At 44.7% G+C, this 72,089-nt stretch overlaps 2 protein-coding genes across 2 annotated transcripts; one reads left to right on the top strand and one right to left on the bottom strand.

The window, feature by feature from the left end:
• The first annotated feature begins 15,047 nt into the window (after window positions 1–15,047).
• On the top strand, window positions 15,048–15,980 carry LOC127678938 (vomeronasal type-1 receptor 90-like). The gene has a single exon (XM_052174301.1). The coding sequence runs from the start codon at window positions 15,048–15,050 to the stop codon at window positions 15,978–15,980; it is 933 nt and encodes a 310-aa protein (XP_052030261.1).
• A 16,368-nt stretch (window positions 15,981–32,348) lies between these two features.
• Txnrd3 (thioredoxin reductase 3) lies at window positions 32,349–64,480 on the bottom strand. The gene is made up of 16 exons (XM_052174305.1): window positions 64,158–64,480; window positions 57,746–57,806; window positions 56,703–56,812; window positions 54,200–54,304; window positions 53,931–54,003; window positions 52,291–52,410; window positions 46,030–46,172; window positions 44,801–44,916; window positions 43,390–43,615; window positions 42,189–42,281; window positions 38,406–38,482; window positions 37,817–37,973; window positions 35,464–35,571; window positions 34,684–34,779; window positions 33,551–33,685; window positions 32,349–33,056 (listed from the first exon to the last, which is right to left on the bottom strand). The coding sequence occupies exons 1-16, from the start codon at window positions 64,314–64,316 to the stop codon at window positions 32,994–32,996; spliced, it is 1,842 nt and encodes a 613-aa protein (XP_052030265.1). The 5' UTR covers window positions 64,317–64,480; the 3' UTR covers window positions 32,349–32,993.
• Between the last annotated feature and the right edge of the window lie 7,609 nt (window positions 64,481–72,089).

Below are 72,089 nucleotides of genomic sequence, written 5' to 3'. Positions count from 1 at the left end.
CCAAATGTTCTAAACAAAGAAAGAATACTAAAGGCAGTAAGAGAAAAAGGCCAAGTAACATATAAAGGAAGACCTATCAGAATCACAGCAGACTTTTCACCTGAGACTATGAAGGCTAGAAGGTCCTGGGCAGATCTCATGCAGACTCTAAGAGAACACAAATGCCAACCAAAACTACTATATCCAGCAAAACTCTCAATCACCATAGATGGAGAAACTAAGATATTTCATGACAAAACCAAGTTTACCCAATATCTATCCACAAACCCGGCCCTAAAAAGGATAATAGGAGGACAACACCAATACGAGGAGAGAAACTTCACCCTGGAAAAAGCAAGATAGTAACCTTTCATCAAACCCAAAAGAAGTTAAGCATTCAAATTTAAAAAATAACGTCAAAAATGATAGGAAGTAACAATCACTATTCCTTAATATCTCTTAACATCAATGGACTTAATGCCCCAATAAAAAGACACAGACTAACTGAATGAATACGTAAACAGGACCCTACATTTTGCTGCTTACAGGAAACACACCTCAGGGTCAAAGACAAACACTACCTTAGAGTAAAAGGCTGGAAGACAATTTTACAAGCAAATGGTCTCAGGAAACAAGCTGGAGTAGCCATTTTAATATCAGATAAAATTGACTTTCAACCCAAAGTCATCAAAAGAGACCCTGAAGGACACTTCTTGCTGGTCAAAGGAAAAATACAAAAAGAAGAACTGTCAATCCTGAACATCTATGCCCCAAATGCAAGGGCACCCTCTTTCGTAAAAGAAACTTTATTAAAACTAAAAGCACACATTGCACCTAACACAATAATTGTGGGTGACTTCAACACTGCACTTTCCTCAATGGACCGATCAGGAAAACAGAAACTAAACAGGGACACAATGAAACTAATTGAAGCTTTGGACCAATTAGATTTAACAGATATATATAGAACATTCTATCCTAAAACAAAAGAATATACCTTTTTCTCAGCACCTCATGGTACCTTCTCCAAAATCGACCATATAATTGGTCACAAGACAGACCTCAACAAATATAAGAAGATCGAACTAATCCCATGCCTCCTATCTGATCACTATGGAGTAAAAGTGGTCTTCAATAGCAACAGAAACAACAGAAAGCCCACATACACGTGGAAACTGAACAATACTCTACTCAATGATACCTTGGTCAAGGAAGAAATAAAGAAAGAAATGAAAGACTTTTTAGAACACAATGAAAATGAAAACACAACATACCCAAATCTATGGGACACAATGAAAGCAGTGCTAAGAGGAAAACTCATAGCCCTGAGTGCCTCCAAAAAGAAAATGGAGAGAGCATACATTACCAGCTTAATGACACACCTGAAAGCCCTAGAACAAAAAGAAGCTATTTCGCCCAGGAAGAGTAGAAGGCAGGAAATCATCAAACTCAGGGCCGAAATCAATCAAGTAGAAACAAAGAGAACCATACAAAAAATCAACAATACCAGGAGCTGGTTCTTTGAGAAAATCAACAAGATAGATAAACCCTTAGCCAGAATGACCAAAGGGCACAGAGAAAGTATCCAAATTAACAAACTTAGAAATGAAAAGGGAGATATAACAACGGAAACTGAGGAAATCCAAAAAATCATCAGATCCTACTACAAGAGCCTATACTCAACACAACTGGAGAATCTGGAGGAAATGGACAATTTCCTTGACAGATACCAAATACCAAAATTAAATCAGGACCAACTAGACCATCTAAACAGTCCCATAATGCCTAAAGAAATAGAAGGAGTCATAGAAAGTCTTCCAACCAAAAAAAGCACAGGACCAGATGGCTTCAGTGCAGAATTCTACCAGACCTTCAAAGAAGAGTTAACACCAATACTCTTCAAACTATTCCACAAAATAGAAACAGAAGGAACACTACCCAATTCCTTCTACGAAGCCACAATTACGCTGATACCAAAGCCACACAAAGATCCAACAAAGAAAGAGAACTTCAGACCAATTTCCCTTATGAACATCGATGCAAAAATACTCAATAAAATTCTTGCCAACCGAATCCAAGAACACATCAAAACGATCATCCACCATGATCAAGTAGGCTTTATCCCGGGAATGCAGGGTTGGTTCAATATACGGAAATCCATCAATACAATCCACTACATAAACAAACTCAAAGAACAAAACCACATGGTCATTTCATTGGATGCTGAAAAAGCATTTGACAAAATTCAGCATCCCTTCATGCTTAAAGTCTTGGAGAGAACAGGAATTCAAGGCCCATACCTAAACATAGTAAAAGCAATATACAGCAAACCGGTAGCCAGCATCAAACTAAATGGAGAGAAACTTGAAGCAATCCCACTGAAATCAGGGACCAGACAAGGCTGCCCCCTTTCTCCTTATCTTTTCAATATTGTACTTGAGGTACTAGCTCGGGCAATTCGACAACATAAGGAGGTCAAAGGGATACAAATTGGAAAGGAAGAAGTCAAACTATCATTATTTGCAGACGACATGATCGTCTACCTAAGTGACCCAAAGAACTCCACTAGAGAGCTCCTACAGCTGATAAACAACTTCAGCAAAGTGGCAGGTTATAAAATCAACTCAAGCAAATCTGTGGCCTTCCTATACTCAAAGGATAAGCAGGCTGAGAAAGAAATTAGGGAAATGACCCCCTTCACAATAGCCACAAACAGTATAAAGTATCTTGGGGTGACTCTTACCAAACAGGTGAAAGATCTGTATGACAAGAACTTCAAGACTCTGAAGAAGGAAATGGAAGAAGACCTCAAAAAATGGGAAAACCTCCCATGCTCATGGATCGGTAGAATCAATATAGTTAAAATGGCCATTTTGCCTAAAGCAATATACAGATTCAATGCAATACCCATCAAAATCCCAACTCAATTCTTCACAGAGTTAGAAAGAGCAATTATCAAATTCATCTGGAACAACAAAAAACCCAGGATAGCTAAAACTATTCTCAGCAACAAAAGGAAATCTGGGGGAATCAGTATCCCTGACCTCAAGCAATACTACAGAGCAATAGTGTTAAAAACTGCATGGTATTGGTACAGTGACAGGCAGGAGGATCAATGGAACAGGATTGAAGATCCAGAAATGAACCCACACACCTATGGCCACTTGATCCTCGACAAAGAGGCTGAAAACATCCAATGGAAAAAAGATAGCCTTTTCAACAAATGGTGCTGGTTCAACTGGAGGTCAGCATGCAGAAGAATGCAAATTGATCCATCCTTGTCTCCTTGTACTAAGCTCAAATCCAAATGGATCAAGGACCTCCACATAAAGCCAGACACTCTGAAGCTAATAGAAAAGAAACTGGGGAAGACCCTTGAGGACATCGGTACAGGGAGAAAGTTTCTGAACAGAACACCAATAGCATATGCTCTAAGAGCAAGAATTGACAAATGGGACCTCATAAAATTACAAAGTTTCTGTAAGGCAAAGGACACCATCAAGAGGACAAATCGGCAACCAACAAATTGGGAAAAGATCTTCACCAATCCTACATCAGATAGAGGGCTAATATCCAATATATATAAAGAACTCAAGAAGTTAGACTCCAGAAAACCAAACAACCCTATTAAAAAATGGGGTACAGAGTTAAACAAAGAATTCTCACCTGAAGAACTTCGGATGGCGGAGAAGCATCTTAAAAAATGCTCAACTTCATTAGTCATTAGGGAAATGCAAATCAAAACAACCGTAAGATTTCATCATACACCAGTCAGAATGGCTAAGATTAAAAATTCAGGAGACAGCAGGTGTTGGAGAGGGTGTGGAGAAAGAGGAACACTCCTCCACTGCTGGTGGGGTTGCAAATTGGTACAACCACTCTGGAAATCAGTCTGGCGGTTCCTCCGAAAACTGGGCACCTTACTTCCAGAAGATCCTGCTATACCACTCCTGGGCATATACCCAGAAGACTCCCCACCATGTAATAAGGATACATGTTCTACTATGTTCATAGCAGCCCTATTTGTAATTGCCAGATGCTGGAAAGAACCCAGGTATCCCTCAACAGAAGAGTGGATGCAAAAAATGTGGTATATCTACACAATGGAGTACTATTCAGCCATTAGAAACAATGAATTCATGAAATTCTTAGGCAAATGGATGGAGCTAGAGAATATCATACTAAGTGAGGTAACCCAGACTCAAAAGGTGAATCATGATATGCACTCACTAATAAGTGGATATTAACCTAGAAAACTGGAATACCCAAAACATAATCCACACATCAAATGAGGTACAAGAAGAAAGGAGGAGTGGCCCCTGGTTCTGGAAAGACTCAGTGAAACAGTATTCAGCAAAACCAGAACGGGGAAGTGGGAAGGGGTGGGTGGGAGGACAGGGGAAGAGAAGGGGGTTTGCGGGACTTTCGGGGAGTGGGGGGGGCTAGAAAAGGGGAAATCATTTGAAATGTAAATAAATTATATCGAATAATAATAAAAAAAATAATTTTCTCAGTAAAAAAAAAAAACAGGAACTGGTTCTTTGAAAAAATCAACAAGATAGATAAACCCTTAGCCATACTAACCAAAGGGCACAGAGACAGTATCCAAATTAACAAAATTAGAAATGAAAAGGGAGATATAACAACAGAAACTGAGAAAATTCAAAAAATTACCAGATCCTACTACAAAAGCCTAAACTCAACACAACTGGAAAATCTGGAGAAAATGAGATTCCAATCCTGTGTCCTGAGTTCCCTTAGTGATGGCCTGTGATGTGTAAAGATGCTGAGATAAACCTTTTTCTACCAAACTTGGAGAGACATTAATTTGTTTCAACTTATAATCTATAGATCATTAGTGAGGAAAGCCAGGGTAGGAGCAGAAGCAGGAACTGAAACAGAAACAACAGAAGGCTGCCTACTGGCTTTCTACGCCCTGGCTCCCTTAGCTACCTTTCTTATTGAAGACCCCTCAGGTGATTCTAAACTGTATCAAGTTGACAATTTAAGGTAACTAGTTTTTATTTGGTTGTCTTCAGAGCATGTTTGCAAGGCCCCCTCAAATAGCATATAGAGAGATGCAGCATGTAGTAAGCCACCTTTGATCATTGCCATTACAAGATGGCGCCGACCGGATGCAGCTCCCTGGTGGTAAACAACTTTAATACATGCGCAGTATGCTGTATATGTTATCACACTTATATGCTAATGAAGAATTCACTTAGTTCACCTATTAGGAAGCGGCGCACTACCTATCTTCTGCAGACGAGGCTGAAAGGCTATATAAGGGTGGCAGGGAGAGGGCTCGGGGCCCCAGAAAGAAGAAGAAAGAAAAAGTCCTGAATAAAGCGTTGCAGAGAAGAACCTGGTCCTATTGCGTCTTTCCTTGCGGGTTGAGGGTTGGGCGCAAGAACTGGTGACACATACGGGGACAGCCTTCTAAATACATACATTCTCTAGTGTGAAGTATTTTTATTAATTTGTATGATTTAATGATTTTAAGCACAAGTACATTGAGCACATATAAATTTTAGCAATATGAACATCTGACTTTCAGCACATAATGAATGCTATGTCCCTTTCATAGGGTTCTCAAGATTCAAAAGATTCCATAATTTTGCAAACAATGTAATTAAGGCAGGCACTAATCATGTATGAGGCTTTTGTGATGAAATTTAGGAAGCAAAAGCCTGTTACTTACTATCCCATCATGAAAGCCCACTGGCACAAGGCTTAGAATTTTTAAAAAGCTGGATGGAAAACTACTCACAATCCTGAACTGCCCTAAGGGGTTAAACATTCAATAGCTTCACAGATCTTATTTTTAAAAAAAAAGCACTTATTTATCCCTAACATGCAATACTGCAGATTCAAGTTAAACTTATCTGTCAACAGCAGTCTGCTGTTTCCTGCTTGGAGATGAAATGAAGCAACTCTTCTGCTTATGAAGAGAAACCTGTCTTAATATTGATTTAGTACAAGAACAAGTGTTCTGCTAGTAAGTTTTTATCAGTGTGACACAGGCTAGGGTCATATGGAAAGACAGAACTTCAATCCTCCACCAGATTGTCTAGTGAGCAAGTCTGTGGGATATTTTCTTGATTAATGGTTGATGTGGTAGGGCCCATTCACTGTGGGTGGTGCATCTTGGGCAGGTGGTATATGAGAGCAAGCCATCAGAAGCAGCAGTAAGCAAGCAATGTTCTTTGATGTCCTCTGCTTCAGTTCCTGCCTCAAGGTTCCACCATGGGTTTCTGTCCTGAGTTCCCTCAGTGATAGCCTGTGATGTGTAAAGATGCTGAGATAAACCTTTTTCTACCATGTTGTTTCTGGTCATGGCTTTATCACAAAAGAAAGAAACTAGGACACCTGAGACTGCAGAAGCTGACCAAACATAGCAGTGTGGAAGGACTCTGTCATTCTTACTGTCCCTGTCCTCTGGGGTCCAATCCTGTTTTTGAGATGTGGGCAAGATCTGATGATGTCCCATAGACCCAGAACCAACGGCAAAGCCAGGGAGGGCTTGAAGGAAATTCAGATGCCTCACCTGGGGGACTCCTCCTCTCCTTTTTATCCTACTTTCTATTCCTAAAATGTAAGCTAAATCTCCTCTCCTGGCCCACAGGGAGAAGCTATTGGTTTTTTTATTAAGCTATATAGTACACGTACACAGATTCCTCCTCCTACATAAAAGACCCAAAGAACATTTTTGGCCCTGTAAAGTTCCACAAAGGAGCAGGATACACAACTAAATCTGTGCAGCTTTCCTGTGTAGTGATAACAAACCTGTTGAGAAATAATCCTATTCACAAGACTCTAATGTAAATGAATAATTCAATAGGTAACTTGCCTTGGATTAAATCCAACCAAGTAAGTAGGTGAATTACACAATAACAAATTTTAAACACTGAATAAAGAAAACCCTAGAAGACAGAAAGGACTCCTCGTGCTCCTGGAGCGACATGATTGATGTTGCATAAACGGATCTGCTATCAAAAGCCATTCACAGACTAAATGCAACCCCCATCAGAATTCCAAAGCCGCTCTTCATAGAAACAGGAAATATACCCAAAGATTTATATGAAACACAAAAGATTATGCACAGTTAATATTTATTTTGGATATCATGGGCTGGAGATAATTCTCATCCGTTAAGATCACGGGCCACATATACCCAGAGGATTCCCCAGCATGTAATAAGGATACATGTTCCACTATGTTTATAGCAGCCCTATTTATAATAACCAGAAGCTGGAAAGAACACAGGTATCCCTCAACAGAAGAATGGATGCAAAAAAATGTGGTATATCTACACAATGGAGTACTATTCAGCCATTAGAAACAATGTATTCATGAAATTCTTAGGCAAATGGATGGAGCTAGAGAACATCATACTAAGTGAGGTAACCCAGTCTCAAAAGATCAATCATGGTATGCACTCACTAATAAGTGGATATTAGCTTGGAAAACTGGAATATGCAAAACATAATCCACACTTCAAATAAGGTACAAGAAGAACGGAGTGGCCCCTAGTTCTGGAAAGACCCAGTGTAGCAGTATAAGACAAAACCAGAACAGGGAAGTGGGAAGGGATGGGTGGGAGAACAGAGGGAGGGAAGGGGGCTTATGTGACTTTTGGGGAGTGGGGAACCAGAAAAGGGGAAATCATTTGAAATGTAAATAAAAAATATATCGAATAAAATTTAAAAAAAAAAAGATCACGGGCCACTTTTGGAGGGATTCCAGTTCATTTCCTAGCATCTGTGTAGGGGCTGTCAGACGTATGTGATTCTAGCTCTGGAAGATCCAGCACCTGCTTCTGAACACATCAGGCACAAAACAGGCATACAGTGAACTTAAATACATACAGGCAAAATGCTCATAAAAATATTTTAAATTGGTTTTTAAAAACTCAGAGAAATAAAAATTCAGCAAGGTGGATTCATCTGCACAGAGTCACAGAGTAAGTCCATTTTGAATCAGAAATGTGTGCTTGTATCTCTTTATCAAAGAGGAGTCTGTTCCTCTAGATAACAGTGACTTCATAAAGCAGTGGAGACAAGGGCCACCTCCTCTTCCAGGCCAACATCTTTATCACACCAGCCCCCATGTTCTTTCAGAGAACTTGGTGGCAATGGCCTGTGCATGAGATTAGGACAGAAGCACAGCACACTCAGGGAAGAGATGGCCATGGGATGAACATTTTCTAATGCCCTCCATGCTGTGTCCTTCCTCTGCCCCAGCTGAGTTATGCCTGTTGTACCAACATTAAAATGCAAATGGATCCACTGTGCATCTTCACACTTCCCCCTTAGCATGAGTTGGGTATTTATTAATGGGTGTTTTGCCTTTCCTCTGAGAGTGCCACTCCCCCAGGTGCCTTGTGTAGAATCTTAGACAGTAGATGTTGTTGCAAGATATTTCCTATCCATTCACATTGAGGCAGTGAGAGGCCAGTGATTGGAGGTGAGAAAAGAGGAGGAGCTAAGAGAAGGGAGGGGAGGAGAGAGAGGAGAGGCTCAAGGGACCAGATGTGAGGAGCATAGAGGGAGACACGGATATCCAGATGACTTCAGATGTATTTCTTGAGTTTTTGAGAGGTTAGAAATATTGGGATAAGATTTTATCATTGTAAATTGACATGAAATTGGGAGTTTCTTATACATAAATTTATTTGGCTAACTATTCAAGTTTAAGATTCATGCTTTACTGGACACTTGGAAGGAGTGGTGCAGAGGCCTGGTGGGGCAGTACTCTTTATTAATTATTACACACTACAAGATGTTATGGTCTTGATTTTTTAACATATGTTTAGTTTCTTAAGTCTCCAGTCCTCTCTGGAAGTAGCTAATCTTTCATGCTTTGCTCCTGTGTGAACTCTTGACATATTGAGAGCAGGTATTATAAAATGCTATTTTGTAATTCTGAGACCCAAAAACAGGAGTAGGCCACCCTGGATGATCGGATTCTCTTCTGAGTATGGTCCATAATTCCATTTGTCAGGATCTTTATATTATTGTATGTAAAGTATCGAGGAGGTGAAAGCAAAATTGCATGTCATTTCTGTCCATACAGATGTTAAGACTTCCTGACTCCATCAGTGAGGAGGAAGCTGGCCACTCAAGCTCCCTGGGAAGGAGGATCCAGTTCAGGGCTGGCCTCAGGCACAGTTATGTTCAAACTGCCTAGGATTGCACAGCCCCAAACTCCAACACCTTCCTTTACTTCGGTATTTTCTTTAAATTCATTTTTACTGTTTACTAAGAACTGGAAAACTGAAAGTCACAGAGCACAGAACCAAGACTTCTTGGATACAGGTTCTCCATGTGTTCAAGGACCCTGGAAGAAGCAGCCTGTCACTCACAGTGTAGATTTAATCAGAAACATTGGACGCTCAAGGAATAGACCAGGGGTCTCACTGTTAAGCAGATGAATTATGTAATAGAAGGTCAGTTAGCACTCTCTGGGTCTGAGGGGAAAATAAGCAAGTTGGAGTTAGGTCACACTGTGGCCCGATCCATTGCGCAGGTGTGGCAAAGAAGCTCAGAAAAAAGTTTGGGCCCAGATCTCCCAGGACGGTTGTTATCCAACAGAGTAGAGTCAACTCGACAGGTAAAATGTTCCAGTGGGATCCCACATGTCCCTGCTCTCCAGGGGGAACTTGTCACTGACAGCCACTAAAATTACACGCTGCAAAGATATGTTAAAGACTTCCTTCATCTAAGTCTGGAGGATCTCCTCAGGCTCAGAGTCCTTCCCTGCCATGTGCATCTGGGTAAGTGCTCTGCACTCAAATGCAGAACCAGAAGGTGGATGAGACCCAGGCAGGCCGTGGGAGGAAGAACTCGGGGGCTGCAGGGAGAGTTTCAGTGTCTGCAGAGGAGACACTGAGCTCTGACGGCCCCACAGCACAGAGGAATGTGTTCTGCATAAAGTGCATTTTCTTCCCAGGATATTCATTTCCTTAAGGTTGTAAAATTACTTAATTTTTTAATAAGATGTGGGTTAATTTCAATTTCTCTTTCTGACCTAACTACAAAATTTACTTCTTTCATCCTTAAGTTGTATGGTATAATTTCGAGAGGTTTACAGAAGTGATCCTTTGCCTCTTGAATGGAAGTGGTGTATTTCTTTCATATATACACAAATACATGTGTATTTTAATTTTGCTTAATTTTGCTTCTGTTGATTATGTACCATAAAAGGAATATTGTTGATATACTGGCTTCTATAGTGTGAATACTTAGAAGTTTTAAAAGCCTTTGAAAAAGAAATGATTTGTGTGTTCAAACCTCACCTAACAGTGCTGCTTGCTGACCTTATTGACTGGAATCTTCTTAAGAGCCTTTCCATTCCCTGTTTAACTTCACAAATGATGTCAGCCCTTAGCCTCTCTCTGCCTGGTAGGAGCAGTCACTGTGGTGATGAGGCTACAGGGCATGGATTGTTACTAAACAGTGAACATGGTCCTAATGGACACAATATTTGTGCTCATTAATGGTTTCTATGTTCTAATCATTGAATAAATAGCCTTTATTTATTTTATTTTTCTGATATTAGAACTGTCCAACAAATGCACTTGGAGGGAGGTCACAGCTGCTTAGCAGCAAAGCCAAACCTTTCATGAATCCTCACTGGGTGATGAGGGAAGTGGATTATGTGAGTTGGTGACTAGGGTCTGTGGGACATTCTTCTAGGTCTTCTTGTTTCTCTGTGTAAAAAGTACACTTTCTTTCTACTGACTTTTATGGAAAGGGTTTTTTTCTTTTTACAAATAGTGGTTATTACAAACATTGTAACGGCAGGTGTGACCGTAAGCTGAACTTCACAATCCTATCAATGTACAAAAGCTTTGGACAATTCAGCGTTAGCCGCCAGTCCCTCGTCAAACCTTCCCAGGGTGTTGCCTTCACTGTGGTGGCAGCCCTGCCGACCTTGTGTCCCTACTTTCTTATGGTGCAGAGTAGCACCATAAGAAAGGCAAGGGCTGCGTTTTAACTGAAGCCAAAATCCATCCACATAGAGTGCAGCCACATCCCTCAGGCCTTTTGCGTAGTTTTGCTTCAATTTACAGAAGGTGGTGATGGTGTGACATCCTGCTGTTGATCCATATGATAATGACAAACCAAAGGCCTTTCTGGGTGTGAGTCTGGACATGAGTTGTAAATGTGGAGAAATTACGCTATGCCATCTCATGACGCAGAAACAGTTATGCTTGAACCCATGCTGCAGATAAGGAAGCACCCTGCCCTCCAGGCTTCACTCTGGATTCTGCCCTCGGGAAAGGTCATAAAAGACCAACTCAGCAGGGTCTGTGCAGGGCCTTTGCAATCTTGCTCTGCTCTCTGCTTCTTTCCAGACTGATGAATCAAATCCATTGTCTACAAAATGTGTCACTAGGTTGGGGCCATTTAATGGTTCCGTGTCTTACAGGATTGCCAGGATTTGGCCAATCACAGGACACCACACTGTGTAACTAAAGGGACTGCTTCTTGATATGTGTGTTGGGATGGGACTTTTAGCACCACTTTGTTCCTGAGATTGAACCTTCAATGTTCTCACCAAGTGCAGATTTTTTTTTTATGCTTCTTTCCCCATATTGGGCATACTTTCTAATCTGCCAGCTTAGCCACACCTCCATCCCAGTGCACAAAATTCACAGCTGCGTGTTATTCAGATGGACCATTTCAGAAACTCGAAGGCAGAAGAGTGGGATCTCTCCATGTGTAAAGTGTAGTGTCAGTTCAGGACAAGCAGCTATATAAGAGCCACTTCAGCAATTCAGGAGGCAAACCACACATACATATAAAATAAAAATAAGGCACTAAGTTTTTTATTTTAAGTAATGCATTGGCTTGGAAGTCACTATATGCCTTTCTTTAAATGATCCATGATATTTACATATATGAGCCATGTTTACCTGAGGAACATGATTGCCCATCCAGTTGTCTAGTGAGATATTTTTCTGTAGCCTCTCCTGATGCTGCATCGAGGAAGGTGAGCTGTCACTTATGATGCCATCAAAATGTGTCTGAGGAAAGTGTCTCTGGAGAAAATGTCTAGTTTCTCCCATGTTGTTCCATCTGTAGATTTAACCTACAGAAAAAGCTTTGCAGTGGTTTAAAGTAATTATAAAATAAACTTGCAAATCATGGTCATTATCATAAGTTCTCAGCACCCAAGAAACTCTTTCCTTTAATGCCTGTGGGGGCAGTTAGCCACTTCGCACTAAAGATTGTAGCACCCAGCACTTTTGATTCCCAGGTAACTAAAGCTTGGCGTTGTATGAGGTTTATATTAATAGGTCTGTAAACCTTATGTAAAAGATCAGAGAGCCTGTTTTCACAGACTGATGCAAAGGGAAGCAGTATCAGAATGGTTTTCAATATTCATTATCTCACACAGATCTGAAGTTACTCTTAAGATATTACCATGCATAATATATGCAATCAAGACATTATCAATATGTATCTTACCTTTTATTAAACAAAAGTACTAAAATATATGCATACTACATATACATAGCAGTGTCACAGAGATGGTAGTGTGTCCTAGTGACCAACTGTGACCTGGAACAGATGGAGGCCTTTGATTGACATCTTTGCTTTTTATGGGAGCAAAAGCCACATGCACTGAACCAGTGGCTGGAGAAGAGAATGTCCTGTTGATTGGTGGTGGTTACTAGGGAAAGATAGGCTTTTCCTTATAGAGATGCACATTTTTGATTTCAGACAAATATACTGTCTGGTATCAGTCATTGTGGAAACTGACAAAGTCGATTACACAAAATAGTGAGAAGAATGGTGGTCAGTCAAGGCCAGAAAGAGTGCATGGGTCAGGACTGAGAGAAGGTAGATACAGATCAGATAGCTGTGTGGAGACATAGTGCTTGCCTTAGAGCCCTGCAGCATAGCTGTAGTGCACACCAACTGCTTCTACGTTTCAAAAGAATCTGCAAAATTGAAGATTTCAAACCCAGAGAAATGACAGTATTTGAGAAGGAGGAAATAATCCTGACTCAGTCAGAGCAGAGCCTTGACACTGTACCCTTCATCTAAGTGCAAATATATGCAAATTAAACTGTAAGAGAAACCCGCATGTCAAGATTTTGTCCAAGTTCTGAATCTTTGAATAGTATAACATGTTTGTGAACACTAAACACATTGGTCTTCTCTGAGTAACTGACAGAGCCATAAAGTTGAGGACACAGCGGAAGCTGCAGAACATCAAGTGGCCTTCACAAACCCTCACTGTCTGACCAGACTCCTTTCCCATGTGCAACTAGAATACTACACAGCAACATGCTCTTCCTGTTTAGAAAATTTGAATGAAAGCATAAACCTGTACCTTAAACTGTTTTTAGCTCGCTTATTTTAAGTGTATGAGTGTTATGTCTGCATATATGTCAAAGCACCACGTATGTGCAGTGCTCACAGAGGACAGAAGAAGACATATAAACATGTATTTTAATCTTTTAAAAATCTTATTTTATGTGTGGTTTGTCTGCATGTGTGGCGGTGTACCACATGAATGCAATGCCCAAGAGGCCAGAAGAGGGTGTCAGATCCCTGGGACTGGAGTTACAGACAATTGGGAGATCCAAATGTGTAAAGGGGCTCAAACCTGGTCCTCTGCAAGAGCAGCCAGTGCTCTTAGCCACTGAGTCATCCCTCTAGCCCCAACATGTTATTTTATAAGAAACATTCTTTCAAATATTTCAAGTATAAATTAAGATTTACTTACTTTTATTTTTTTAATTATGTGTGTGCAATATATGCACGTGAGTGTAGGTGTCAGAGAAGCCTGAAGAGGTCATTGACGCCCTGGCTCAGGTGGTTGTGAGCAGATGACTTAGGTGCTAGGAACTGAATTCAGCTGATGTGACCTGATAGCTGCTTTGGATTTCTGACTCACTTCTTACTGATGGACCTGAAAGTGTACGCCAGATAGATGCTTTCCTCCCTTATGCCAATTTTGGTTTTGGTTTTGTTTTTGTTTTACATTTAATTTTTATTTAGATGTTCAGCACAACGCCACATCTTTTTTTTATTTTTTATTCAATATATTCTTTATTTACATTTCAAATAATTTCCCCTTTCATGGATCCCCCCTTCCTGAAAGTCCCATAAGCCCTCTTCCCTCCTCCTGTTCCCCAATCCAGGGCTTCCCACTTCCTCGTCCTGGTATTCCCCTACACTGCTGTACTGAGCCTTTCCAGGACCAGGGCCTCTCCTTCCTTCTTTTTGGGAATCATTTGATATGTGAATTGCTTCTTGGGTATTCCGAGCTTCTGGGCTAATATTCACTTATCAATAAGTGTGTTCTTTTGTGATTGGGTCACCTCACTCAGGATAACTTTCTCCAGATCCACCCACTTGCCTAAGAATTTCATGAATTCATTGTTTTTAATTGCTAAGTAGTATTCCACAGTGTAAATTTACCACATTTTCTGTATCCATTCCTCCATTTTGGTTAGGGTGTTTTACCAAAGCAAGAGAAGCAAAATGGGGAAGCATCCCATTTGAAATAATCAAAACTTGCCAGGAATTGATGGCACATGCCTTTAATCCCAGCACTTAGGAGGCAGAAGCAGGCAGATTTCTGAGTTCCAGGACAGTCAGAGCTATACAGAGAAACCCTGTCTCAAAAAAAAAAAAAAGGAAAAAGAAGGAAAAAGAAAAAAGAAAAAAAGAAATAATCAAAACTTATGAAACTCTTACTATACCTGACAAGATGACAAAAACCAGCCAGGAATCACAGGTCCCCTGAGACCCCAAAATGGAGCAATAGTAGGGAAGTGTTTCTGTAATATGTCATCATTTTAATGTACAGGGAGCTTTAGGCACCAAGGGAGCACATCTACAGGTTCATAATCCAGCCATGACTGACAATGAAGGGGTATTGGTCCTCAGTCAAACTTGAGTACTAAGTGGTGAACTGAGCTGGGTCCATTAGTATTCCTAAAGGCAATACTTGTGTTGGGTACCAGCGATACTGTGATTATCTGTGATGAAGACTTTCTGTTGCATTTCTCCTCAGATATTTACTCTAGTTCCTTGTCCCATACAATGAGAAGAATCAAGATACTGTGTGGAGTTGTTGACCTACAAAATGTATTTTTCTTTGAAGTAGGCATTGGGATCTCATTCAACAGTATCCTCTTCCTCTTCCACATCCTTCAGTTCCTTCTTGAGCGCAGGCTCCGGACCACTGACCTGATCGTCAGTCTCTTGGCCCTCATCCACCTTGGGATGCTGTCAGTCATGGGATTCACAGCTGTTGACATTTTTGCATCTCAGAATGTGTGGAATGACATCAAGTGCAAATCCCTTACCCACTTGCACAGGCTTTTGAGGGGTCTCTCTCTTTGTGCTACCTGTCTTCTGAGTGTCCTCCAGGCTATCACCCTTAGCCCCAGAAACTCCTGTTTGGCAAAGTTCAAATATAAATCCCCACAGCACAGCCTGTGTTCCCTTCTTGTGCTGTGGGCCTTCTATATGTCCTGTGGCGCTCACTTCTCCTTCTCCACTGTCGCTGACTACAACTTCTCTTCACTTGGTCTCATATTTGTCACTGAATCCTGCATTATTTTACCTATGGGTTATATCACCAGGCACTTATTTTCCATACTGAGGATATTTCGGGATGTGTCCTTCATAGGTCTCATGGTCCTCTCCAGTGGGTACATGGTAGCTCTCTTGTGCAGGCACAGGAAGCAGGCCCAGCATCTTCACAGCACCAGCCTTTCTCCAACGGCATCCCCAGAGCAAAGGGCCACCAGGACCATCCTGCTACTCATGAGCTTCTTTGTGTTGATGTACTGTTTGGACTGCATCATATCTGCCTCCAGACTTATATACAACAGTGGCCCAATCCGCCACAATATTCAGATGATGATCACCAATAGCTATGCCGCCCTCAGCCCTTTGCTGTTAATAGTTACCAAAAAACAAATTAGTCAGTTTTTAAAGTCCTTAGTAGGAAGGAAAGTAGATGCTTAACTATTGAGGAGAGGCAGGCGCACTGAAGAAGACAACATGCTAGCTGCCAAATGGTGAACCCTAGCCTAATCCTCACGGAATTCTCAATAAATTAATACATGATCATGCTTTGTTAAACCTGCTTCCTTTCAAATGTGGATTACCAGCATCTGCAGATATTTAAGACAAATGTCTTTATGTGCATTTCTGCTCAGTGTCAGTCAGGGACACCTGTGACACTTTCACAGATTAGGGCCCCTCGTGCACTTATCAGTAAGCTAGTGTATATAGCACATTTTACTAAGCCAATCATCTCAAACACTTTGTTTTCTACCTAATTAAATATGTAAACATTACCACAAATTAGCACATCATTCTTTTATAGTTATACAAAAATAACTGATACAAAGTCTCAGATGCTTGCTTGTTCATAGTAGCAGCACTTAACAACAGCCAAGACAGAAACAATTCTCTGACTATAAGCAGATGAATGTACCAACCACATGCAGCACTTATATACCATGGACTATTACTCAACTTAAGCAGGAAGGAAAGCCAGGGGTAGATCCACCACAGATGAACCTAGAATACACACTTCACATGAGATGTCAGTCACAACATGACAATCATTCTATATATCAGCATCTAGAGGGAGGAACTGATAGTACTATAATATCTCAAGACAGAAAAATACAGGGGCTTAGGAAAGGGCACAGTGGGGAATTCTTAATTGGTGTAGAATGACCATTCAGAAAGAAAAAAAACCCGATCTTCTGAAACCAAATGAAAGGCTGTAGGGTTGCAGAGGTATCTGGAGGTTTGGGGGGATAACAGTGTTTGCTGCACATGCATCTCAAGACTGAATTTGAATCTTCAACACTAATGTAAAAGCCATGCAAGGTGCAAGCTCTTGCAATCCCAACACTGAGAGGGCAGAGACAGGTAGGACTGTAAAGCTCATTGACCATCCAGCCTAGCCAGACTGACAAGGCTCAGGTTCAGTGAAGCATTTGCCAATGAAGCCTGAGGACCTTAGCTAGAGTACCCAGACCCCACATGAATCCAGACATAGAAGTGCCTGTCTGAACCCATTGCTGCTATAGTGAGATGGGAAGCAGAGAAGGGAGTATCCCTAGAAGCTATGGGCCAACTAAACTGAAGTACACAGCAGAGAACAACAAAAGCACTGTGCCTACTTCCTGGGCCAAGGCTACCTGATATGGCTTCAGGGAATTAAACCAGGACAGTTAGAGGGGCCACAAAATGTTATTGAAACCAATCAAACTTTTTATACCCATATCAAAAGCAAAATATAGTAGAAATTTCCAGGATCAATACAGTTGTTGTTGCCATGATACACTGATGTTTACAAGCAATACAAGGTATCCTGGGGTAGAATTTGATGTGCTTAGGTTACACCTCTCCAGAAGGTGAAGATCAAAAGCTTGGACCTTCCTTTTTGATGGTGGAGAGGCATGGTGACTTGCTTCCACAGAATAAAGCAGGAAGAGGGAGATGGCAAAACCATGGAGGATGAACCAGACAGACAAACTTGACCAAATGAAGGAAGGTAGTCACAGAGTTGGCATGTGGCTATCACATAATCCCTCTTATGACTTCACTTCTGCTTGTTCCTTGCAAGTCATCTAATGAAGGGGCTTTTTCATCCCATTTTTGTCTCCACTCAGAAACTAGGCCATAAACCATCTGCTCTAGCAGGAGACCCCAAAGTCCAGGAACAAGACAATAAAATCCCCCATTTAAGGAACAGCCTAAAGATAACCACATGAATGGATGATATCTTCTCTCAGGAGAGGCCATCTGTGCTGGGCAGCCCATCCTGTGGCTAATCATTCATGATGCAGTAATGCAGCCCATCTGGGGTATCCTGGCACCCATCAATGAGATTTTAGATTACCTAACACTAACAATATAATAATAAAATGTTTACCTATCTTAAGCCTAATTCACTTTGCTTCTGTAGCTGATCTGCCTGCCTGAGTTGTTCTGAGGCTGGAAGCTGCAGCCTCCAGTTTAGCATCTCATAGTAAAGCAGCAGGATCAATACAGGAGGAAAACAGGGGGCTAAGGTCAAATAGTCTTTGTTCTATCTCTGCAGGAACTGCCTGAAGTCATAGGAAGAGAAGGGAGAGGGAGGCCTAGCTCTGCTCTTTGTTCTCAGAACTTGTATGTCTTTCAGAGTGTGATCACATGGTAAAAAGTGGACTACAAGTTTTACACATAAATTCAGGCCATAAATTGAATACGGTTTACAAAAGAGAATGTCCACATGTGAAGCCACCAAGAGTAATTATCTGGATAAATATTCATCACTTGTTACTAGCTCTACAGGTTCATGGAGAATTAAAGACCATAACTAAGTAATCCTTGAAGTTTTGTATAGATAAATCCAGTCAATATTTTATCTTGTGTCCTTACACCTGTAGTAAATCCTTAGCTGATTTTTTATGACCTTTGGTTAATGGTTTTACAACCTCTTAGAATGTGCTCTAGGTTTTAGATGTGTTTGCTATCTCAGAAGTAATGAACTCATGACACTTGAAGACTGGCAGTGTTCACGTTGAAGTTTTGATATCAGAAAAGATTTAATAGTAGTCCCATTATAAAAGCAACATGAGTGTCTTTGTCTGGGTCACCATTTTGAAGCAGTGGTGATCCCTGCATGCTGGTTGTTTCTGCAGAATAAACACTCTTTGTTCTTACATACTGTTTGAGTCTGAGGCCTTCCTTCAGTGATTCTTGGTGCTAACAGTCAGTTGTGGGTTGCCCTGATGCTGTTTACATTCTGATGTTAGTATTCCTTCCTCAAGAGGGGCTGATCCCTGACAAGCATCACATACTCAAGTGATCTTATGTGAACCTTTTCCCCATTTTAACTGGACAAATAAAGGCTAGAGATCATGATTGGGCAGTGGAAGGAAAAGGTGGGCTGGGAAGTCTTAGAAAGGGGGGCAGGTAGAAGGAGGAGGAGAAGGAAGGAGAGAGGACAGAGGAAGAAGAGGAAGCAAAGATGGAGCAGAACCACATGGCCAGGAGAACTGCAAGTAGCAAAGAGTCTCATAGTTGGAGAATAAGTTAGTATAGTGCTGGATCTGCCCAATCTAGGTATATAACTTATAAATATAATAACTGGATTGTGTGTGTTTTATACAGGCTTATTGGGGTTGAAAATTATTGCAACAAATTGGCACACCCTACATCAGGGTTAGAACCCAACTCAAATAACCTGAGATAAAAGTCCCTACACACAGTGTGAATGACTAGGGCTGCAATTTAGGGCTACAGAAGTGTAGCTTGAACACTGACGAGAGGCTTCCTTCCCAAGCCCCAGGAAGCAGCCAGGAGCAGCACTCCAGCCCAAGCAGGGACTTGGGCCACATGGTGGTGAAATATGATTGGGGTTTCATGAGCCTAGGGAAGCTGGGGGACCCTGGAGCTTAACTTCCTGCAGTGTAGCCTTCTACAGTGGACTGATCAGGCATCTATGCACAAGAGAGCCTTCCATGCTCATTTATAGGCATAGCACAGCTAGATCCACTCTACCAACTGAGATGGGTGTCTGTGACTCAAACAAAGGAAGAGTGACCCAGAAGTGAACTTCAGTGTCCTATGTCAAATAGCAGAAGAGGACAGAGGTACAAGAAGCTCCAGATCAGGTAATAAGAATTATAAATTGACTACACACACACACACACACACACACACACACACACATACATATACGTATACATACACATGTAATTAAGATACTTAAAGATGAGAAACATAATAAATACCTTTTGTGTTTTATGGGATGATATTTTGAACAGTTTGACAGGAATGCATTTAAAGGAAATTGTCATGTTGTCAGCTATTATTATTAAAATGTTTACTATCTTAGTTTATCATATCTTTTCAAAGGCAGGACCCTAGATAGAAAATTTCAAGACTGAGAAAAGGTATTAGAGGAAACACTGCTACAAAAGGTACAGGAATTTATAGGTCAAGATAAGTGACAGAGAGAAGAAAATGAATATTGGAGGCAGGAGCTGGAAAAGATGCTAGACCAAAGAATACAACAGCTCACAGATAAGACTGATGGGCAGAGAGAAAATAATGAGGATTGGAAGCAAGGCTTGAAGGAGAACCTCTTAAAATTAACCAATCATGTGAAAATTCTTTGTTTAGCTCTGTGTCCCATTTTTTAATAGGGTTGTTTGGCTCTCTGGAGTCTAACTTCTTGAGTTCTTTTTATATATTGGATATTAGCCCTCTGTCTTTGTAGGGTTGGTGAAGATCTTTTCCCAATATGTTGGTTGCCATTTTGTCCAATTGACAGTGTCTTTCCCTTACAGAAACTTTGTAATTTTATGAGGTCCCATTCTTGATCTTAGAGCATAAGCTATTGATGTTCTGTTCAGGAAATTTTCCCCTGTGTCCATGTGCTCAATGCTCTCCCCCATTTTCTTTTCTATTAGTTTCAGTGTGTCTGGCTTTATGTGGATGTCCTTGATCCACTTGGACTTCAGTTTAGTACAAGGAGATAAGAATAGCTCTATTTGCATTTTTCTGCATGCTGACCTCCAGTTGAACCAGCACCATTGGTTTAAAAGGCTATCTTTTTTCTACTGGATGGTTTTAGCTCTTTTGTCAAAGATCAAGAGACCATAAGTGTACGTGTTCATTCCTGAGTCTTCAATTCTATTCCATTGATCTACCTGTTTGTCAGTGTACCAATACCATGAAGTTTTTAACATTAAAAACTCTGTAGTACTGCTTGAGGTCTGGGATACTGATTCCCCCAGAAGTTCTTTTACTGTTACGAATAGTTGTAGCTATCCTGGGTTTTTTGTTATTCCAGATGAATTTGAGGAGTGCGCTTTCTAACTCTATAAGGAACTGAGTTGGGGCTTTGATGGGGAATGCATTCAATCTGTATATTGCTTTTGGCAAAATGGCCATTTTTACTACATTAATCCTGCCAATGAATGAGCATGGAAGATTTTTCCATTTTCTGAGATCTTCTTCCATTTCCTTCTTCAGAAACCTGAAATTCTTGTCATACAGATTTTTCACTTGTTTGGTTATAGTTACACCAAGATACTTTATATTGTTTGTGGCTATTGTGAAGGGTGTCATTTCCCTAATTTCTTTCTCAGCCTGCTTATTCTTTGAGTATAGGAAGGCCACTGATTTGCTTGAGTTGATTTTATAACCAGGCACTTTGCTGAAGTTGTTTATCAGCTGTAGGAGTTCTCTGGTGGAGGTTTTCGGGTCACTTAAGTAGACTATCATGTCATTTGCAAATAGTGATAATTTGACTTCTTCCTTTCCAATTTGTATCCCCTTGACCTCCTTATGTTGTCTAATTGCTCTAGCTGGAATTTCAAGTAGTATATTGAAAAGATATGGAGAGAGGAGCAGCCTTGTCTAATCCCTGATTTTAGTGGGATTGCTTCAAGTTTCTCTCCATTTAGTTTAATGTTGGCTTCTGGTTTGCTGTATATTGATTTTACTATGTTTTGGTATGGGCCTTGAATTTACACCTGAAGAATTTTGAGTGGCTGAGAAGCACCTTAAGAAAAAGGGGAAATCATTTGAAATGTAAATAAAAAATATATCGAATTAAAAAAATTAAAAAAAAAAAAGAAATGCTCAACATCATTAGTCATTAGGGAAATGCAAATCAAAACAACCCTGAGATTTCACCTCACACTAGTCAGAATGGCTAAGATTAAAAACTCAGGAGACAGCAGGTGTTGGCAAGGATGTGTAGAAAGAGGAACACTCTATCCAGTGCTGGTGGAATTGCAAGCTTGTACAACCACTCTGGAAATCAGTCTGGCGATTCCTCAGTAAACTGGGCATGACACTTCCAGAGGACCCTGCTATACCACTCCTGGGCATATACCCAGAGGATTCCCCGGCATGCAATAAGGACACATGCTCCACTATGTTTATAGCAGCCCTATTTATAATAGCCCAAAGCTCAAAAGAACCCAGATGTCTCTCAATGAAGGAATGGATACAGAAAATGTGGTATATTTACACAATGGAATACAATCAGCAATTAAAAACAATGAATTCATGAAATTCTTAGGCAAATGGTTGGAACTGGAAAATATCATCCTATGTGAGGTGTTCACAAAAGAACACACATGGAATGCAGTCACTGATAAGTGGATATTAGCCCAGAAGCTCTGAATACCCAAGACACACTTCACATATCAAATGATTCCCAAGAAGAAGGAAGGAGAGGGCCCTTGTCCTGGAAAGGCTTGATGCAGCAATGTAGGGGATTACCAGGACAGAGAAGTGGGAGGGGGTTGATTGGGGAACAGGTGGAAGGAAGAGGGCTTATGGGACTTATGGGAAAGGGGGGACCAGGAAAGAGAAAATCATTTGGAATGTAAACAAATAATATAGAAAATACAACAACAAAAAAGAAATGTAAATAAAGAATATATCGAATAAAAAATTAATCAATCACAATAAAATAGACAGCAGAACATCAGAATTAAAATATAAAAAAATTTAAATCCGGAAGCAGAAATTTGAACAGAGAATACAGAAAATTATAGTAACAGGAAGAACAACAAAATTAAAGGTAGGAAGCATGGGCACAGACCTTAAAGAAGGGACTTAAAATATCAATTAGGGAAAATACTCAGGTAGAGACAGAGGTAAAATTAGAGAAAGCCAACCAAAGATGGTTAGAAAACAAACTTTAGTTTATCCAGTTAGTATACAACAAAGGCCAACAGATGATGATCATCCACAGGTTTATCAGAAATTCTAATGGCAACCAATGGATGTGGTAGAACTGAGGAAATTTAAGGAAAGTGTCACTAATTTTGAAATGCATTCGTCGTTTCTAAAACAAATCCTGACTTCTTGGGCTATTAAAAATAGAATAATCTCAAAGGATACGGCAAAAGCAATATTAGAACCTGTGTCACATTTGCAATGGTTCTCGTGGTGGAGAGAAGAGGTGAAGGAGATAGCACAACAAAATAGAGCCAGGGACAGTGAGATCTCCACAGATCAGCTGCTCGGCGAAGGCCACTTTGCTGAGGTACAAGTACAGACTGCACATGATGAAGAAACCTTGGCATTTTGTTGCTTGGCATCCTTAAATGCCTGGGACAAAGTCGCAGAAACATGGAAAAGACTTGAACCATTTTCTCAAATCATGCAAGGTCCAAAGGAAACCTTCTGTGACTTTTTGCAAAGGGTGACTTCTGCTGTGGAAAGGAGTATATCAGCTCCACCAGCAAGTAAGGCACTAATCTAGTCTTTAGCCTTAGAAATTTTGAATGCTGACTGCAAGGAATCAGATCATTAAGGGCACGATCAGTATCAACAGATGAGTGGATTAGATATACAGTTGATGTTAGCCTCTTTCACCTGGGACTGAGCACAGGGACCCCAATGGAGGAGTTAGGGGAAGGACTGAAGGAGCTGAAGGGGCCTTATCTGGCATCAATGGGAGGGGAAGCCCTTGGTTCTTTGAAGGTTTGATGCCCCAGTGCAGGGGAATGCTAGGGCAGTGAGGTGGGAGTGGGTAGGTAGGGGGGAAGCACCCTCATAGAAGCAAGGTAATGGGGAATGGGATAGGGGGTTTACAGAGGGGAAACCAGGAAAGTGGATAATATTTGAACTGTAAATAAATAAACTATCCAATTAAAAAAAAACACTGCTATCGTCAAGTTCTTACTATAAGTGTGAATGTGAACTTGTTGAGTGTGTTCTGTGGCTAGTAACTTCCAGGCCTTGAGTTCTGAGGAGAAAATTGAATCTTATCCACCCTAAGATCCCAAACCACATGAGATCAGCTATTCTTGGGACTGACTGCAGACGTAATGTTGGAAAATTCATTACTAGCCCAGAGTTGCTCTCCCATTTGCAAGTTTTATTTGAGTCCAAGAAAGACACCTCCCATGACCAAGTGCTGGTTATATTTTCAGCCAAACCAACCTTACTTGGTCAGGAGCACGTTTTTACTCGGTGTTTTGTCGCCACCTGCTGGAGACAGGAGGGAAGGCCGCCTCAGTCTTGGCGCAGCAATAACCTTTGCTTCTAGAATGTAAGGAACCCTCAGCAGCTGACCACGCCCCCAAACTCCCGCGGGCTCAGTGAACCAAGCCCTAGGGCCTCAAATTCGAACTCCACCATTGATTATGTCTGTAGTCTTGGCAAAATGATTCGCCTTTCTTTTCCTGCTCATCTGTAAACTGGAATTACATGTTTGTAACCTTAGGTCGCTGTGAAGGCTAAGATGCTGCCTGTGCATCTGAAAAGTAAGGCTGTGGGATCCACAGCTGCCTGTGGTGCCATCATTGACTAGAAATTCATGTCAAATGCTCTTCCTTTGTCAAGTCCCCTAGATAGGTTCCCACTTGTACTTGGTGGTGTGTGTGATTTTAGGAAAACACAGATTACAGGGGAAGGTTTTGTTCTGAAAAGTATCCAGAGCTGCTGGGAGCCCTGTCCTGGCTTAAAGGAATAGATGAAGGAAAGACACACTTCACCACAGACAATGTCAGGGAAATCACAGGAGGTGAGGCAGCGTGACTACAGGCCTCTCTGATGAGGAAATGAGCAGAGACTAGAGACTGTAAAATGTCATCAAGATCGATGATCTCTTCTGGACTCTGAGTCCCACGTCCCTTGCAGGCCCTTGAGTTTCTTCCTTGGCCCTACAGAATGTACGCTGCTCTCTGGTGCCACCATGTGGTATAAAGGAGAATCCTCAGCAGGAGCCCGCAGGCTCAGGTATCCAGACCCCCTGAAGAAATCTAGACCTCACTTTGGGATGCTGGACCCTTTGAAAGAGTGACCATGAGAGGATGGGGCAGCCTAGAAGTCTCAAGACCCGAGCTTTCCCGGGTTCGTCTGTGAGGTGGTGGTGGTCTGGTTAGGTTTGCTCTTGCTTCTCCTGGAGCAGGCAGGGAGCCCAGTGGAGCCCAGTGGGGCTGCACCCTTCATGAACGTGGAGAACATAACTCCCTCCATTCTGCCCAGTTTTTAACTATAGCCTTCTTCTGGGGTTCTGCCTAGATAATATTGGATAATCATCACTTCCATCCCACCACACCCAAGCCTTCAATTAGAGGCAGGGCGTAGGTGTGCCTTGGGACATTTCGGGGCTTTAAAAGTCTAATCTGGAGCCTGTGGGTGTGTTAAAGAGGAAACACACACACTGATAAGTGTCAAATCCAGGCAGACTGTGTGGCTGGAAGCTGGGACATTGAAATGGTGTGTTATCCAGTGTCCTCCGTATGTGACAGTCCTGAATGCATGGCTTTCACACCACACCACCTCTCTGTGGGTGAGGGCCAAGTGAGGCCCTTATAGATCCTGGATCCACCCTGGCTCCCTTTCTCCAGAAGCCTGTGGTGAGAGCCAGCTCCCTCCAAACCTGTGGGGAGGAAGTGAGCGATAGGGCAAGCTAGGCATGGGCACTGATTCATCTCACGCACCCTGCTCCTGGCATAGCTGCTCTAGCAGAGGGAGGACCAGCCCACACAAGCCTTGGGAACAGAGAGATGGAGGCAGATTCAGCCATGGTCTCAGCAACTGAGTAAGGCCCAGACATACCTGACTCCTTAGCCATCAGGGCCTGGTTATTTTCAGATGTCAACTGGAACAGTAGAGCCACCCCCTTGCCCGTCATCCTTCAATATCCTCCTGCCTTCATCCTTCCTGCCCTTCATAGTTTATCGCAAACAGTTCCAATACCAAGGAGACCCTGGTGGGCACTGAGCAGGAGAGCAGAGGATGCAGCTGCAAGGCTACCTGGAACAGAGTTCCATCTCCAGACTCCACATAACGGGAGGATATAACAGACTCCCACAATCAATCAATCAATAAATGCAACGCATTTATGTAACGAGAACGCATAATAAAAAATCAATTAAAATTTAAATAGAGACTAGTGTGGCCTAATTTTTCTTTTATTTAATATTAAAAAATACAAATTTCATGCTCCTTTACTAAGTGAGATAGCTTGGGTCCTGAAATGGTCACCAGGGTGGCCTCTGAATACTTCTTAGAATGGGACATGGGCCTCAGAGAAGTTCAGTGCTCCTGATGGGCGGCTGGCATGCTGCAGATCCAGGCTTTGCCAGCCCACACAGTAGGGGGCTGCTTGTGTAAGTGGGGAAGTGGGGAGAGGGCGCCAGTTCTATTCAAGACACAAGAACACTGCTTCAGCTACGTAAGTGTTCAAGAGAGCTGAGATCACACACAAAGGCAAACCTAACTCAGATACATTCTCAAAGAGGCCCAAGAGCTGCTGCTCTGCAGACAAAGTGGTGGAAGGCAGGAGAGCCCCCAAGGGCAGGCAGGGAGAGCCCTGGGGTAGGGTGGGGTAGTAAGCCAACTTTTCATCAACGGCAAATGTGGGGGGAGGGTGTCTTAGAGGGCACTGAGTTCAGATCCCTCAGTACCTCCCCACTTGGCCTTCCTGTCTCTGGATCCACGTGTGGTGAGACAGAGCGCCATGGCAGGGAGCCTGTGTCAGAACAGTGGCTTACCCAATGGTGGACAGTGGAGATGGAGAAAGGGAGGGAGGTGGGAGAGGGGAGGAAAGGAAGAGGGAGAGGAGACAGGGACAAGGTGAGCTCCTCAAAGGCACCCCTTCCCCATAGCCTACTTTCTCCAACTGGGCTCCACGGTCCAGGCCCCAGGTCTCTCAATGCTGCCATCAAGTTCTTAGTGCACCTGTGGATTGACCATCTCTCCACCGGAACCTGCCTGATGACCGGATCGCCCAGGGGATGAGGCCCTTGGTTTCAGGGGTGTGGCCACTGCCATCCATCCTGCCACAGGGAGGCTATGGATGAGGTAGCACTGAGTAACATCCTTCCCAGGCACTCTGCCTTTACCCAGTGCCCTGCTGTTTGCCCCTGACGGCTCAGGCCATGGCGCTGGCTGCAAAGAGGCCGTCCGCTCATCAGAGGCTACAGATACATTCTCAAAATGACTGAAAGGAAACAACCCAGTGACCGCCACAAGGCATGGAGAGCTCTGTCATCAGACAGCAAAGCTCGGCTGACGACAGCCAGATGCCAACTGGGGTCCCCCCAGATCCTAAGCCCTATTGCACCCTCAAAATATGGAGAACAGGAGAGGTGGCTCTAACCAGCGCTCCAATGGGCACAGCCCTGGCTGACTACATCCAGAGGCCGGAGCCACCCACAATGAAGCAGAAAGAACATGAGCACAGTCTCCTGAGCACAACAACCAGCCCGCGCCCTCTTACATCACACTGCGTAGACATAGGAAGTGTGCAAAGACACGGGAAAATGTAACCCACTGAGAATAACATTCAGTAAAAGCCAGATAGGGACGGCCGAGCTCTGAGAAACAGAGGACTTCAAATTATAAATGTGCCAGATAGCCTGAAGGGTGGATGCTATATGAGAATATATAATTTGAACAGAAAGATAAAATATAAGAAAAGAGGCATGGCAGTTCTACCAGCAAAAACCCAAATCTGCAGATACAATGCAACATGGGGTAAATCTGTGCAAGGCCTTTAGCAGCAGATGGGATGGGATACAGCGGGGGATGGGGGCAGGAAGGAGGGTTCCCTGGAGCCAAGTCAAGGTGGGAACAAAAGGAATCTGAGGTACACAAAATTAATTCCAGTACATCCACACTGGAAGTCTACAAGCAGAAAATATATAACATATTTGAGGAAGAAATGGCTGAGGATTTTCCCATTCTGGGGTAAGACATTAACTCACAGATCCTAGAAGGCCAGTAAAGCCCAGAAAGGCTAAAAATGGAGAGACATCCACCATACCTCCCCACATGAAGTTCTGCCTGCTCAGGCTTCAGTTACCCACCAACTGCAGTCTGGAAATATTAAAATAGAAGACCAGAGATATACAATCCATCTGAGCAGACTCCATCCCCACCCTCTGGTCCCTCCCCCGCCCCACCCCGGGATGTGGATCATTCCTTCGTGCAGAGTATCCACAGTAGATTCCTCCATCCGACTAATCAGATTGGCTGCTGAGGTGTCACCATGCTTGTTGTCAGATGTGCCTGGCTTACTACTGTCCCAGAAGCAGTGACCCTGGAGAGTCACACTTGCCTCAGGGTGGCTTCCTCCAGAGAGATCATTACCAATAAGGAAAGAAAAGTGGTGTGTGCCAGGTTAGCTGTGGTGACCCAAAAGAATGAATCCTCTACCCTCAGAGCTGTGAAGAAGGAGCAGAAGTCTGGAGAGGTTTGCTGTCACGCCAACTACAGAGCAGATGTGGTAAGACAGAGAGGCCCTCTGTGTGTGCACAGGACAAGGTGTGGTCCCATCTGGGGATTCGGGCCCCTCCTTTCAGCAAGGGGGAGCACCAGCTGCTGAGCACCAAACTGTCTTAAGAATGGCTAAGAAGTGATGTGGAAAGACGCGCAGGAGGAAATCAACAAGGTGGGATGATGCAGTCACAATAGTAATGGACAAGATGACGTGGGAACTTAACCCTTACACTGCTGATGGGAAACACAAGTCAAGTTGGATTCCCTTATTGGGCAAATGTCCTTCAGAAATGAAGATAAACTTAGACCTCTGCAAAGCTATGAAAGCCAAGGTCTAGGTCCCCACCCAGGAAAGCCAGATGGAGTTCTGGATGAGCTCACACCAGACGAACTGGTCGGCTGTTCTTCTCACTTACTCTATAAATGGGCAATTGCTTAATTCTCTAGATGTCAAATGGAAAACATGGGTGCCAGAAGCTGTGTGAAGAGGTGTGGGGCCTCCTTTGCCTGGCAGAGACAAGGGGATAAGGCTCCGGGAGAGGCAGGCATGGCAGCCATTGCAAGGGAAGGGACTTGACATCATTCTTGCCTGTCCAGCTCAGCTGTGGGGTCCCAGGGCCTCGGTCTTGGTAATGGCAAGAGTGAGGGTGGGCAGGAGCCTCATGGATGCTTCAAGAGTGGATCTACCCACCCAAGAAACACCAAGTGAAAGGGGCTCTCTGCCTTGCTATCTTAGTTTTAGATATTTTTTTAAAAGATTTGTCTATAGATAAGGGTATTTTGTTTGTGCTTTCTGCATATCTGAAGAGACCATTGGAGTTTCAAGACTCCATGTGGGTACTGGGAATTGAACTCAAGACCTCTGGAAGAAAAGCCAATGCTTTTAGCCAAGCCCTCTCTTGTGGCTGGAAATGGCCTTCTGTATGTGCACTTTAACAATATTTTTAGAGATAAAAGCAAGTTACAGACTTCTTGTCTTAATCATGTGTTCTATTTCTGTGAAGGGACACGATGATGACCAGGGCAAGTCTATTTATAAAACATTCATTGGGGGCTTGCTTACAGTTGAAGAGGCTTAGTCCACTATCATCATGGTGGGAAGCATGACAGCATACTAGCAGACATGATGCTGGAGAAGTAGAGAATTCTACATCGGGATCCTTGGCATCAGGAAGCAAGAGCCACTGGGGCTGGCTTGGGCTTTTTTTTTATTTATTTATTTGTTTTTTTTCCGAGACAGGGTTTCTCTGTATAGTCCTGGCTGTCCTGGAACTCACTCCGTAAGACCAGGCTGGCCTCGACCTCGAAATCCACCTGCCTCTGCCTCCCAGAGTGCTGGGATTACAGGCATGAGCCACCACCGCCTGGCTGGCTTGGGCTTTAAAAGTTTCAAAAGCTACCACCTCCTCCAACAAGGCCACACCTCCTAATCCTTCTCAAGTAGTACCACTCCCTGACAACTAAGCATTCATATATTTGAATTTGGGGGGTCGTTCTTATTCAAGCAACCACACCTCCATAAGGGTAATCTTTCCCTTCACCCAAGCATGAGCCAGGCCCTATTTGTCAAAACACAGTGCCCCATGGCCCTGACACATGGACAAGTTTGGCGTCCTGGCTCTCCACACGGCTCTCCCTGGGGACAGCTCCCTCATCTGTTTCTTCTGGAGCTGAGCCCTGTTGGTTTATCACTGGGCTGTACTGTGGACGTTGGTGCCCATCCCCTTCTCAGGACCTGACAAAACTATTTGTATAATTGTATGTTCACCTTACCTTACCTGGCATTCCTACTTAGATGCAAGTTCTGAGGGTACACTGTGAACAATGTCCTATGAAGGTCTGGCTGCCACCATGATATGCTCCAGCCAGAGCTGCACCCACAGAGACTGAGCAGCAGCAGCATTTAGCAAGGGCCACTGCTGCCAGTGGTCGAGAGTATCCACCAGCTTCTAGTTTAATTAGTCCCACACACACAACCCTCTCAAGTCACCTCTGGTTTCAGCTGCTTTTGCTTCAGAAGACACAAGCCTAGTTCAATTATAAAGAGGTCTTTCTGCATGGTGGATAGGCCGCCTCTGGCAAAGTGGCGATATGGTCAGCCATGGCCACTCAAAGCTGACACACTGAAGAAATATGCATGCTTTAAGAGCACAATTTGAGAGATAAGGAGATGATTCAGTGGTTAAGAGCACTGGCTGCTCTTCCAGAGGACCAGAGTTCTGTTCCCAGTACCCCACTATAGCTCACAACTGTCTAACTCCAGTCACAAGAGATCCAGTGCCCTCGCAGGCCTCTACAGGCACCATGCATGCATACGGTGCAGACATATGTGAAACAAAATACTCATATACATAAATCAAAAAGACAACCAGCTGTGCACTGGTCAGTGTTTGCCTCGGGAGGGAGGAGGGTGCACCCAATGTGCTTATTCTCCACACACTGGCTGCATGTTCTCTGACTCCACAGTGACTGGACAGATGTGTACACCACCTAGCAAGCAACTGCAACAGCACCACTGCATGTCCCAGGAGTAAATCTCTTCCTGAAAGAGAAACGCCACCCACATTTAGTACGCATTCTAAACTCACTGCTCCCAAAGGGCAGCAGCCATGTACCACCCTTGAATTGGGCGGAAGTGATCACAGGTAAGGGCTCCTGGTGGCCTTGGGTCCAAGAGACCAGGTACCCATAGCAGTGCTTCTGATTAGTGAGAGATCAGCCAGCAGTCCCAGGAGCTAATTCCCACATGGGCCATTCTAGATGCAGAGACACCTGAGTGCAGTCTGTCCCTGGCACTGGGGGACAGGAGTCATGAGTCATGACAGTCAGACCTCTCCACACAGACCCTGCCCCCTCCCCCACACACATACACCTGCCCCTCTTTTCTCTCTCCATCTGGCCTGTGCCCAGACACACTAGCTAGAGACAGACCTCTTTCCTTTGAGCTCCACACATCTTCTTACCTGGTCAGGCCTGTCATTTAGTTGATAGTTCAGCCAGTGCTTGGAGCACTGGTTAGACAACAGTTGTGAAGTATGATTTCCCCATAACATGTGTGGCCAGTCAGCTCAGACTATCCACACAATGGATGTGCAAAGAGGAAGGGCCGCCTGCTGTGGTGGTGCATGCCTGCAATCTCAGCCGTTAGGAGGCTGAGGCAGGAGGATTTTGAGTTCCAGGACAGCCTTGTTTTGTTTTTTTGTTTTTGTTTTTTTTTAATTTAAAAATATTTTTTATTTTTTTATAATTTTTTATTTTCAATATTCTTTGTTTACATTCAAAATGATTTTCCCTTTCCCGGTTCCCCCCCTCCCCCTAAGTTCCCTCAGCCCTCTTCCCTCTGTCCATTCCCCTATCAACTCAATCCTACTTCTCTGACCTGGTACTCCCCCTACAATACTGGAACAAGCATTTTCAGGACCAGGGACCTCTCTTTCCTCCTTCTTAGGAGTCATTTGATATGTGAATTGTGTCTTGGGTATTCAGAATTTCTGAGCTAATATCCACTTATCAGTGACTGTATTCCATGTGTGTTCTTTTGTGATTGGGTTACCTCACTTAGGATGATATTTTCCAGATCCAACCATTTGCCTAAGAATTTCATGAATTCGTTGTTTTTAATTGCTGAGTAGTATTCCATTGTGTAAATATACCACATTTTCTGTATCCATTCCTCCATTTAGGGACATCTGGGTTCTTTCCAGCTTCTGGCTATTATAAATAAGGCTGCTATGAACATAGTGGAGCATGTGTCCTTATTGCATGCTGGGGAATCCTCTGGGTATATACCCAGGAGAGGTATTGCAGGGACCTCCGGAAGTGTTATGCCCAGTTTTCTGAGGAACACCCAAACTGATTTCCAGAGTGGTTGTACCAACTTGCATTCCCACCAGCAGTGGAGGAGTGTTCCTATTTCTCCACATCCTTACCAACACCTATTGTCTCTTGAGTTTTTAATCTTAGCCATTCTGACTGGTGTAAGGTGAACAGCCTTGTTATAATACCAAGTAAGACTCTGCCTCAGAAAAACAAAACAATATAGACATTTTTTAAATTTTAGTGAACTATTTTTCAATGGATCATGACTTAACAAATCATGTTTAATGAATTAGATCACAGAAATTGTAGTAAAATTGTTTTTAATAGTACCCTTATGATAAACATGGAAAAATGATAGCAATACACGGATTTTTTTTCTCTTCTTTGTGATGCTCCATTAGACTAGAGGCTGGGAGGAGAATGGCTTCAAGGTTCCCCCCTCAGGAGCTGTGCAAGGAGTGAGGTATGAGTCAGGTTTATGACAGCAGGTTCTATGAGGAGGCTGGTGCAGCCAACTGCTGTAACCTGGCTCCCCAGACACCACAGATCCATAAGTGCTACACTCTAGGCAACAAGCCTCTTTACAGACAAGTCCACAACTGAGAAAAGACAATCTCTTCACGGGAACAAAGAGAGGGGTCAAAGCACTGGCAACTGGGAAAGGGAGGTGGGTTCACTGTGCCAGCCAAGGTCTCGTGGGGGGAAGTCGAGGCTGACGGGCAGGAGTCGGCCTTGGCTCACCTCTGCAGGTTCCGAGCCAAGGCGTCAAGGGTGCAGCCTGGCTGCCGGATGCCGTCAGCTGAGACTCCAGATGCTGCTGCTGGTCCTCTGCCGCCTTCTCATCTCTATGCCAAGAGAAAGCCCGGCACTGGTCTCCAGTGCCCAAGCAGATGTCATGGGCACAGAGTGAGGGTGTGACAGGGAAACCCAACAGCAGCAGGGCTAGCCTCAGCAGCCTTTCTGAGTAATGTCCAGCCCTGAGGACTTTGTGATTTCCAATGTTGTAAATACCTGTTTGCAAAGAAGACAAGAGGTGGCAGTGTTACTGCTGCTTTAACAAGGACGTGCTCCAGTCACACTGAGAGAACACATTAAATCAGACTGCTAGTATAAAACATATTAGAATCAAAAATAAGTGACATCGCATTTCAAAACTGTCTTGAAGCTAGGCTACTTGAAGCCACTGTACCTCACTGTGGGCTGGGAAGACTCTCACTGGGTAAAGAGCTGGCAATGTGAGGACCCAAGTTCAAGCCCTGAAAGCCATGTTGAATGTGCAGGCACATGCTTGTAAAATCTCCTTGTCATGGAGACAGAGATACGTATATCCTGGGACTTGCTGGCCAGCAAGCTTAGCCTATTGGCGAGCTTCAGGCCAGTGTGGCACGCTGTCTCCAAAAGAGGTAGACAATACCTAAGGAATGACACTCAGGGCTGTCCTGTGGGCCTGCCTCACACACACACACACACACACACACACACACACACACCCTCCTGTTCCTTACCTCACCACAGGTGGGGTGGATTCCAATGGTGTCATCCAATAGTTGCTTCGTGAGCCCACATTTCATTGCCGCTGCAAATCCCTGTGTGATTTCACCAGCATTTGGCCCCAGAAGGTGAAATCCTACCACACGTTCCTTTAATAGAGGGAGAATACAGAATTCCCGTAAGCTAAGGATCAGAATAGAAGTCTACTCCCTGTAGTTCACAGTTAAAATATACAGGATCGCCCACAGGAGAGGAACTGAGCTGAGAACAGCCTCTCAAAGGATCTGTCAAAGGAGTCAGTACATGTGTGACTAACTCACACTCAAATTAACTAGCACATTCAATCTGCCTACCTGTGATGGAGCTCACTGGCGGGGTGAGACTTCTGAATTACACGGAGACACCACACAAACATGGCACATATGGCATAAGGCCCTACACTGGTAGAATCCCAAGGCCTGTGGTCTTACTAGGAGGATTTTGTGGGTCCGGTGAGCAGGTGCCTGCTCCTGACACTCAAGAGAGCTCAGGAATGGTGAGTGGGGGGCGTCAGGAAAGCAACATGCAGTGTGTGTCCACTGGAAAGCTCTTTCTCTGGATTCTGGCCTCCACTCTGACCCTCTGTGCGGACAGAGGAAGGGACAAGGGGGACAGAGCCAGGCACAGGAGACATCCCTGGCTGCCCAAGCTCCATCAGCGCCTGCCCATTGCCTGGAGCTTCTCTCTGAGGGCCTCCTTCACCACTGCACACACGCCACACCCCTGATGAAACACACACACACACACATGCACTGTACACACTACTGGATGATAGCCACCGTGTTAGTAGTCACACTTCTAGACCATCCGTGTTAAACTATGGGCTCTGGGCAGCAGCTTCTGCTGCTTCCTGACAGGTACAGCTGAGCTGAGAACCTGCTCCTGTGCCAGCCTCTGCAGAGAGCTGAGAGCTCGCTCCTGCCCTGACTGCCATCTTTAAAAATGCCATAAGAACCCAACCGGCAAGAATCCAAGCTGTATTTGAAAATCTCAGGGGGTCAGGCTGGAGATGCAGCCCAGGGTAGAGGGTGTGTACAAATAAGGCTCTGGGCCCAACCCCAGAAAATATGGTGTAGACCAGAAAGCACAGCATCCAGCATCTACATACATTGTCGAATTTGTTGCAGATTATCTTTGCATAACAGGTGTTGTTGTCTCTGCCAGCAACTGTCCACTCAAGAGGCCAAAACAAGGTGTGATACACCTAGAGCAGAAGGGAAAAGCTTGAGATTCACATCGCACAAAACCTCCTCCTGGGTGTGCTCCTAGCCCCCTAAGCGGACAGGCAGCAACAGCTTGTAGCACTGGGAGCCTAAGGCCCCAGCTGGAGCGCATTGATGGCTGCATTAGAGCCAGGCTCCCGAAATGCCACTTGTCGCATTCGCTTTGTGCAGCCATTAGTCAGAAATACAAACGGCCTCCTGGCCGCCGAACTCCATTTTCAAGCATTTAGAGCATTGTTGGCTCCTGTGTGGGCTGAGAAGGTGACTGCTGAGACCCCTGCCTAGTGTCACATTCACCCCAAACCTAGCAGATGGGCAGACACAAAGCTGCCCTGCCTCCTAAGATGAAGCACAACACCTGTGCTACTGACCCTAGCTCCCACCCTACTCGGACAGCCATGTCTCTGAGGAGACTCCTCAGAGGGCTTACAAGGGGGAGAGCCTTTCAGACCTACATCTCCAAAGTCCTAACTCACGTGCCTGACTCCCCCTGGCCGTAGCTCTATTCTTTCTATCACTTTGCCAGTGAGACAGAGTTTAGATTCACTTAAAACTCATCCCAAGGATGATTTCTCCAACATCAGCACGACAGAGACTTGCAAAGTTACACCATGAGAAGTAGCTTCAAGGACGGGTGGCTAATTATAAAGGACACATGGTCTTACTTCCAGATTCTCCTTTTTATACATTTCGATGGCTTTCTCTTCAGACAGTCCACAGCAGCCATATTCCAGAGGTGTGAACACCGTTGTTGGGATGTTAACGTAATCGCACTAGAAGAGAAACACACCAGACTTCTGTGACCTTCTTTCCAGCAAGTTTCTACAACATGGATTCATAAAAGGCCGCTGGGGCTGTGTCAGATCAAAAGAGAGAGCTAACTGATGGAAGACTGGAGAAGCCTAAATTCACAGGTGAGCATGTAAGAGAGCGTGCCCAAAACATATTTATTATGTCATTTTATGTGTGTGGTGTTTCCCTGAATGCATGTTTGTATTCCACCTGTGTGTCTAGTGCCTACAGAGAACAGAAAGGGGGACTGGATCCATGGAACTGGAGTTACAGTTGTGAGACACTATGTGGGTGTTAGGACTTAAACCTGGTTCTTCTCCAAGAGCTATAGGCATGTGAGCATACCACCCACAGACAGACAGACACACACACACACACACACACACACAGAAATATGCATGCATGTAGAGGCCTGAGTTTCATGTCAGGAGTCAACCTCCATCACTCTTCTACCCTATCAACTGAGCCAGGATCTCTTAGTCAAACCCGGATGCATCTGATACAGCTGGTCTTGTTGGTCAGATTGCTCTGTGGATCCCATCTCTGCTCTCGGAGGCTGGAATTACAGGTGGGCCACCACACGTGCATTTTGCAGGGTTCCAACTCTGGTCCTTACATGTGGTAGCAAGTGTTTAGCCACTGTCCTATTCCCACCCCTTTGCTGAACCTCTGCTGAGTTCTCAGGAAGGCCCTGTACTGGTCAGAAGGGAAACATCTTTATGTTTAAGCAGCACAGGCCCCAGCAGCTAGAGGCAAATTAGACTGATGTCTACCACTTCAAAAAACTGAGAAAAGAGAAGTGTATTTATTATAGTTATTCTGGGGAGAGGAGCAGGCTGAGCAGTACAACTCAAGGGACCTGAGCACCTCAGCAGGGGTTCCTGCAGGAGCCATCAGCTGTCTCCATAAAGCAGCTGGGGAACATAGCCTTAAGCCTCCCCCATGGCACACAGGAGGCCTCACTGTGGATTTCAGTGTCCTTCTACTTGTCTACCCACTACAATCGCTGCCCTTGCACACACCCCAAATTCCACGTGCACTTTGGAGATATGCATCACACAAGCAGAGCCACCACCCTGCATCTGCCAGCCCTGCTGCAGGTCCCCAGGACTACTGTCAGAGCTGTGTATTTCTCCCAAGGGTGAGACCCTATGAGGACACTATTATTCCCACAAACCTTTTCTCTTATCTGATGATACAACTCCTAGAAAAGTCCATTGCTTCCTCAGTAGAATTACTCAGATCCCAAATGTCTCACTAAGGAATACCAAGACAAGAAATCATGCTGTTCATAGCTGTCATCTTGCAACAGATGGAGGTGAAATTGCATGTGAACAAGGTTGACCATGCAGGCAGTACAAGTCGCTCGCAGCCTGATCAGGGCACACTCTGTACTGAGAGCTGCATCAGCCCACTTAGAAAGCCTGTTTCCAGCCTGTCAGATAATTCAGGCATCTTCTCCTGCCCTGGGGTCCCTGGGTTTCAGCACTCTGGCATACAATTACACTTTTGGACTGTTATTTGTGGACTGTCTGAGACCTGTGGACTCAGGCCTCACCTGTCTGGTGAGTCCTGGGGCTGAATCCAAAGGAATTTTCACTATCACGGGACAGCCCAAGGATGCAAAAAACACAAGTTTTATCAACTCTTTAATCAGTAGTAAGTAACTCAACTAAAAAATATTGCTAAGAATATTTATTTAGAAAGAGTCAATAAGTGCTATTTGTACTAATTTTGATATCCTAATTTCAGTCAAGATACTATCTCAGGGCTGGGGATGTAGCTCAGTGCTAGATAACTTACTTGGTTTTCCATGAGACCCAGACTCAGCTCCAAACACACACACACACACACACACACACACACACACACACACACGAGAGAGAGAGAGAGAGAGAGAGAGAGAGAGAGAGAGAGAGAGAATACATGCACATATTTACACACCAAAACATACACACAGAAAGGCATAAACACACATACACTTTCAATCAAACAGAAGATATATTATACACACTCACAGAGAAAGGTGTACAAACACACAGACACACATGTTTGTGCATACAAACACCCACAAATACAGATACATACATATGCTCACACATACACACTTACAAAGAATAAACACACAGATACATAACTAAGCACACAGACATACACACAGACACATGGAAAAACATAAACATAGGTCAACATATACAAACGGGTTAGTGATAGGAATAAACTTACCTTTTCTAAAGAGAGCCCAAAGAGTCTTCGAGCTAGCAGCTTGCCTGCCTGTATGGCAACAGGGGTGAGCTCTGGTTTTCCCTCCAGTATGTCCCCAATAGCGTAAACATGAGGCACGTTGGTCTGTTCCACGTCGTTTACTGGTATTTTGCCATTCCTGGTAGAGTGAAGAGGAAAGCACACACACTAAGGATCTGCACTGCCGAGTGGCACCACAGCTGGGGACCGCGGTGTTCAGTGACCTGAAGACAGCTTAGATCATGCTTCCTGCAGACCTGAAGCTTCAACGGTCCTCATGATTACCCAAGGCTTTGGAATTTTTTCTCTTTTACTGATCAAAGATACTACAATCCACCTTAAATCATAGACAGTGGAAGAACATATTCCTATGAATATGTTTTTAGATTGCTATTGAATACATGAGCTCTTTAAGGCCTGTGCTAAGAGTCCCTAATTGGCTGATTAAGATAATAATACTGGGTGGCATCATACTTAGGGTGAGAATGTGAAGCATTAGAATGTTGTATCCTAGCACTTAGCAGTGTTCTTATGGGTTATGTGCAGCAATGGCACCACATCCTACACTTACTTCTCATTGATTTTGACCCCGATCTTCTCCAGCCCGATTTTCCTTGTACAGGAGTCACGACCAATTGCTAACAAAACCTGCATTTAGAGAGGGGACCAGAAGCATAAATTATCCCCATGAGAAGAACAAGGGAGATACCACTACAGATGCTTGAAACATTAAAAGACTAACAGTAAAATACTGTAAGTCTCCTGGACCAGTAAATTAGATGGACTCCTTCAAAGACATTGCCTAGTAACCATCTTAGTTTCTTTTCTGTAGCTGTGATAAAAACCATCCAAACAAAAGCAACTTAGGGGAGAAAGGGTTCTGGCCACAGTTCATGTTGGGGAAGTCAAGGCTATAAGCTGGCAGCAACAGATCACATCCACAGTCAGGAGGCAGACTGGTGGACTTGTAGGCTGCTCAGCTCTATTGACTTACCCAGGCCACAGTCCCAGCCAGGGAAAGACACAGCTCATACTGGACAAACCTTTCCATCTCAGTTAACACAAGATAATCTTCCAAGACTCTGGGTTCTGTCCAGCACTCACCATTACATTAATTTCACCCATGAAACCTGCAGAAGCCCACGAGTTATGTCATCTCCAAACCTACATGTTTCTGTACTGGCCCAGCGTTTCTTAGCCTGTGACAGGATCTGGAAATAGGGAGTGATTTGTTGATAATTAAAATAAAATGAGATTGCATGGGTATGGCATTCCTCTGGTTTGGATGTCTTCCACAGGGCTCTTGTGTTAAAGAGTTGGTCCCAGCCTGTAGTGCCCTCGGGAGCTGAGGAGCCTTTGAGAGGTGGGGGTCTATGGAGAGGAAGTGAGGTCACTAGGAGCATGCCCCCAAATGGGACTGTGGGTCCTCAGTCCTTTCTCATGTTCCTTTCACTCACAGCTCCTACTATGTGCTCCAGCCATGCTGTTCTGCCTTGCCACAAAGCCCACACCACACACACAGGGAAAAGTACCAACAGTCAGGCAGTGTCTACCCCATCCTCCTGCCCCCAGTTACAGACACACACCAGTGGCCCTAGGAATGCCACCTAGATACACCATGCTAGGAACTGAAGAGCAGATAGCACACTATGATAGTGTGATATCCAGGACACATTAAGTCTGTGGTGACAGAACCAAGCAGGGATGGCTGGGGACTAGCAAGAGCATGGAGATTTCTAGACTCACAGACATGTTCTACTGCTGTAAAGAAGTGTCCCCAATGCCAGCACATGCATTTGCAAAAAAATGATCAACTGTGCAATAGGTCTGATCATCCAACTGAAAGTTATAAATGAGCAACTTTATACCAATGTTTTAAAATCTTAGCTGAAATGGACTAACTCCTAAAAGAAGACATAATAAATCAAAAGTAACTATTTTTAAAAAATCCTGCATTCACACATTCCCCAGGAGAATTTAAATCTAGGTTTCCATCAGTAAATTCCACCAAACATAAAGTCTAATCCTAATATGACCTAATATTAGGTCTGTAAATGTGACCAGAAGATAAAGAAGGGAATAAACACACTACCAGTGTCTTCCACGAACTAGGATGACCTTGACAGTCAGGCAGGCCTAATGGGTAAGACGTAATGTTGTGGTAATATAAAAGACAATTATAAGTCAAAGCCAGGCATGGAGACATGCACAGTTATTCTGGCACTTAGGAGACCGAGGCGGGAAAATCACTATGAGTTTGAGACCAGCCTAAACTGCATAGTGAGTTTAAAGCCAGCCATATCTATTTAGTGAGAGACTGACTCAAAAAAGCTGACAAATGCTTACACATACACACATACACACACACACACACACATACACACACACACACACACAATCATACAGGTATATACATATACACCACACATGAGCTCTTACACATACATACACCAACATGACTAATAACTATAGATACTTAAATTCTAAGCAATCAAATTGAAATCACTGAACTGGGTTGATATCAAGGATTCAAAGCTGATTAAAAAAAATCACTTAACACCTTGACGGATTTGAAGGAAACCAACCCAACATTTCCCAAACGCTGGAGAAACAGTTACAAGTGAATCTCTGTACTTAATTTTTAAATAAAGAAACAAAGCAAGAGAAAAAAGAAAAACACTTGGCAAAGAAAATTTAGGATGTCCTCAATTGCCACCAGCACACTTAAGGGAGCATCACACTTTCATAAGAAGCCACCAGAACTTGCCTCTTTGTTATGGAGAACAAGAGAGTCACCTGCTGTCTGTCACCACTACTTATAAACCTTGCACTGGCCTGGCAGTGGTGGCGCACAGCTTTAATCCCAGCACTTGGGAGGCAGAAGCAGGCGGATTTCTGAGTTGGAGGCCAGCCTAATCTACAAATTGAATTCCAGGACAGGGCTACACAGAGAAACCCTGTCTCAAAAAAAAAAAAAAAAAAGCCTTGCACTGGAGCCCCGGCTAGTGTGCTGTCCTGAGTGGCTTTCTGTGGCTGTGCTAAAACACTGAACTGATCTGAGGAGGCAAGGGTTTCTTTCAATTTACACTTCCAGGTCAAGCCCATCACTCAGGGAAGTCAGGGTAGGAACTGAAACAGGAGCAGAGGCGGGAGCCATGGGGGAAGCTGCTCCCTGAAGCATGCCCAGCCTGCTTTCTTACACAGCCCAGGCCCAGCTGCCTGGGATGGCACTGCCCACAGTGGGCTGGGCCCTCCCACATCAGTCAGCAAAACACCCCAGGACGTGGCCACACACCAGCCTGATAGAAACAATTCCTGGGTTGACATTCCTTCTTCCTGGGTGTCTCCAGTCTGAGTCAAGTTGACAAAAAACCTAACCAGCATTATAGCAGAGAGGAGACTAAACCACTTACTGCCAAAGAATATGAATGTGTGCACAGAAAATCCACAGCAATCTAAGAAAAGAGTTTCAGGTAAGATTCATACAAATATATGAAAAATTTTAAAACCCCACAAAATGTGGCCTTTTCATACAGCAGCAATGCACACACACACACACACATACACACACACACACAGAGAGAGAGAGAGAGAGAGAGAGAGAGAGAGAGAGAGAGAGAGAGAGAGAGAAACATTTGTAACCACGTAACACAGAACTCCCAGGAACAAACCCATGAGAGGCTCTCACCTCCTGGCGGCCTGGTGACTGCTGGTGGAGCCTCTAAGATCTCAGTGCCTACACTGATTTGTCATCTTCCTGGACCACTGAACACAGCAGCCAGCCACCATCTGGACACCATGTGACCTTAACCAACGCCTCAGCAGGCAGAGCGGTCTCATGCTTAGTTATGCACTTTCTACCTTGCCTATTCCTCCACACATTTATGTTTACTTTTTAGATAAGCACATAATGCACGTGGATAGAGTTCATAGTAAGTGCACAGTTCCTATTAAAACTGTATCTAAGAGACCCACTGGCACCTCAGCCTCTCAGGCTATTCACGCTGGATCATGAATTAGGAATTGTTTGCCTTTGAAAAGGAAAACGTGATTTACTGATTTTTCGTTTATAAAATTATACTTGATATTTACCATAAAATTCCCAAGTAAATGTATGCATGAGATATCTGATTCTCAGAACAAGAGAGCTTTCTGTGCAGTTGCATATGTGTACACGTCACACAAAACTCTTTACTTATCCCTGAACATGAGTTTGGTCACAACCTCCCCCACCCCCACCCCCCACGCCCTCTCAAAGTTGTTTCCTCTTCTGGAGAGTTTGGAGCAGTGAGCCTAGGGTCGTTCCCAATGCCTCGTCTGCTCACTTCCAGGAGCACTTACCACACACACTCACCGTGTTGTATATCCCTTCTACTACTTCTGGTCCTTCAGTGGACTTAGCCAAGACTTTCAATTTTCCAGGTAAGCCTTTCTCCAACTGTTGAACCTAGTAAGGACACACGAGGTACTGACTCTAACACAGCACACCACAAGCTGACCAAAGGACATGCATGTATAGGCGTGCTTGCAGTGTGGTGATCAAATGTGTATCTGGGTACACTTGAGCTCTCTAGACTAAGCAGAGAAAGAAAGCATCCATGTTCTGAATGCTGCAGATAAAATTAAATGGAGGATGCACCGAGACGGGAGGATGCACCGAGACAGGAGGCAGCAAAAAATGAAAAATAGAAAAGGAGCAGAGGAAGTCTTCCAGGTGTTGGCTTATTAAGTAAGCGCTCCACTTACTGTGTGGGTCAGAAAGATTAGCAGGGTCTAAGTGGGAAACATGGTGCTTAAAAGTTATCTTGTTAAAGCTGAAGTACTCAGGAGGACTCAAACAGTGGTGTCTAATAGGCTTCTCTGAATGTGTGTGGGGGTTCAGGGGAGACACCTCAACAGGAGCTGTTAATCTGAGTGCCATTAGTACTCAAAGAAAACTTAAAGCTACAGATTAGTCATAGAAAGTGCAGGCCAGTGAAGAGAGGCAGACAACCTAATGAGTGCCAGCATCTGTGTACTGAGCAGACTGGATGGGAAGCCACAGGCTGAGGCTGCACCAGCCAAAACAGAACGCGATCGGCAGAGGAGACAGGTCACTACAAGCAGCAGAGGGACCCATAACTGTGGACACAGACATGACCACTGGGCTTCCTGAAACGCAGCTTCAAAGGACTGGAAAACTGGGAGAAGCAGCCGACTGTGAAACAGGCAAAAAACAGAGGTGGTGTGCATGCGTTCGGAGGACGGTTTTAAAGGAAAAGGACCATGGGGAGCCAGTCAAAAGGCAGGGAGGGCTGGTTTGCCTGAGAACGAATGCTGATGAGAAAACAGAAAGACAGCCAGGAAACTGAAGGCGGACAGGCAGCCTTGAAAAGGTCAGAGGGAGAGAAGGGCGACTGGGGGTATGGGGTGGGGGAGGGGTAAGATTTGTTACTTTCCTCACTGCGCGAGTGTGGGGGGGCTAATAATGTATTTGATGAAATGAATTAGGTTAGGAAGGCGAATTTTCAAAAGAGTAAGAAGGACCGCGAATGGTCCAGGCTGCCCAGACTTGCCGATATGGGGATGAACTTCCTTTGGAACTTGACGCCTTGTTGTTCCAGGTAGGCTCCCACTTTCTCTGCCATTTCTTGATCAAAGCCACGAAGAAGGACGGAGCGTACCATGACTGTCACATCTAATCCCAAGCCAGCCAAAAAGCCCGCACACTCCAGACCAACGTAAGAGGCGCCTACCACTAGTGTGCGGCCCGGGCAGTACGGCAGGGAGAACAGGTCGTCACTGTAAGAGACAGAGGGAGAGGGCAGGTGGTAGTCATGAAACAGGCCTTGGTGTGTGCTGATCTGTTACTGGATGGCAATTTGGTGCCTGAGTGGAAACATCAAAAGAACACAACAGCTGCTGGTAGCTTCTAGTTAAATCTGCCTAAGAGGACATGGTGAAGACATGGACCAGTGATTTCAGAATCAAATAAGATCACAAGAAAATTACTAAAAAAATAAGACAGAGGGCCTAGGAAGAGGGCTCAGTGGTTAAGTGCACTGGCTGTTCTTGCAGAGGACCTGTGCTCAGTTCCCAGCACCCATATGGTGGCTCACAGACTCCAGTTTCAGGGATTCTGATGCCCTCTTCTGACTTCTGTGGGCACTGCACACATGTGCTATACAGAAATACACGCAAACACCTATACACATAAATGCATTTTTAAAAAAATAGAATGGAAAACAATTTGTTTTGCAGGGGCATCTGGTATGTTATGTGCATGTGTATGATATATGGGGTATATGTAGTGTATGTGGTATATGATGTGTGTGTGAATGTATATGGTGTATGAAAAATGGATGGTTAAGTATGTAATGTATGTGGTTGTGCTGATGTAAATGGCATATGAGATGCTATGATATGGGGTATGTGCAGATGTGTACAGTGTATGACTAGCATGTGTGGTGAGTGGTATGTTTAACCAAGCAACAGTCTGATAAAAATGTATTTCCTCAACACACACTTGGCCCACAGTCTGAAGTCTCTGCAGAGTCACAGTCTCTAACTTGACCCCTGGGGTCACTGGAATGGACTTGCAGTATAGAAAGAGCCAAACAAGCCATCTGCTCTTGACCACCGGCTCACTGCTAGCCTGGGCCACGCACCTCACAGCTAGGTTGCCATCTTTGCTTTGGCCTCTTCTGGCAGTTACCTAGAAACAGCATGGCTTCTGGGTAGGTTCTACCAGTGACCTCACTACCGGCCTGATCTTACATCTCGTCACTTTAGTATATTAACTGCAACTTCTTGTGTTGTGTATACTTTTGTCATGAACTCAAATCCTTCATATGCAACAGGGAACATATAAAATGGAAACATCAAAGCACACAATGCATCAGAATTGAAATGGCCCATTTACTCTTTTTGTTGTTGTTGTTGTTTTGTTTGTTTGTTTTTGTTTTTTGGTTTCCCATTTACTCTTACCTTGTAATACAGTACTCTTTATCTCCCTGGATTCCCAAGTACCTCGGCCTTTCACCTGTTGCTATGACAAACTTCGAAGCGGTGTAAAACGTTTCTTGCCCTTTCTTATTGGTCGCCTTGAAAGATGGAAAATACATTTTGGCAAACAGTCTCATTGCTACATTTGCAGCAGCATCAATAGCTGGATGGGTGTGTAGAACCAGCATCACCGTGTGACTGGCACAATGCAAACAGCTCAGAACTGCCTAGCGCAGTGGTTGTATCCCAGCCCTGGGAGTAGGGTGGCGAGTACAAAGCCAGTTTGGAATGGCTCTGCAGACGGCCTGGAGACAAGGAAACTACTGAGGAGTTGCCCCTATCAGGCTGGTGTGGGTAAAGTCTGTGGTGTATTTTCTTGGCTGTGGCTGGTATGGGAAGGCAGTACCACCCTGGGCAGACTGCATAAGAACGCTAGATGGAAAGGTTAGGGTTAGGGTTAGGGTTAGGGTTAGGGTTAGGGTTAGGGTTAGGGCAGGGCAACTCAGCCATCTGCCAGGCCTCAGACAGGCTGAGAAACAAGCGACCTTTAGTTGCTATAGAGTTTGGAAGGTTCAAAGGAACAACTTCAAGTTGACCAGCCCTCAGTGGTCTCAGCTGGTCTAAATGACCATAAAAGAACCCAAGATCCTGCAAAGATTATTACCTCATGCTGAGTTTGCAAAGAAAAATACAAAACAATCCAGGTGTGACCTGATGGCACAGGAACCCACTGAGGGCAAAGGCTGATGTCTTCCAACCCCAGTTTAATCTTCCTGTGGTCATCCAAACAACCTCGCTTACTTACAGAAATTCGATGGTATATAAGCATCGCATATATAGCCACATTAAGCAGGCCCTATAAATACTGCAGACTGGAAGTTATGTTTTCATTTTCTGAAAGCTTCCAGCTGCTGAAATATTTATTTTTAGTCTTTTGCACTTCAAGCTGTTTCAATATTTTGAGTAACAATGAAATGAAAGGCAAACAATACCTTTAAATTAAAAGTTCTTTAAAATGCATGCGCTTACGATTTAACGTGACATGTAACCAACAAGCCGTGGTCTGAAAAGCACACACATGGGTCCGCAAGCTGTGAGTGTGACACACTGGCCTCAGCCCTTAATGTGCAACATGGAATTGTAATTGCAGTTCTAGGCCAAACTGAATGACAGCAGAGGAGGACAGTGAACCCAGCAGATCCACATCCTACCTTTATTTTATGCAGTTCCACGAACTCCCCATAGGCGTTGACATAGGTCACGCCTTTCTCCCGAAGGGTTACCCGGTAGCCCCAGTTCAAGGAGCCAATGTGGTTCTGGATCGCTTCTGTCATGGCCTCCCAGTTGTGCTTCACTGGAAAACAACCAGGGGAAAGGTACACCCAGTGAGGCTTGGTGGCTGGCATTCCCTTCATTTCTGAAACAGGGTATTTCTCTGCAGCCCAGCCTGGGCCTTGAATTTGGGATCCTCCTGCCTTCATGGATTATGTGTGCACCACTACATACAGGCAGATTGTTTGATCACACAGGAGCCATGTCTTAAAGACAAGATCATGGTGCTGCTTAATCTTTCCTGCACCTGCTATGCTTTCTTCTTCTTCTTCTTCTTCTTCTTCTTTCAGCTTAACACTACAAAGTGTGGGAGAGAGAAGAGACTACATTCTGAGAAGAAAAAGGGGGAAACCACAGAGAGGAGCACATCCCACTTGGCAATGCCCACCATGCAAGGAGAGGGCCACTCTGTCACAGGGAGCACTTCCCAGAAGCCCTTCTTACAACATGGGGTGTGCTTCTCCCAGCCCCTTGGGTAGGAAGAAGTCCTCGGGTTGAGACAGACACAGAAACCCTTCTCCCAGGCATGGACGGGTGCTGAGCCCCATACAACACTGTTAAAGTCACAGGTAAGTTCACAACATAAGCTCTGCTTCTGATGTCCATTTTCCTAGAGATGAGCAAGGAAGTTGGGAGATGGGTGACCTCTCTCCTTGGCAGCTGCTAAGCTGTCCCTTGTGGCCTGGCTGCCCTAAGCAAGAGGACACAGAGCCAACAGGACCACTCTATGCCATCACAGCCATTTTGAAGACTCTACAGACACCTTAAAGAAACCGCACAACTACCACAGCTGCCCGCTCCAGCTCCCAGAGGTGCAGTCCCATCCAGGGCTGTCTGCAACAGATTCTCTGCTCTCCTGAGTCTTGGTCACCACTTAATGACTCTGCAGCCATTTTCCAAGGCCCAAGTGGGAGTTCTTCCTCTGGCAACCCAGCAGAGAGAGACTGCTGTGCCTGGTGCTAAAAGGGACAGTAATGTGACTATAGCTGATGCAAACAGAAGCCTGCCTTTGCGTGGAAGGTTTGTTCTGGTGGTGGCAATGCCCCTTCTCTGGCCACAAGTCTGCTCCTCTCATTCACCAAATCGGGGGTGTGGGAGGCCTCTCCTGTGCTGCCTCCCTTAGGGTTGTAATATTAGGTATGGGAGGCCTCTCCAGTGCTGCCTCCCTTAGGGTTGTAATATTAGGTATGGGAGACCTCTCCTGTGCTGCCTCCCTTAGGGTTGTAATATTAGGTATGGGAGACCTCTCCTGTGCTGCCTCCCTTAGGGTTGTAATATTAGGCCAAGTAAAACTTATCTCGAGGTGTCTGCCTTGCTTATTTTTAGTAGAGCAGGCTGAGCAGAAAACAGCAGCAGGGATAGAAGACTGTGGAGCAGCCATTGCCGGAACAGCTGCAACAGAGGTGGAGCTGTGGAGAGCAGTCAGTGGGCCAGGCTACAGAAGAGGGAAGTCGTGTTCCAACAGAGGTCTTGGCAGCAAAGGAGACAGGACTGCTCTGGATGAAGTGGACAACTAGAGGCCAAGCCCTGAAGCCAAAGTTAGGGCTATGGAAACCACCAGAGTTCTTAACAAGGGGCAGAAGTGGCAAAGACTCCTGAAGAGTTGGATCTGTGCCACCTGCAGATAACAGTTAGCTGAGGAGCAGTGAGCTGAGGCAGCCATGGCAAACTGCAAACCTCAGCTCGCCTAGGGATGGGGAATTCCCACTTCCTAAGTCTTCCAAGATACCCATCCCTCCCTGTTTCTGATGCTGCCCAAGACCTAGAACACTAGAGGGCGCCATCTTGCTGCCACTGTTTCCTGTAGGAAATCACAACCTGCTTCTCTACTAGGAAGCAACACTCTGGTCCTTACATTTCTTTACAATAAACGAGGCTTGAACTCAGAGTTGCCTTTCATCTTACAATGTTCTATATGACATAAGGCTAGGATTCAACTGCTGGGCCTTGCCACCACCCCAGCCTCTTCTAGGTGGGATTACACCTTGTCTACAAGTGCTGGATCTAGAGGCTCATATACACCTCTGTGGTGCTCCACATTTATATGACATAAGGGCCACTTGGGGAATCTGGTCATAACTGGATGAGAGTCAAGAAAACAAACCAGCAGTCAAGGGACATGGCCTGCCTCCCTCCCTCCCCCTCCTTCTCAGAAAGCCCCTCTCCTCTCCAGCACCCAGTACAGTCAATGTGGACATCAGGCCTTCCCAGGGCTCTAAGGTAAGGGAATCTCTAGGCTTTTGCAGCTTGGAAAGGTTGGTTTTGTATTCTCTCAGATGCAAAGTTCTTCACAGCACACATTTCTGCAAACCTCACCCCTTCAAGACCTTTCTTTCCAACCCTCTGGGGAACTCTGACTACAGGGGTCCTATACATTCTCTTCACAAGCCAAATGACCTTTACTGTAAAAATTAAGGTCCCAAACATGACTGTGCACCAGCCTGCATAGCCCCTGAGTAACCAAGTCCCAGATCCCCTGAGCTTTCCTAGGAGACTGACTGGCCAAATCTAGGGCCTGGCTGTGTTCCATCCTGCGTCTGTTCCTTCAGAGCAAACCGGATGAGAAAGGCACTCTCTGTTCTGAGGAAGCTCAGCTAGTTCACAAGTTTATTTTCAATATAAACTTTAAAATGATCACTTTTGAGCTTTGAAGGGAAAAAATAAGGCCTCAGATTGTGCTGGGTCTGCATAGTCATGAGATAATCTTGATATATGGCCTCTTCATAATATTGAGACAAGCCCTCTAATTCATAGTACTTTTTTGGTGTGCACTAACAGTCTTCCCATGTACACCGCTAGCTTTGCTCCAAGGCATCTCGTCATTTTTGTCATTTTTCACTGTATTTTTAGCTTGTTATGGCTGGCAAGTAAGAAATGTGATTTTCACACTAACTGAACTAATTAATTCTAATATTGCTAAGCTCAATCTTTCATATGCTCTAGATATATCATATCATAACGTTAGACCTTTCCATTAACCCTTTCCAAGCATGTGTCCTTTCTCTCCTAACCAGCTTCATCATGCACTGGCCATAGACATTACAGTCATGCACTAGGTGGGTCTGGAGCACTGTGGCCATGCACTAGGTGGCTCTGGAGCACTGTGGCCATGCACTAGGTGGCTCTGGAGCACTGTGGCCATGCACTAGGTGGCTCTGGAGCACTGTGGCCATGCACTAGGTGGCTCTGGAGCACTGTGGCCATGCACTAGGTGGCTCTGGAGCACTGTGACCATGCACTAGGTGGCTCTGGAGCACTGTGGCCATGCACTAGGTGGCTCTGGAGCACTGTGACCATGCACTAGGTGGGTCTGGAGCACTGTGACCATGCACTAGGTGGCTCTGGAGCACTGTGACCATGCACTAGGTAGCTCTGGAGCACTGTGACCATGCACTAGGTAGCTCTGGAGCACTGTGACCATGCACTAGGTGGCTCTGGAGCACTGTGGCCATGCACTAGGTGGCTCTGGAGCACTGTGACCATGCACTAGGTGGCTCTGGAGCACTGTGGCCATGCACTAGGTGGCTCTGGAGCACTGTGACCATGCACTAGGTGGGTCTAGAGCACTGTGACCATGCACTAGGTGGCTCTGGAGCACTGTGACCATGCACTAGGTAGCTCTGGAGCACTGTGACCATGCACTAGGTAGCTCTGGAGCACTGTGACCATGCACTAGGTGGCTCTGGAGCACTGTGGCCATGCACTAGGTGGCTCTGGAGCACTGTGGCCATGCACTAGGTGGCTCTGGAGCACTGTGGCCATGCACTAGGTGGCTCTGGAGCACTGTGGCCATGCACTAGGTGGGTCTAGAGCACTGTGGCCATGCACTAGGTGGCTCTGGAGCACTGTGGCCATGCACTAGGTGGGTCTGGAGCACTGTGACCATGCACTAGGTGGGTCTGGAGCACTGTGGCCATGCACTAGGTGGCTCTGGAGCACTGTGGCCATGCACTAGGTGGCTCTGGAGCACCGTGACCATGCACTAGGTGGGTCTGGGGCACTGTGATCATGCACTAGGTGGCTCTAGTGAACTCTGGTCATGCACAGGATCGCTCTGGAGCACAGTGGCCATTTACTAGGTGACTCTAGGGCACTGTGGCCATGCACTAGGTAACTCCGGGGCACTGTAGCCATGCACAGGACAGCTCTGGGCACTGTGGTCATGTACTAGGTGGCTCTAGAATACCATAGTCATGCACTAAGTGGCTCTGGAGCACTTCAGCCATGCAGTAGGCTGCTCCAATTCATATTTAACATAGACTCAAGGTTTTCAATAAATCTTTGCTTCGACTTTTTATCCTGAAGTTTCTTATGTCAGCCTTGCTGACAGAGTTTTTTAAACACTGTAAGTATGAGATTTCTATCAAATGCCTTTAGGTCACCATCAGATCCTAGGGTTGTGAATGTACTTTCCTAAAAAGGTCCCTCTTGTTACCTACTGTGAGAGCTCAGAAACGCCACAAATTCCTTTAAGACTCTAATGCTTGTCAACCCAGGTCACCTCTACAGGCTGCAGTTTTCTGTTTTTAGATTCACTTGGTTACTTTAGCCTCAACTCTTCTTGAGTCTTAAAATATCCCAGCCTCCTGTTTCTGAGTCGTGTCACTTTATGGCTATCCCCAGTTCCTACTTTATCACCACATGCTGTGACTGCATCACAGCTCTTGCCCAGATCTCTCCCTCCAGACTGCCCTTCCCCCAGAGAGTTAACCTTCTAGGATGGTCAGCAGGTGCTTTCAGTAGAATATGAAGCAACAAAAGGATTCGTGGAGAAGGAATATTCTTAAATACAGAAGTCACGCCCTGAAACCAACCCACCAGGTAGAGAGACTTGATCCCATCTGCAACAGGCAGATCCTACATTAGTGTTTGCCAGTGAGTTGTCTGGTTTGGTCTCAACCGAACTCTACCATGCCCAGCTACTAAGTGGGCCACACTCAGCCACCTATGCTATCTATTTCAATGAACCACAGCCCATGCCTATTATACAACCTAATACCTGCCTCTCTCCTCCACCTTGGATAAATCTGCTGTTTCCACAGTGGTCTGTCAACTGTAATATGAAAGACAGGCAATGGCCACATCTACATCAAGGTTTCTGTAGCAAGAGGTCTCATTCATGATTTTAAAAGCCCCATACAGTCTTCTGGTATAGCAATCATGAAGATCCTCCATCTTCGTGTCTAGCTGCCTATCACATCCAGTCACATCTGCATCTTCAGCCATCTTCAGCATCCCTAAATCCACTTCTCACTCTCAGCCTTGACACACTTGTTCAGGCCAGTAGCATTTCTTGCCCCAGCCCTCCCTCCCTCTTCCCCTCTCTAGGTGCCTTAGTGATTCAGGAGGGATCTGGACTCCAAGCTGCAGTCTGCCCCTCTCCTGCCTGAGCTCAACACCCTCACCAGCTCTGGGGCAAAACCCAACTGCTTAGCTCTCTGGGCTCACTTCTACCATCTTCACCTACCCACCCCCACACCATATACCATATTTTCTCACATCTACAGTTTTGGTCAACCTGCTCCTGACTGTAATGTCCACCTCCTCTGTGGCTTTCAAGAAGCAGCGTGAACTGGGCATGGAGGTTTATGTCCATTGTCCCAGCTGCTCAGGAGGTAGAGGTACTCTTACCACTTGAGCTTACAAGTTCAAATCCTACCAAGGGGAACCTGGTAAGCAAGCCCTTGCCTCAAAAATAAAAAGGGGGCAGGGTGGCTAACATAACAGAGGTCAAGATTGCTTCATCCTCTCAGCTTTCCTTGGTGCTCCTCTGATGCTGCAGAGGAGGCACTCTGCAGAGTCGGTACTGCTTCTGGGCAGAATCTGTTGTCACTACTCTGCATGGCAGAGCTCAGATAGCATCCTGGTTCAACACCACCACAACCAACTTTCATTCTATTCTTCACACTTGAAAAAAGTCTGAAAATGGCCGTCACTGCCTCCCACCTTCTGCTGAGGGTCTGCTCAAGTTTTGTCTCTCAGCCTAAGTCCCAGGACAGCAGCCAAGCTGCAGCCTCTGCAGCTGGTGGGCAGTGTGGATGTGCCTAAGGAATGCCGGCTGAGTGTAAGTCAGGACCAACACAGAGTCTGGACGCCGTCTGTCTGGGGTGCTCCGGCCCTGGCTTACCCCCACTGCTCACCCTGCTGGTTATAGTCCCAGCCATATTTCCTCGCATCTTGCAAAGCATGCCCCAGGAGGGCTGCCTGATGCATCAGCTTCTTCGGAATACAGCCTACATTCACACAGGTGCCGCCAAGGCCTGAAAAGAAAGCAACACGTCAGTGTTTCCCAGGTGGCAAGAAGCATGCTTGCATGAGGTTTCTCAACTCACTGAAATGCTATGAAAATGTGCTAGAAGTCAAAAGATAAGCTCAAGTGGTGTCGGAGACAACTTTCATCCTCCAAACGGGGTACAAGTGGTTAAGTCTACTATCTAACTTGCAATCTGTGAAGAAGACCCAGGATTGTGGGAAAATCCAGAGCTGTATAAAAAGCTTTGGAGACAGAAACCATATTTTCACTTCTGTCTGATGCTCAAAGGATGAAAGCCGCCCCAGCTAATGAGGTAAGCGCTGTAGCCTTAGCTTTGGCTTCCAGGATCTCTAACTCTCATTCCTCTGAGCCAACTGTCAGTCCTCAACAGCTGCCTGGTAGCATCTACTCTGGTTGTGACCTACACAAAAGAGGATGGCCTTGTGCACCCCTTGGCAGGAACTCCCCACTGTACTCCTCCAGTGTGCAGGTCAGTTGGACCATTTCTGGATAAGAGAGGAGAAAAACGGGGAAGAGGCAGAAGGAGGGCAAAAGGCCATGGGTAGGTACCTGGACAAGTCAAGGAACAAGCAAGGAGCACTGCTTGCTCCCATTTACCCTGGGAATTCCAGAGTAAAGCTTTGAATTAGCTGGAATTTCAAACAACGCTTTTTTCCTGCTTTACCTATTATGGTTCTGGGTGGAACAAGAAAGCACTGTCAGGCTGGGTACAGAACAGAGTCCACAGAGCAACAATGACGCAGTTTAGGCAGAAGAGTGCAAGGACAGAGCGGTACCCAGAGCAAGCAAGGGCCGTGACCATGACAGGGGGCAAGGAGCCAGAGGGAGGGCAGGACCCAGAGCCAGTGGCATTGACCATGTGTGGCTTTCCAGAGGATGAGGCCTAGCATGCCAGGACCCTAGCTTTCCTTCCCTGTCCCCTTACTGTTCCAAACTGACAAAAACCAGTCTGAAACCAGAGACTGAGATGACCAGATGTCAGGCATCCGGCCCAGAGCAGACAGAGACAAAAGAATGCACTTGAAGCATGAATGAACATTCTACATAAAGTCTGCATGCTGTTTTATTGAGAAGAGGGGGAACACCCTCCCCTCCACACACACATGGCAAGGTACACATTCTGCCCTGCAGCATACAGTCAATGTGCATGGCAGGGACCACATGGGCTGCTCCTGCAACTAAAGGACAACTGACAACAGCAGCTACTATACAGCCATCAAGCCTAGCTGTGAACCTGGGATGGAAATGGAAGGCGACTGGGACACACCACACACAGCATATGCACTGTGCCTACAACAATGAGAGCATTGGCACACGCATGCAAAATCTATGGCAGAAGCGTGGGTGCCGGGCCACAGTACCGCATTTCTCTTTGTAAAAGTGAACTGTGTGTTATTTTACAGAGTCTGCACCAGCGGACAGCTCGCCCTGCTCAGTCTGGGATGGGTTGCCTGAGATGATTGGAAAGAAGCTGCCAGTAAGAGCAGAGGACAAGCAGGAACTTACCCCAGGACGTGCCCTGAGGCGATGGGACCACGTAGTCTAGCACCATGACCTTCTTTCCCAAGTTGGCAGCTTCCTACAAAAACAACCACTTGGAAAGGTGTCTTGTCACCTTCCCACCCCCATTTTTCTCTCCCTTAAGTGAACATCTGAATTTGCCAGATACCATACTCCTTCTCCAGCCCCCTTTGAACCAGCTATTATAAAAGCATAGACTGCAAGATTACAGTTCTCTTTCTGAAAAGTCATTGATGGGCCACTCATGCTCCCACCTTGGCACAAGAGAGGCCACCAGAGCCCCCGCCGATGACAATGAGGTCATAATCATAAGCCGAGTCGTCCTGAAGGAGCTTCTGCAGTAAGCCATTCTGATGTGCCTGTGGGTTACCAAAGGGACAGAAGACCACATGACTCCATTTACAACCAGCTTGGATTCTTTGACCAAAAAAATCTGGAGCCAGAGAGATAGCTCATCTGTCAAGAGCACAGACTGCTGTAGCTGAGGAACTGAGTCCAGTTCCTAGTACCTACGATGGGGGGTGCACAGGGCTGGGCATACAAGTGCTGGAAACTGACTCACTAGGGAGCTAACATCTCTGCCCCTCGCTGGCACCCAAGCATATATCCTCTCCCTCTCCCTCTCCCTCTCCTTCTCCCTCTCCCTCTCCCTGCCCCTCTCATTCTCTCATATACACACTTAAAAATTAAAAATAAATCTTTCCTAAAAATCATTCAAAGTGGGGGGATTTAGCTTAGTGGGGGAACATAATGTCCCAAGTTTGGCACAAAAAAAAAAAAAAAAGAGGAGGAGAGGAGCCTCAGGAACAATGGATCATGGATTAAATGTTTATGTTACGGTTGTAAGCCTATCTAGATTTAAGTAGAGTACAACTTATGCCAATAGATACACACACATTTATGTTCAGTGTGACCTAGATATTCTGATAGTTAACCATGTGTTAGATGACCAGAGGGCTGGGCTTGCCATCAGTGTCAAATGAGGCCACTTTCCACGGTGAAATGATCACATGTCACTTTTCAAGTCCTTGTTCCTCTGGGTTAGTCTTCATCTGAAACCTGGCTCTTATACACCAGTGGCTACCTTCATGGTCTCTCCCAAACCTATCTACATTCCACTGCTGTTCTGGGGGGTAGAGGAGGGGGTCTTCCACTATCACACACATCTACCTACATCCCCCACTGCTGAGCTGGGTGGGTGGGGCTTCTGTTATAACATACATCTCACTGTTTCTTTTCCAATGGCCACAGAGCAGGCTCTGGAGTCTCTTGTCTATTTGATCCCCTTGATGAGAAGCTTCCCCTAGGCTGAAGCCAGGTAAGTTACCCAGAAACACTGTCTTCATGCAGAGCCTGTTGCTTTGGAAGCAGCAGATAAGAGCTAGCCCTGTCCATGAACCAGCCCAGGTACTTTGCACATAACCATTGGGATTCAAAGCTATGTGACCACTGAGGAATGGTGCCTGGGATGGTTTTTCAAATGTAGAAAAAAACTGCCCTGGCCTTCTTATTGTATGTGACTGAGGAAAATTCACCTCCTTGAATTCCAGATCATCATCAACCTTAGGGCTGACGGTGCTAGACAGAGTGCTAAGGGGCTAGTACTTATTGTCTATGCCAAGTTGGGACACTCCCAGGACAACAGAGCTATTACTGCATCATTATGTGGATCAGAGATTAACAGTCAATGTGACACTCCTCCCAGACAAAAATTATTCTTAATTAAATTTCAGATATGTACTTAATCAATCATTGGTTACTGGTGCTTTCATACATAAGAGATTAAAACAGAACTGAATTGTAATACAAAAAACTAATTCTAGAATAAGGACCCTATTTAATAAACATCAAGGGGAGACCATGCCCAGGGACTCACACATGCTAGGCAGCCACTCTACTTTTGAGCCATGTCCATAAATGCCCAGTTTTAATTGGTCACTCTCTACCTAAATGGCTCTGTGCATTCCCTGCATTTTAAGAATTAAGTTAAAAGCCATGTGCTTTGCACCCAGTATTGGCAGTCTTGACAGAATTATTAATTCCTAGACAGTGATGTTTGTGTTGACCAACTCTTGCTGGGAAGCAGTCTGCTTCACTCCCTCTAAGGAGGAAGAACCTTGCCCCTGGCCCCAGTGACCCACCTGTCACTTTTCCTGGGATTACGGGAACAAATCTCTGTTTACCTTAGATATGGCACGACAAAAAGATGATTCCAACTGTCATTTAGTGAACTTATATGTTTAACTGGACTGTTGTTAGGAGAGTGGGCAACTTGCTGTCAGCTCCACTACTGCATAAGACTACTGTCTTCTAGCTAATTAACAGCTTATCTATCTCTAGGAAGGGGTGGGACCTCACAAGCATACCCCATGAATCACGAGTTGCTCCTGAACCACCATGAATCCCTCATGGGCCTCATGATCTCTCTCTCTCTCTCTCTCTCTCTCTCTCTCTCTCTCTCTCTCTCACACACACACACACACACACACACACACACACACACACAGGAGTGGTAGTGGACCCAATCCTCTGAGGGCCACAGCTGCTCTGACTTCAGGCTAAGGATGGCCCTCCTATGCCTGGCAGTCAGCATTGTATAACTTCTCAGGTGTTTTTGGTGGAAAAGTTCATTTCCCTTGCATCTTCAGGATTATCCCATAACCAGCACCTGTGCCTTTCCACTGCTACTCCCCTTTGACATAGATTACATTATGTGAACACACTGTGTTGAGGGCCGTGTCTGATGACCATCATTACCTGGAAAGTTCGGTCACATCCACCCACGTGCACTTTATTCACAAAAATATTGGGCACCGTTTTCTGGTTACTGATTTCTGTCAGCACTTCCTGAACACTGGCCCCGTCATCTAAGGAATAAAACAGTATATGAAGATACCAGAAAGGGCCCCTTGCAGAGCACAAGCCTTCTAGTGCTCCACTGCTAATGGCTTTCCTGTTCATGTCATGAGAGCCCAGTGCTCCATGACTTTATGAAATAACGACTTAAGATGAGAAAACAATGCCTTCAGAGGACACCTTAAACCCAAAGGCCCACCCATGGATGCCTTTCAAAACAACGCATCTGGGTTAGCTTTTACATACTCAACGGCTGTGCAGTGCCAAAGACAAGTGTCCTTTAAGAAGGCAAACCCCAAGTGGAACCTGTCATAATGGCTACCAAGAAAATGCTTTCTACAATCACATTTAGAAGTTTGCTTGAGTGTAGTCTGCAATTCACCCTCCATCTTGGAAAATACAAGTGGTCTGTGACAATTAGGACCTGAACCAGGAGCACCTTCTTCAGGCACCTTGGTGATAATCCTGTGCCAGGAAGGGAAAGTTGAGCTTTATTCTGGTCACTATCATTTCCCAAATTCTGAAAAACAGCAGAAACTGTGAAGTGTTCAGTGACTGTCACACCAAAGATGATAAAGATTCAAAACTAAGCTGAACACGTTAACATGTTCTTCCCCAGGGGTAACGAATCAGGAAATGGAGTAGATTCCTTTTGTTATGACAGCTTAATCTAGTCTGCAGAATGCCACAGGCAAGGATGCAATGCCTCAGACACTTTAGAGTTAGCAGTCTACAGCTCCTCCCATGGCCTACCTCAACCATAGAAAATCTTTATCATGATAAACTGTCTGCCATTTGAAGGTTCATCATCTGTGGTTGAATACAAACAAAAAGGGCTCATTTGATAGAAAGGTGTGAAAATAAACGAGTTTAGCAAAGTGTGTGGAAAAGAGCAGTCATGTTGGCATTACTACACACAGTAGCATGTACTGACAGTCACTTACCAACTTGATCAAGTTCCAGGATGTGATAGTCCACTCCCAAGGATGCAAAGAGTTCCTTAACCTGTAAGAGAGACCCTTGTGAGCTTCATGCTCTCAAAAGGTTCAGCGGCTTTGAAGGATGCCCATGTGACATATGGTAATAAGAGATGTCTGTCACCGGTTATCCTTAAGGACATAAGTGTGGCCAACAGTTTTCTCATTTTTTCCTCTATATAGTTAGTTCCCCAGACTAACTCAGTCTGCCACTTCCACTCTACTCTTGGCCTCCTTATGACTCCTAATCAACTTTTCTGCCCAAATCTCTTTTCTGGCACAGACAGGTTCCTGGCATTCTTCTATGGGTGCTACGCTTCAGTGCAAATCTTCTTCAACCGTATCTTTCCTCTTTGTGTGCTTACTCTCAACAGCCATTAAGTCTGTCCAAGTAAGTCAACCATCAGGCACCTAGGACCAGTCAACCGCAGTTCCAAGTCCATGAGATACAACAATGAACCAGACAAACACACGCTCTGCCCTCTGGAGCAGGAATCAAGAGCATGATGAAAGGCTAACTACTGGAGTTAAGGAAAACACCCCAGAGTCTGGACACTTAGATAAGATTGAGAGACCACAGTGTAAGCATCACTCAGAACATTGAATCTGCACCATAACCACTCTGCAAAGCTCTGGCTAGGTTTTACCAGAACACCAGCATTCCAGACATCTTCCAGGTCACACTATCCTCCCCAACACCCACCCAGTGCCAGCAATGGCTAGGTCTTAGTTCTCTCTGCTGAACTGTTCCACTTTCTAGTTCCCAACAGTAACTCCAGCTCAGGTGTTCTTGCCACCATCAGCTTTGCCTCCTCCAGTTCCCCCGACAGCAGCCACTGGTCTTTTCATAGCCATTTTGTGAGACCACCCTTCAACTCTCTCCACCCCTGAGATAAAACCTAGAGGCTCCAAGGCCTGGTGGTATATATCTAACCAGGATAATTTTCTAAGAGTGACCCCTTCAAGTTTTGGAAATCCTCTAAGAGCATTCATCAAATGAACATTTATTCCATAAAATGTTTCCAAAGTCTTTGGAAAAATAGAGGCAGTGGCCCTAGTGCCTAGACCTGCCCCTTCTTCTCCTGGCAGGAACTCTACTTCAAGTGAGTATGGCCCCAAAATAGTATCTCCTCAAATGGCAGGTCTCAGCTCCACCCCAGCTCTGAGTCACAGAAGCTTTAAAACAGGGGCTCCCTTCCTCCACTCAACCATGAGGTCAAATGCTCTACACAGGTGGCTGGTGGAAAATACCAGGGCCCTGGTCATGCGATCTGCATAAGGTCAAGTCTCAGGAAGAAAAAGGAAAGCCAAGGTGACCAGAGGCTGCAAGCCCGTTAAGAACCCTGCTCATGAAGCTAGGTGTCACTCATTAAGAATTAAGTCACTGTCCCCACCTCCAGCTCAAAAACATCATGCAAGGTGAGAGGCAGGCCACCTGAGCAGAGAGCTCCTGGGTGACTTCTTTTGAAACAGGCCATGGAGAAGTTCCTGTTCAGAGGCAATGGAGATGGGCAGGCAAGAAATAGGAGCAGCAGTTCCCAGCCTTCCGAACGCTCTGGCCCTTTAATACACTTCCTTATGTTATGGTGACTCACAGCCATAAAAGTATTTTTGTTGCTACTTCATGACTAATTTTGCTACTGCTATGAATTATAATGTAAATGTCTGTGTGTTTTCCAATGGTCTTAGGCAAACCCTGTGAAAGGGTCTTTCCATAACCCCTCCAGAGGGTTTGAGGACCACTGCTTTAGAGAGACAAGCTAATCTGCCAGTGAATGAAGGAAACCACCATGGAAAAGGACAAATCCTCAGAAAAATACAATTAAAGAGTCTCTGTAACAGGCCTTTGTTCTCTCGTGTTCACTGTAGCATCGCTCACAACAGCCAAAAGCAAGGCAAGTATCAACTGGTGCCTGTATTGATAGGCAAGGTAGATGTACACACACAATGGCTCATTCTTTACCCTTAAGATCAAGGAAAATTCCAGCTCACATTATGAGATGGACAAGCCTTGCAGATATTATACTAAGGAAAGCAAGTCAGAAGCGAAAGGCCAAACTCTGGATGATGTCACTTACATTGGCACCTAGAGTGGTCAAACTCATCTTTAGGAGGTGCTTTGGGAGGGCATGGAAGGTAGAGACATTAGTTACTGTGTTGATGGGTTTAGAATTACAGATTGAAATTTCTGGAGATAAGACTGTAGTGATGGTGGCCAACAATGTGACTCTTTCTAACTGCTGAGGCCTTGAACATGGCTCCAGGGACTTGACCCTGACTCAGGGTGGCAGGGGAATGGAGAAAAGAAACACACAGATACCCAGAAATGGTGGTCTGGAGCCTCGGATGGAGAAACCTCAGCATCCTCTCCCTAGGCATTTTATCATATAGAGTTGAAAGTGGGGGAATGGCGGGCAGGGTTACTGCATACAGCGGAATCAAGGAAGCAGGTTTAGCTAACCATGGTAGAAGCAGTCTCTAGAGGGGAGCAGTCTTCAAGGCTGTAGAAAAGGGGGTAGGAGAGGGAGGCTCTGAGGGACATTTTATATACACACTCTCTACTTTAGTGCTCTGACCAGGAAGAAAGACTAGTCATTTCCCTGAGCATACTCTGGGAAGGCTTTGCCACTTCCCCAAAGGTTTCAGGCTTTAGAGCTCTTGACATGGCAACATTTCAACAGCAAACATTACTCAGGAGTTCACCTTTTCAGGGCTTTCTCCACTCCCCACACCTGATGTCACTGGCCTCTACTTTACTGATGTGACAAATGTGTTTAAAAATACATATCAAGGCATTTGCCCTAGTTTAGTTCGAGCTGTCCTGCACATATCCTTCAACTACAACCTGCCTGTGAATCCATTATCCCATTGGCTTACTAGGCTTTGTGTAGTGGCCAGGTCAGATCCTTGCAGGTCTGGGGTAACATTTCTTTACCATATTCTTAAGCCCACACTTACGGTAAAACATCACAAGACACTGAAAAACTTTTGAAGTTAAATTCCAACCTTTTCCAGGGACCCTACCCCTGTTTCCTTCCTTACTCCTTCTATTGGCCCACACTTCCTTCCTTTTGCCCTCTCCTTTCTTTGCTTACATCAATTACTATGCCAAGTGCCTTCCCTCACAAGCAGACCTCCTCTTTACCCCTGAAGGAGGAGCCCCCCCCCCTCCTTCCCTTTGCCTGTGCAGACTGCCTGAAGTAACCAGTTTATCGCTCACTGCTACAACCCTTTTTTTTTTTTTTTTTGGTTTTTCAAGACAGGGTTTCTCTGTGTAGCCCTGGCTGTCCTGGAACTCTGTAGACCAAGCTGGCCTCAAATGCAGAGATCTGCCTGCCTCCTCCTCCCAAGTGCTGGGATTAAAGGCGTGCGCCACCACCGCCCAGCGGTTGCTACAACTCTTTTTGTCACCAGCTTTTTCTCTGTATGTGAGAGCTGACTGGTGACAGCTCAGCTCTTCTGAGCTCCTGAGGCCCAGATCCATCCATGTTCATGTCTCTACAATGCTAAGTACCCAAAAACTAATGCTTTCTAAACAACAAAAGCACTTCAACGGAGGGACAAATCTTCTTCTTGATTCTGTAGGAACCATATGTGGAAACCACAATGGACTGTGGGTGATGCATTTAATAGGCCAATGAACAAACTGCCACAAAAGCCAGTGATTGGTTACCAAAAGATTGGCTTCTAGGACATACCCAGGAACAAGCTGGAAGACTTAACATCCAAACAGAAACAGGAAAGGCTGCAGAGTTCAAGGCCAGTTTGGACTGATAAGAGACCCTACCTCAGGAAATGTTTTTCTCACCACTATAAACCAACACACACATACACACACACAAACAAAGAAAGAAAGATACCAGCACATATGAAGATCTGATCAATAGAAAGGATGGACTCAGTGTAACTGGACTTCACCAACAGCAATTCCCACTGGGTTAAAGACAACAAGTGTAGAAGTCATACTACAAACTTGCAGGAGCCAAGTCAGAAGAATGTGTTTATGAAACACTGCAAAGCCTAAAGCAGGGGTCCTGAATACAACTTGAAGTTCACACATTGTGGAAGGAAAGTGAAGTGGGACACTCACAAACCTCAGTTACCAAAAGGCCCAATCATGAGAGTCTGCAAGATTTCCCAACATATAACCAAAGGATTAGTATTTATAATAAATTAAAAAAAAAAAACCTACAAATCAGCACCACAAAAGAAAAACAAGAAGAAATTGGTCTTAATGGTTCACAAGAGAAAACTCCTCAAGGGAGCCATAGCACGAGGGCTTCATTAGGGAGATGAAAACTTCAATGGAAGAGCATTACCTACCAGAACTGCAAAGGGGGAATGCAGCAGCTGTCAGCAAGGCTGGAAAGCAAGAACGGGGACACACCAGCAGAGGCCAAATTAGTGTAAGTACTTGAAAACGCCCTGCCGCTGTGACTGACTCCATGAATCAATGAAAGACGCCCATTGCTTCTGGGCTTTTGGGCAAAGATCAAGTGTGGCTCAAAAGCAACTAGGTAAGTTGGCCAGGGTGTGTTTCCAGATGTGTCCAAGGGAAAGTATCTATCCATATCACTTTAAAGAGGAAAATGTTATGCCAGTTGTGGTGGCTCATGCTATAATCCCCATGCTTGAGAGACCAAGGCAGGAGGATTACCCCAAGTCCATTGTTAGCCTAGAGAACATCACAACAGTGAGAGGTAATGAGACAGAGCCACAGGTCCTAACACACATGAATCTCCAAGTAAAATTGCTAAGGAACAGCTATAAAACATGTGACTCTACTCACATAAGGCCCAGGCAGGCCAAAAGGAACAGGGTACTGTTAGTGATGGCAGGATCAGGTACCTCTTAGTAAGGTATGAGTAAGGCATGTGGCTAACCCTGGGGGGAGGGAGGGAGGAAACATCCTGGAGTCTCCATGCTGTTAGCGACATTTTATTAGTTTTTAAGATGGATACATATTTTTTTAATGTGTGTGTGTGACTGTGTCTGTGTATATCTTTGCATGTAGGTGCAGTTGCAGCTATAGAGGCCAGAAGACTACCTCGGTGTCATTCCCAAACGACTATCTGTCTACCTTCTTTCCAATAGCTTCTCTTATTGGCCTGACACATAAGGTTTGGGAATCTTTACTTCCCTGCCTGTGTTCTATACACTGAGGTAAAGTGCACTCCACTATGCCTTTTTCTTAAATATGAGTTCTGGGGATAAGACTTGGGTCCTAGAGCTGGCACCATTTCGTTCTGTTTCTTGTGATCAGACTGTTAATAGGAGCCTGGGCTGGCCTTGAATGTATGATCCTTCTGCCTCAGCATCTATTTTTTTTCTTTTAAATTGTGCTAGAAATGGAAGCCAGGGCCTGGTTCCCACTAAGTTATATACCTGACCCTTATTGTTTCAACTTTCTTATAATGTTAAATAAACATCAAGATATTGAACAGCCCCATCTTGCATCTTCCTTCCAAAGGTTTCTATAAGAATAGTTTTAACTCATATTATGAAAACAATGTCAAATGCCCACCCAGCCCCAAATTACAGAATGTACAACAGAGCTTAAACTAGCCACGACTTCTTCCATGGTTCTTACCACCTCCTCTAACTTCACCTTACAAGACCCCGACTAGTTCTGAAACCTGGTCAAGGAGCCAAACACACTAGTTAACAAGTAGGATCTAGATCCAGCTTCAGCAAACCTTGCCATCCCTCGCACTTCTATTTTAGTAAGACAACAATTTGAAATGTTTGTTTTTTTTTTTTTTAATTTTGATAAACTAAAGCCCATACCAGGCTGGAAAGCAAGTGTTTCCCTAAGTGGCAACATCCTGGGACCCCATAGTGAGTCAGAGCAGGTAGGCAATGAAGCCTGGGGAAGTTCACAAAAGCCCTATTCCTACCACCCTTGGGCCCCGCCCACCTTCAGGACCGCCCGCCCACTAAGCTCCACCCAGACCCCCCCTATCGACTAGGACCCGCCTACTGAATGCCACTCAGACCCTCCCTATTAGCCCCGCCTACCAGGACCCATACCTTGGTTCCATCCCGCCAATAAGCCCCTCCCAGACCCTATTTCGGTCACGCCCATCAAGGCACTCTCCACAGACCTCCGCTTCGCCCCACCCAACAATCTTGCTCAGACCCCGCCCACCAGGCGCTAACTACAGAGCTACGGCTTCGCCCCGCCCACTGCGAGTGCTCAGATCTGGCATCAGTCCCCAGATCCCGCTCACGGAACTTGTCCAGCCCCTTTATCCACGCTCCTCCCCGCCCCACCCACCAGATCCAGTCCGCACCTTCACTCTCCTGCCCCCACCGGGATTGCTTAGATCCTGCCCACCATGCCCCGCCCCAGAGCTCAGCTACGGCCGGCCCCGCCTACCCGCGTGCTGTGTGGACAGTAACTCTTGCTGAAGATCATCACCCTGTTGGCCTCGATGAGGTCCCGCAGGCGGCGCCGCAACTCCTCGCGGGCCTCAGTGACCGGGCGGCTGGTCCCGGGGGACGACAGGCGGGCGCGGCGGCCGGGTGGCGACGACATGAGGCCGCCACGGACAGCACCTAGGCGGCGGTTGGGGACGACTCCAACCTTCGCCGGCGCGGGCGAGGTCTGCGCCCGAGGAGGCGGCGGGGGGGACGGTGGCTTCTCCAGGGCTTCGTTGTCGCTCCCGGCCGAGCCGGGCCTGCTGAGGAACCGGGACGCGGCGGCCGCCTAGGGGACGACGCCGGCAAAGCCGCTGAGAACTTGAGAACGCTACGCACTGGCCGCGAGCGCACCGGACAGCTACGGGGCCACGCCCCCGACCGCGCGCCCCAAGGAGAGGGCCGGCCTACTGACCTGCCACGCCCCCGGGAAAGCTTTGCCCCACCTCCAAGGCTTCCACGGGGCTAAGCTACGCCCCCTTAGCGCAGCCCTGTGACCTGCAAACTACTCAGTCTACCGCCCAGTAGCACAGTGGCAGTCACTTGCTATAGCCATGTTCAGAGGTACAGGTATCAAACTTGTATGCTTTGCTTATTCATATAATTAGTGTTTTCATTATTGTTTTACCACAGTTTCTGCTGCCCAGAGGCCTCTCTACAGTGCCTTCCACTCCTGATTCTCCACCAATCTCAAAACAGGAGCTTTACAGAAAGGGTAGATGTCTTCACTTTATTTCAGGAAATGTGACTAAACCCTTATCTAGGAAATACTGGTTTAAAAAAAAATTGCATTACCAAAAATGAATAAATAAAAAAATCCTATTGCAATTCAATTTTAATGTGAGGTTCCTAGGTCACTACCTGCCCAACCCTTCAACCCACATGCACCCACACCCATTCACTGTGACAGTGTGCTGCTTAGTTTTTGCCAACTTGGGACATACTAATGTCACCTGGAAAGAGACTCAACTGAGGAAATGCTTCCTTCAGATTGACCTGTAGGCAGGCCTGTAGACTATTTTCTGATCACTGATAAATGTGGTGGGGTCCAGCCCACTGGGGAGGGGATGCCGCCATTGGACAGGTGGTCCTGGCTGGTAAGAGAGCCTACTGTGCAAGCTATCGAGAGCAAGCCCATAAGCAGCACCCACAGCCTTTGCTCCTTCATGAGTTTCTTGTCTTTCCCCAATAATGGACTGTGACTTGGGATTTTCCCCAAATGAACCCTTTCCTCCCCTAAGTTTTTTGGGGTTTTTTGTTTTGTTTGGTGTGGTTGGGTTTTGTTTGTTTGTTTGTTTGTTTGTTTTTGTCAGTTGTTTTGGTTAGCGACAGGAAGTAACTAGGACACAACCTTTTCTCAAGCCATCCCCAACACAGGAACCATTTTGAAAGAAGGCCAGAGAGCTAACTCTCTTGCTCTCAGTCAAATAAAAACACTGGGAATGCAAGCATTTTATCGACTGAACCCTCTCCCCAGGCTCGTTTTTTTTTTTTATTGGATATTTTATTTATTTACATTTCAGTAAATAATGATCTTCCCCCATACCATCCCCCCTCCTCCTGCTTCTATGAAAGTGTACCCCCCCACCGCCTGTTCATTCCCTACTCCCTGCCCTCACGTTCCCCTACACTGCAGTGTAGAGCCTTGACAGGACAAAGGGCCTCTTCTCCCAATGATGCCCTACAAGGCCATCCTCTGCTACATATATGGCTGGAGCCATGGGTCCCACCAAGTGTACTCCTTGGTTGATGTTTAAACCTTGCAAGCTCTGGTTCATTGATATTGTTGTTCTTCCTATGGGATGGAAAAACCCTTCAGTTCCTCCAGCCCTTTCTCTAACTCCTCCATTGGGGACCCTGTGATCAGAGCAATGATTGGATGCGAGTATCTACCTCTGTATATGTGAGGTTATGGAAGAGCTTCTCAGGAGACAGCTATATCAGGCTCCTATCAGCATGCACTTCTTGGCATCCACAATAGTGTCCGCATTTGGTGACTGTATATGGGATGGATCCCCAGTTGGGGCAGTCTCTGGATAGCCTTCCCATCAGTCTCTGCTCCACACTTTGTCTCCATATTTGATCCTGTGAGTATTTTGTTACCCCTTCTAAGAAGGACTGAAGGACCCACACTTTGGTCTTCCTTCTTCTTGAGCTTCATGTGGTCTGTGAATTGTATCTTGGATATTTGGAGCCTTTGGGCTAATATCCACTTATCAGGGAATATATACCATTTGTGTTCTTTTGTGATTGGGTTACCTTACTCAGTATGATATTTTCTAGTTCCAGCCATTTGCCTAAGAATTTCACGAAGTCATCATTTTTAATAGCTGAGTAGTACTCAATTGTGTAAATATCACATTGTCTGTATCCATTCCTCTGTTGAAGGATACCTGGGTTCTTTGGAACCACCAGACTGATTTCCAGAGTGATTATACCAACTTGCAATCCCACCAACAGTGGAGGAGTGTTCCTCTTTCTGTTGGAGTGTTCCTCAGCAGACAATATCTGCTGTCATCTGAGTTTTAGATCTTAGCCATTCTGACTGATGTGAGGTGAAATCTCAGAGTTATTTTGATTTGCATTTCCCCAATGACTAAGGATGTTGAACATTTCTTTAGGTGCTTCTCGACCATTCAGGTTTCACCAGTTGAGAGTTCGTTGTTTATCTCTGTACTTCATTTTTAATAGGGTTATTTGATTGGCTGGAGTCTAATTTCTTGAGTTCTTTGTATGTATTAGCCCTACATCTCTATCAGATGTAGGATTGGTAAAAATCTTTTCCCAATCTGTTGGTTTTTGTTTCATCCTATTGACAGTGTCCTTTGCCTTACAGAAGCTTTGCAATTTTATGAGGTCCCATTTGTCGATTCTTGATCTTAAAGCATAAGCCATTGGTGTTCTAGTCAGGAACTTGCCCATGTATTCGAGGCTCTTCCCCACTTTCTCTTCTATTAGATTCAGTGTATCTGGTTTTATGTGTAGGTCCTTGATCCACTTGTACTTGAACTTTGTACAAGGAGATAAGAATGGATCAATTTGCATTCTTCTACATGTTGACTGCCAGTTGAACAGGCATCATTTGTTGAAAAGGCTATCTTTTTCCCAGTGGATGGTTTAAGCTCCTTTGTCAAAGATCAAGTGACCATAGTTTAGTGACTGTTTAATGTGGGTTCATATCTGGGTCTTCAATTCTATTCCATTGATCTTCCTGCCTTCTTTGTACCAATACCATACAGTTTTTATCACTATTGCTCTGTAGTACTGCTTGATCTGGGGGATGGTGATTCCCCCAGAAGTTCTTTTATTGTTGAGAATAGTTTTCACTATCCTGGGTTTTTGGTTATTCCAAATGAATTTGCAAATTGCTCTTTCTAACTCTACAAAAAATTGAGTTGGAATTTTCATGAATATTGCATTGAATCTGTAGATTGCTTTCAGCAAGATGGCCATTTTTACTATATTAATCTTGCCAATACATGAGCCTGGGAGATCTTTCCATATTCTGAGATCTTCTTTGATTTTTCTCTTCAGAGACTTGAAATCCTTGTCATACATATCTTTCACTTGTTTGCTTAGAGCCACATCAAGGTATGTAATATTATTTGAAACTATTGTGAATGGTGTCATTTCCCTAATATCTTTCTCAGCCCATTTGTCCTTTGAGCAGAGGAAGGCTACTAATTTTTTTGAGTTAATTTTAATCCCACTACTTTGCTGAAGTTCTTTATCAGGTTTAGGAGTTCTCTGGTGGAATTTTGGGGGTCACTGAAGTAGACTATTATATCACCTGTAAATAGTGATATTTTGACTTCCTCCTTTCCAATTTGTATCCCGTTGACATCTTTTTGTTGTCTAATTATTCTGACTGGACTTTGAGTACTATATTGACTAGGTAGGGAGAGAGTGGGCCACCTTGTCTAGTCCCTGATTTTATGGGGTTGCTTCAACTTTCTCTCCATTTAGTTTGATAGTGGCTACTGGTTTGCTGTGTATTGCTTTTACTATGTCTAAGTATGTACCTTGAATTCCTTTAACCATGAAGGGTTGTTGAATTTTGTCAAATGCTTTTTCGGCATCTAATGAGATGATCATGTGATTTTTTTTCTTTGAGTTTGTTTACATAGTGGATTAGGTTGATGGATTTCCGTATATTGCACCATTCTGCATTCCTGGGATAAAGCCTACTTGATCATGATGGATGGTTGCTTTGATGTGTTCTAGAATTCAGTTTGTGAGAATTGTATTGAGTATTTTTGTGCCGATATTCATAAGGCAAATTTGTCTGAAGATCTCTTTTTTTGTTGGGTAATTGTATGGTTTAGGTATGAGCATAATTGTGGATTCATAAAACTAATTGGGTAATGTTCCTTCTGTTTCTATTTTGTGGAATAGTTTGAAGAGAATTGGTATTAGGTCTTCTTTGAAGGTCTGATAGAACTCTTCACTAAAACCATCTGATCCTGACTTTTTTGTTTGGCAGACTTTTAATGACTGTTTCTATTTCATTAAGGGTTATGGGACTTTTAGATGGTTTATCTGATCCTAATTTAACTTTGGTACCTGGTTTCTGGCCAGAAAATTGTCCATTTCATATAGATTTTCCAGTTTTGTTCAGTATAGATCCTACTATGATGGTTTTTTTAACTTCCTCAGTTTCTGTTGTTATGTCTCCCTTTTCAGTTCTGGTTTTATTTATTTGGATAATAATATCCCAGTGCCCTCCCGTTAATCTGACTAAGGGTTTATCTATCTTGTTGATTTTCTCAAAGAACCATATCCTGGTTTGGTTGATTCTTTGTATAGTTCTTTGTGTTTCTACATGGTTGATTTGAGCCCCGAGTTTATTTCCTGCCATCTACTCCTCTTGGGTGAATTTACTTCTTTTTGTTCTAGAGCCTTCAGATGTACTGTCAAGCTGCTAGTGTCAGTTTCTTTTTGGAGGCACTTAGAGCTATGAGTTTTCCCCTTAGAACTACTTTCATTGTGTCCCTTAACTTTGGGTATGTTGTGCCTTCATTTTCATTGAATTCTAAAAAGTCTTTCCTTTCTTGCTTTATTTCTTCCTTCCTTAACCAAGTTATCATTGAGAGGGCGTTGTTCAGCTTCCATGTCTATGTGGACTTTGTGTTGTTTCTGCTGTTATTGAAGAACAGCCTAGGCCTGTGGTGATCGGATAGCATGAATGGGATTATTTCAGTCTTCTTGTATCTGTTGAGGCCTGTTTTGTGACCAATTATATGAACAATTTTGGAGAATGTACCATGAGGTGCTAAGAAGGTATATTCTTTTGTTGTAGGATGAAATGTTTTATATATATATATATATATATATATATATCTCATATATAAGATATATATAATATACATGATATATATCATATATAAGATATATATCATATATATAAGATATATAACATATATAAGATATATATCATATATATAAGATATATATCATATATACATATTTCAAATCCATTTGGTTCATAACTTTTCTGTTAGTTTCACTGTGTCTCTGTTTGGTGTCTGTTTCCATGATCTATCCATTGATGAGAGTGGGGTGTTGAAGTCTCCCACTATTATTATGTGAGGTACAATGTGTGCTTTGAGCTTTAGTAAAGTTTCTTTTATCAATGTGGGTGCCCTTACGTTTGGAGCATGGATGTTCAGAATTGAGAGTTCATCTTGGTAGATTTTTTTTCTTTGATGCATATGAAGTGTCCTTCCTTATCTTTTTTTTGACAACTTTTGGTTGAAATTTGATTTTATTTGATATTAGAATGGCTGCTTCAGCTTGTTTCTTGGGACCATTTGCTTAGAAAATTCTTTTCCAGCCCTTTACTCTGAGGTACTGTTTGTCTTTGACACTGAGGTTGGTTTCCTGTATGCAGCAAAATGCTGGGTCCTTGTTTACATATCCAGTCTGTTGGTCTATGTCTTTTTATTGGGGAATTGAGTCCATTGATGTTAAGAGATATTAAGGAAAAGTGATTGTTGCTTCCTGTTATTTTTGTTGTTAGAGGTAGAATTATGTTTGTGTGGTTGTCTTCTTTTGGGTTCATTGGAAGAAGATTATTTTCTTGCTTTTCCTAGGGTATAGTTTCCCTCCTTGTGTTTGAGTTTTCCATCTATTATCCTTTGTAGGGCTGGATTTGTGGAAAGATATTATGAAAAAATGTTTTTTCATGGAATATATTGGTTTCTCCAACTATGCTAATTGAGAGTTTTGCTGGGTATAATACCCTAGGCTGGCATTTGTGTTCTCTTATGGTCTGTATGACATCTGCCCAGGATCTTCTAGTTTTTATAGTCTGGTGAGAAGTCTAGTGTAATTCTGATAGGTCTGCCTTTATATGTTACTTGCCATTTTCCCTTACTGCTTTTAATATTCTTTCTTTGTTTTGTGCATTTTGTGTTTTGATTATTATGTGATGAGAGGAATTTCTGTTCTGGTCCAGTCTATTCGAGGTTCTGTAGGCTTCTTGTATGTTCATGGGCATCTCTTTCTTTAGGTTAGGGAAGTTTTCTTCATAATTTTGTTGAAGATATTTACTGTCCCTTTAAGTTGGGAATCTTCACTCTCTTCTATACCTATTGTCCTTAGGTTTGGTCTTCTCATTATGTCCTGGATTTCCTGGATGTTTTGGGTTAGGAGCTTTTTGCATTTTTCATTTTCTTTCTTCTATCTCTTGTATTCTGTTGCTGATGCTTGCAACTGTGACTCCTGATCGCTTTCCTAGGTTTTCTATCTCCAGGGTAATCTCCCCTTATGATTTCTTTATTGTTTCTCCTTCCATTTTTAGATCCTGGATGGTTTTGTTCAATTCCTTCTCCTGTTTGGTTGTGTTTTCTTGTATTTCTTTAAGGGATTTTTGTGTTCTTCTTTAAGGGCTTTTATCTGTTTACCTATGATCTCCTTTATTTTTTAAGGGAGTTATTTGTGTCCTTCTTAAAGTCTTCTATCCTTACCATGAGAAGTAATTTTAAATCTGAATCTTGCTTTTCCAGTGTGATGGGGTATCGAGGGCTTACTATGGCGGGAGAAGTGGGTTTTGATGATGCCGAGTAACCTTGGTTTCTGTTGCTTATGTTCTTGTGCTTGCCTCTCCATCTGGTTATCTCTAGTACTACCTGCACTCACTGTCTCTGACTAGAGCCTGTCCCTCCTGTCATCTTGGTTGTGTCAGAATTCCTCAGAATCCAGCTATCTCTATGATCCTGGGATCCTGTGATCCTGTAATCCTAAGATCCTGGGTGTGTCTGAGCTCCTGGGAGTCTAGCTGCCTCTGAGATCCTGAAATCCTGGTGTGACCAAGCTCCTGAGATCCTGTGATCCTATGATCCTGGGCACATTAGAGGACCTGGGAGTCGAGATTTCTCTGGGTATTGTGGAACTTGGTGCAGAACTAGCACCCACAGTCTGCTCCGGGCACTGCCTCAGACCAGAAGGGATTCCTGCGTCCCTGGATCCCTGGGGGTCCCAGTTACTCCCGGTTCAGGGTGGATGCTGTGGCCACCTCACCTATGATCCTGGCTTGGCGTTTTAGAGCTCCTGGGAATCCAGCTTCCTCTGGGTGTTGTGGGATTGGATACAGAGCAGCCCAAGGTCTGCTCAGGGCACCAGCTCTGACTGGAAGGAAACCAGGCTCAAAGTTATTACTGTAAGTACTCCATCTGAAGTTCATCTTCCTGTAAATAAGCAAAGACGTGGACTCTAATTAGTGGCCACTGTTAGTCAGTTAGCTGGACTATCCTTAGCACCTGTGGTCTGGAGCACTCACTCCACAGAAGCTTCGAGAAAACTGCACAGTCAGCATAGCTGGTGCTGTCTGAAGAACAGGCTCAACCAGGCCTGTTTCAAACATTTGAGCCAGCCCTTGAACCCAAGAAGA

Source organism: Apodemus sylvaticus, chromosome 2, assembly GCF_947179515.1.
Source record: "Apodemus sylvaticus chromosome 2, mApoSyl1.1, whole genome shotgun sequence".
Classification (NCBI taxonomy): domain Eukaryota; kingdom Metazoa; phylum Chordata; class Mammalia; order Rodentia; family Muridae; genus Apodemus; species Apodemus sylvaticus.
The sequence above is the reverse complement of the archived record's forward strand: the minus strand, read 5'-3'. Positions and strand labels throughout refer to the sequence as shown.

Bases quoted from the DNA above. Each gene is read 5' to 3' on its own strand.
- LOC127678938 (XM_052174301.1), top strand. From the start codon at position 15,048: ATGAGAAGAATCAAGATACTGTGTGGAGTTGTTGACCTACAAAATGTA.
- Txnrd3 (XM_052174305.1), bottom strand. From the start codon at position 64,316: ATGTCGTCGCCACCCGGCCGCCGCGCCCGCCTGTCGTCCCCCGGGACC. The intron at 57,807-64,157 runs GTAGGCGGGGCC...TCTCTCTTACAG, and splicing joins ACTGTCCACACAGCACGCGG to GTTAAGGAACTCTTTGCATC. The intron at 37,974-38,405 runs GTAAGTGTAGGA...TCACTCTACCAG, and splicing joins GGGGTCAAAATCAATGAGAA to GAATGGCAAAATACCAGTAA.